Source organism: Trichosurus vulpecula, chromosome 6, assembly GCF_011100635.1.
Source record: "Trichosurus vulpecula isolate mTriVul1 chromosome 6, mTriVul1.pri, whole genome shotgun sequence".
Classification (NCBI taxonomy): domain Eukaryota; kingdom Metazoa; phylum Chordata; class Mammalia; order Diprotodontia; family Phalangeridae; genus Trichosurus; species Trichosurus vulpecula.
The window spans coordinates 147952831-148024919 of NC_050578.1; positions in this window are offsets into that span (position 1 = coordinate 147952831).

The window sequence follows — 72089 nt, forward strand, 5'->3', positions numbered from 1 at the left end:
TTTCTTTCTTCAGCAGCACAGCCAGGTTTGCTTTAATGGAAGGTAAAGTAATTGTTTATCCATATGGCCAAATTTATTTATTTTATTAAAATTAATTTAAAACACTAAAACTTAAATATGTACTAAGAAAAGAAAAACATTATAAACTTAAATATAAAATAAGAAAAGAAAAGAAACATTGCCATCTATATGGGAGAATGTAAGAGAGGATTCAATAGCAATCAAAACTTACTTTTAAAAAAAATCCTTTACCCAGGTGTCAGAAATTCCAAAATTTAGCTACCTCCCCAAAATACATTGAGAAAATCCCATTATGTTAAATCATTAGGCAGTTTCCAGATATAGACAAGTAACTGATGCATCCAAACTCCCCCCTGAAATTATAAGTAATGTTACATCATGGACCACACATTCTTGTCACCCTTTTTTATCAAGATTACTGAGCAAAGAAATTATTGAAGTTCTCCATCTTTGCCTTTATTTACTGGCTTGGCATTTCTTTTGAAAGAATATAATTTATTTTAAGCTCTACAGATGTGAATTAGATAATTTTGTTATATTATTATCTTAGGAAAATGAATAATTATTTTATTTTAAATATGAAATTATATTGTTTTTCATTTGAACAACCACGAAGAGGATGGATTCAATATAGAGTATTATAAGTGTCTTCCTCTCTAAGCTATATCTATATGAGTGTGTATTTATTTTTTTTGTTGTTGTTTTGTGGTTCAGTCATGTCCAACTTTTTATGACCCCACTGACCATAGCATTCAATACTGTCCATGGGGTTTTCTTGATAAAGATATTTGGAGTGGTTTGCCTTTTCCTTCTCCAGTGGATTAAAGCAAACAGAGATTAAATGAGTTGCCCAAGGTCGCACATCTATTAAGTGTCTAAGGGCACATTTGAACTCAGTTCTTCCTGACTCTAGTCCCAGAACTCTATCCATTAAACCACCCAGCTGCATTTTGTGTTCTTATACATGCATTTATAATTACACATATACATTTCCACAAACACATATATATGAATGCGCACATACATATTATATACACTATTTCCTCTCTACCCTATGAGAAACAATGTTTATAAATTCTATAATTCTACTAAATTCAACCAAGAATTATGCAAATTGTATGCATTCTCTGTTCATAAAAATCGCATGAAGTAGGTAGTATAAGCATAATTATCTCCATTTTACAGAAGAAAAAACTGAAACTGATATGTTAAGTGATTTTCCCATGGTCACGGTTTATGGACATTGGAATCAGGATTCAAATCCCTATCTCCCCACTCTAATACATCATGCTGCTTACCATATTAATAGCAGAATCTTGATGAAACTCCACCATTCTAATTACAGACAGTTCTGGTTTTTGTTGCCTCATATTTCACCGGTTCATTCATCTAATAAGACATATAAAATAATTTGTATTTGACCTTTAGCTGCCTCTGTCCCTTCTTCAGTAATAGACACTGATTGTCAGTTTCTACCTGTCCTCAGTTAGCCTCAATAAGCATTTCACCTAACACATAACCACCTCTAATCTCAAAGGAGAATGATTTAAGGCCTCTACGACATTGGAACTAACAATATCTTTCTCTACTTACGCTTTCTGAAGCAGTTTCTAGAAATACATTGCAGTGTGAGAGGCAAGCCCTGCTCACATAAATGCAGATTTTCATTTTATCATGGGCCAAAAAAAAATCTTGCTAATTGAGAATGTGGGAAGAGGAAGAAACAGCAAAGGGACAGAGAAAAAGTGGTTAGAAAGGTAGTCAAAGAAGGGGAATGAAACGGTATCATTAAGGAGGGAGAAAATTTCCTCGAGGAAGAAAGACAAGGTCAATAGTGTCCTTAAGGAAGTGAAAAAGGTGAAAACTGAAAAAAGGCCTTTGAACTTAATTCTCAGTTTTGCAACAATAATTAATATTCCCAAGGACCACAGGAGTTGCAGGAAGAGGTAGCATGCTGTATAAGACTGAGTGCTTGGGGCATCTAAGTGGCACCGTGACGAGAGCACTGGCCCTGGAGTCAGGAGAACCTGAATTCAAATCCAGCCTCAGACACTTGACACACTAGCTGTGTGACTTTGGGCAAGTCACTTAACCCCAATTGCCCTGCCTACCCCTCTCCAAAAAAAAAAAAAAAAAAAAACGACTGACTGCTGGTCTAGGAGTCAGTTAGACCTGCATTCAAATCCTCACTTTGATGCTTACTAAGTCCTGTGATCGTGGGAAAGTTGCTTAACTTCTTGAACTCCCAGGAAATGTTCTTATACTTATCAATTGGGCTGTAAATGGCTTGAGATTTGCTTTAATAGAGCATTTATTCCCACATTATTAAAACCACAATTACTTGACATATTGGTGTATGATGACAAATGAATACATAATATTAATTATAAATTTTATAATATTCTAAGAATTTAAAATTATTAATCCATAAATTGTTTATATGGTAGCTATCTTAACTGAAAAACGTTATTAACCAAAATACTCCATTCTTTAAACATTCTGGATAATAAATAGTTTTAAGCATTTTTAATAGGCATGCCATGTATTACTCACTCCATACTAAACAGACAAAAGCATACTTCTTAAGGTCAGGAATAAGGAAGACTGACATTACAAAAGAATTTAAAAAACCAATATTATCTATAACAAATATCTCCTTTACAAGTGAGCAATTTTATTAATAATTGCTTAATTTCTCTCTCTCCTTTTTTTGCAAAGAAAGGCATGACAGGGAACAAAGAAAATAAAAAGAAAACACAATAAAAAGGTAGATGGAAACCACAGTAATCAACAAACCATCTAAGTTGATTAAGCCTGAACAAATTAAGAACTAAGATTTAGAACACTGAGTTGAGGAGAGGAAGGCGTTGAAGGAAATGACATGTCTGAAGACCCTAATACAGTTGAAGATTCTGTTGAAATGTGTGTAAGGAAAGAAAGATCAACTCTTGGAAGTGAACCCAGTCTCCTTGCTCTTTGAATCTATGGTATGAAATGTAACTCTGGGACTAGAGACAGTAAAACACATGAATTGATGATTTTAAGTTATTTTCATTCATAGATAATGGGAAAGAAATTTGTTGAACTGCAGTTTTATTAACAGATTAGTTACAAAAACCACTTTACCCTATGATTCTGAAGTTTACATTTTCATAATATGAAGACTTTGAAAGAGCTGAAAATTTGACTTGAAGCAAAGCTGTTCAGGACATTCGTTGAATATGTCTGCTGGAGGTTGTTAAAGTTTTTCAAAGACACAGTAGGAAAAGTACAATACTTAACATGCAGATGTTTTCATCTGTAATCTGATAATGATTGGGAACTATCATTTACCAAATATAAGAAACATATTGGACTTACAATTCACTTCTTCCAGGGCTGTGGAAACCTGCTATCATAGCTAGGAAAATCCCTTCTGTTTGTGCCCCCTAACAATCCTAAGCTCTCAAGTTCTCAGTAATATTTCATACACTTTCACTGTGTAGATAGTAAAAGGCAACCATACCTTGTTTCCTATTTAAAGGTATAGTTAAGGCATACAGTTGTGCCATATGACAGATAAGGAAAGTGTAGCTTATCTAGACAAAGTTCACCCCACCCTGACTTTTGGGAGTAACCCTGACTTGTGAACTCAAGAAGAATATAAAAATAAGCATGGAGTCATCCCTCATACTCCACATCTAGCTATTGCCCCAGAAACTTAAAAAAAAAATCTCCTTCCTACGGCTATCACATTGGACCAAGGCAGGTTCAGGTTCTAAAGTCCCTGAATTTCTTATTTCTGCAAAAACAACGATGAGAAAGAGCTTCAGAGTGTGAAGGAGCAAATAGAAAATGCTATATAATCACAGTGGTTCAACTCAGACATTCCTTCAGTTTTAACACGGAAATAGGTGAAAACAAAGGGACAAAATTATTCATTTCACTGAACTCTTTTTCCTCAGTTCATTTCAGGCAATATACTTGGCCAATATAGAGTATGAGCACACTTTCAGGTCTTCACATTTTACTAAGATTTTATTTAAAATTTGAATCAATATTCTACCTCTTTGCTTTAGGCTTCCTTGGTTTAAGTCTGAAAACTCTATTTGTCCTATGAAAAGTTTGGTAAAACGTTTTCTTTCTCAATTTTTAATAATTAGGTAACAGTTTTAAGGTTTGCAAAGAACTTTACAATTATCATCTCATTTTATCCAACAACAATCCTGGCAAGCATCTGTTAATATTATTCTCATTTCACAGGTCAGGAAACTAAGGAAGAGATTAAATGACTTCCTCAGGGTTACAGTGCTAGTGAATGAAGCTGATCTGAACTCACCTCATCTCTCCAAGTCAAGCATTCTATTCACTATACCACCTAGACGTCTTTGCCTTTGAGAATAATTTGTTTAATATCGGCACCAATTGCTCTTTAACCATTTGATAGAAGTTTCCTATAAATCTGTATTTACTAGGGTTGCCCCAACTCATATCTCTTTTGTAGTTCCTTTACAGTTAGATCAATATAATTTTCTGTGATAGGTTATTTTAAATCTCTATTCTATGCTTGCCAATTGGTGCATTTTTTTAAAAAATTTCTCAGTTTTGCTGATCTTCTATGTAGTATATACAACAATTTTTAAATTCTTCTCTTATTGTCGTTATTTTACCTAGCTCAATTTTTTATTTTGACATCTTAATTTTCCTCAATTTTTTCAGGTTAGAAAAAGGTTTGTCAATCATATTATAAGTCTTTTCAAAGAACCAGCATTTAGTTTTATCAATTCTATTGAAAGAAATGATTACTAATAGTCAATGATTTGGGGAGATCCAGAGTTCCTCCCTTGTTCTAAAGTCCTGATTTTAAAAGTCTATTCTCTTGAAGGATAGTATTGATAATGAGATTGGACTAACTTTCTTGTTTAGACTTCATCCAGCTAGGGTAGCCATTGTGCTCTACTCAGGTTTGGGTGGGGATAAATTCTTTGAATAGATTGCCAAAGGCTGGGGGCAACTTAAGAAGTAAATTACATAATCGAATTTCAGGTCCAGCCCCTCGGCATAATATTCATTCTCTTATTAATTGTTAGCCAATCAGAGTCCATTTGCCACCCTGGGGAACACCCCTCTTCCAATGGACATATAAGCTGGAGCCTGACACCATGATTATCTTTGGTCTCAGAGAGATATGGCCAAAAGACCATCCATATATTAATAAATATGCTGGCATTATTAATAAAATAATTAAGTTACCTAGAAATTATGTCTCTCAAGCTTTTTTAATTGCCACACTATTGTCCTTTTATTTAGTATTATTTATTTCTGCTCTAAATTTAAAGAATTCTTCTTGTTTATTTTGAGTTTATTTACTTAAGTTTTTAGTTACAGATATAGTTCATTAACAATCTTCTCTTATATTTTGTTAATCTATATCTTCAAAGATTTAATTCTTCTGAGACATGATTCTAGTATATCTCAGAAATTGTGGTATGCTGTCTGCTCATTGTCTTTCAAAACATCATTTCTATGATTTACTTTTTGACCTATTCATTGCTCAAGATGTCATTTTTAAGACTCCATTTAGGTCTGTATTTTTTATGTCTGTTTCCTATATTAAATCTAATCTCTATTGTGTTATATTCCTTGAGGGATCATTTAGTATTTTGGGGTTTTTTTTACAATTATTTTAAAACATTCTCTGCCCAGAATGAATAAGAGATGTAGAGCATTACAGTATGTAAAAGGAATAATTTTGATTATATTAAATTAAAAAGGTTTTGCACAAACAAAACCAATGCTACTAGGGTTAAAAGAGAAGCATGAAACTAAGAGAGGGGAAATTACAGCAAATTTCTGATAAAGGCTTCACTTCTAAATTATATAGAGAACTGAGTCAAAGTTAAAAGAATACGAGTCCTTCCACAGTCAAAGGATATGAACAGGCAGGTTCCTGAAGAAGAAATCACAGTTATTTAGAGTCATATAAAAATGCTCCAAAACACTATTGATTAGAAAAATGAAAATTAAAACAACCCTGAAGTACCACTCCATACCTATCAGATTGGCTGATGAAAGGAAAAGTGAATGATCAATGCTGGAGGGGATGTGGTAAAATTGGGACACTAATGTACTGTTGGTAGAGTTATAAACTGATTCAAACCTTCTGAAAAGCAATTTGTGACTATGCCTAAAGGGTTACAAAATTGTGCATACCCTTTGACTAGGTCTGTATCTCAAAGAGATCAAAGAAAAAGGAAAAAGAACTATATGTAAAACATGATTATAGCAGAATTTTTGTGTGGTGGCTAAGAATTGGAAAATGAGGGGATGTCCATCAACTGGAGAAAAGATGAACAAGTTGTGTCATATTATTGTGATGGAATGCTATTGTCCTAGAAGAAATGAAAAGGGGGATACATTCAGAAAAACTTGGGAAGACTTATACGAATTAATGTAAAGTGAAGAGAGCAGAACAAGGAGAACATTGTACATATTAACACAATATTGCACAATGATCAACTGTGAATAATTAAGCTATTTTTAGCAATAAAATGATCCAAGAAAATTCCAAAGAACTCATGATGAAAAATGTCATTCACTGTCAGAGAAAGAATTGATGGAGTATGAATGCAGGTCAAAGAATCTTTTTTTAAATTTCCTTTCTTTTTCTTTTTTTCTCTTTCTCTTGCAACACAGCTAACATAGAAATGTGTTTTGAATTATTGTACATGTATAATTTATAGCAAAATGCTTGGAGGGTGAAGAAGGAAAGGAGGAAAGGAAAGAATTTTGAACTCAATTTTTAAAAAAAATGTTAATCATTTTACATATAATTGAGAAAAATAAAATATAAAAAATAAAATTAAAATTCTCTGTGCTCCAGCACATGGTCTGTTCTGAAGGCAACTTCTGGTGCTGAAAAGTATGCATTTTCTCTAATGTTTCCATTCAGGCAGTGCCATATATCTTTTAGCTCAAAACTCTCTAGCAGTTTGTTATATTATACATTCCTCTTTTATCTTTCTGTTAGAGTATCTAGCACAGAGAAAAAAACATTAAAGTCTCTTTACAAGAACTTTGTTCTTGTATTTATCTTTTCATAACTGAGGAAATTTTCCCTATATGAATTTATATGCTCCACTTGTTGCAAATATGTTTATAATTAATATTGGTTCATTGTCTTTCATTCCTTAAAACAAAGTTCCCTCTTTATCTCTCTAGATATAGTGAACAATTCCTGCTTTTATGGATACAATTGAATCATATTAAATTTTGCTCTCATTTTCATGCTGTATGTGTCTATGTTTTTAATATTTCTTGTATAAAACAGATTTTAGAAATCTGTCTTATTAGCTATTCTGTATTTTTTTAATGGGAGTGTTTAATCCATTTGAATTTTAAGCCATGGTGGTTGGGTTAACACTGACTATTCTTTTTATATTGATTTTTATTCCTTTCCTCTTTTAAATCAGTATTTTGTTTCTGAAATTTGTTTTGCTTACACTACTTTGAGGGCAGCTAGGTGATGAAATGGACTCAGCACTGGGCTGGAAATCAGAAAGACTCATCTTCTTGAGTTCAAACCTGGACTCAAATACTTAATAGTTCTGCAATCCAGGCAACTCACTTAAAGCTATTTGTCTCACTTCCTCATCTGTAAAATGAGCTGGAGAAGGAAATGACAAAGCACTCCAGTACCTTTGCCCAGAAAACCCCAAATGGGGGTCATGAAGAGCAGGACAGAACTGAATAACAACAATGCTATTTTGAGGCTAATTTAGTCCCATAGGCTCTCTCCTTAATCTCCACTGCCACCTCTCATTTCTCTGCCCTGTCTCAAGGTCTTTCAGTGTACTTAAGTTGTTAATATCTCTCTCTCCTCCTTGTTTTCTTAATTATCTTTATATGTCTAGCTAAGCAAGTGATTCAAATTCTTCTCTCCTTTTCTAACCATTTTTTAAAATAATTTTCTTTTACTATGTCCTCTTCCTTTTTCTTGATGTTTTATTTTTACATTTACATTTACAATCATTTACAGATTACTTCCAGCTACTGAGAGGTCTCATAACAAAATAAAAGAGTTAAGTAAATGAATAATATAGTGACATTATCAGAAAGCACTTATAAAATTTTACAGCTGTAGTAGCACCCACTTCTATTTTTTCCCTTCTGCTCTGGCACCCCACCCTGGATACCATTAGTTGGGAAAATTAAGAAAGAATGTCTTGTAACAAAAATGCATAGTCAAGTAGGTCAAATTCCCCAGTTGGATGTATATAAAAATATATATGGTTTCATTCAATGCCCTAAATCCATCACTTTGTGTAATAGATCATATGTTTCACCTTGGTCCTCTGAAATCACAAAGGGTCACTGCATTAACTGTAACCTTTCAAAGTTTGATTTTTTTTCCAATTTTTTCATTGTATAAATTGTTCTCTTGCATCTGCTTATTTCATTCTTCATTAGTTTAGAGAAATCCTCAGAATTACTCATTTTATGATATTGATATTATTATTGTTATGTGGATTCTGCTTACTTCACAATGTATTATTTCATACAAGGTTTTCCATGCCTTCTTGAAATCGTCCATTTCCTCATTTCTTATATAACAATAGTACTCTACATTCATAGAGCACAAATTATTTAGTAATTCTTTGTTTGATGGACATCCTGTTAATTGTCAGGTTTTTTTGCCATAATATTTTCTTGTATATGAAAGTCTTTTAACTCTTCTTTTGATCTCTTATGGGACATAGGACTAACTGCGGCACAACTAGGTCAAAGGGCAAATATATAAGAAAAGCAGCTATCCCCCAATTTATAAATGGCCTAAAGATTTAAGGAGGGATGGTTCCAGGCCAGGCTAGTCATCTCTTCATGTCCCACTGGACTGCACTCCGTTGACCTCTTTAGACTTCTCCATCATGCCCTCATGGCTGGGTAAATTTTTCCTGCTCCTCCCCTCATTTTTCAGCTTTCTTTTCTGTGTTGTCCTCCCCATTAGATTGTAAACTCCTTGAGGGAAGAAACTTGTCTTTTTTATTTGTTACCTCAGTACTTAGCACAGTACCTGACATATAGTAAGTAGGTAGTTAATAAATGCTTTTTGACTGATTAATGATATGGAGAGTGGATTCTTAAGGGAGAAAATTCAGGTCATTTAAAGTGGTAAGAAAAATGTTCCAAATCACCACTAATTAGAGAAGGGCAAATTCAAGCAATTCTGAGATTCTACCATCAGAGTGGCAAAAATGATAAAAAAGGAAAATAATAGACATCAGAAGGGCTATGAGAAAATAGGTACATTGATGCACTATTAGTGCACATGGTATAACCATTCTGGAAATTAATCTGGAATTACTACAAAATGTTACTAAACAGTTTGTACTCTTTAGCCCAGCTATGCTACTATAATCCTTTCAAAATTTTTCATATTATTTTTCTTCTCTTCCAGAATATTCTGAATTTTATTTTCTGACTCATAAACCATATGCCCTTATTTGTTCCTTCTGTATTTTCTTCATGTCTCTTTAGAGAGTAAAGTCTCTATGAGGTTTTTGTAGAATACTTTCCTATCCGATCTTTGTACTATTGACTTTATAGATTTAACCACTCTTGGAAATATCTGTGAGGAAAAGAATGTCAGATGAAATGAATGTTGCATGGTAGGAGTTAATCTACATCATAAATCATTCAACCCAATCTCACCCTCTGCCTTTATCATGATCACATTCCATTTCTAAGGCTATATTATGCTACCTCTAGTTCTACATCTTCCTGATAACCAATTTGAGTTGGTGGTTGCCTTTAGGAACTTATATATTACCTTCTTCTGGAATGGGATCACAAATCAGGAAACAAGGTGATTTCAGAGAACACCATGTCTGCTAATGCACAAATTACTCTCAGCAAAAAAAAAAAAAAAAAAAAAAAAAAACATTAAATGGTTCCCTGTTTCTTATAATAGACATACATCCCCTTTCCCATGAAAATATTCTTTAGTCATATCATTTCCATTCTCCTTCAGGGACAAGTACTACCCCTTCCTCAATTATAATTCTCCCAGGCCAATTTTTCACTAGGATTGCTCTTAGCTTGACCTCCTGCAGGACTATTTTCCCCATTCTTGAGAGACTCAAGGAAATATAATTCTTTTGCTGTTTATTTATGGACTTTTATGCCATCTACTCCTCCTCATCCCTCCCTTACCTCTCCTTTCCCCATTCATGTGTAAAAATAGAGATAACTTTCAATGTTAGATCTGATCATAAAAGGTATTTATTCACTTAGAGGAGGTCAGGAGACTTAGTCTATCAATCAATCAGCAAGGATTCAATGGGTGCTTACTAAGTAACAGTCACTGTGCTAGGTGCAGATAGAAAAAAAAACTTTTTTTAAAAAATTAAGCAATCCCTGCTTTCAAGGAACTTTTATTCTATCAAGAGATGGAGCAAATATCTACAGAATTTCATAGAGAATAAATATATACAAGAAAAGAAGGAAATAATCATTTATCAAACACCTACTCAGTGCCAGGGTGCTCTGGGAGGACTAACACTTCTAACGTGAGGGCTCGCTGAGTCCTTTTCAGGGCTGCTAATCCACCTTTGGTGTCCACCTTTTACCACTTCTCACCTGTGGCTCCATCAAGTTGCAGCATGTACAGAGACCACATCCCAGTAAAACCGTCTTGGCAAACAAACTAAATCAGGTTGAGGGTTACTGAAAGACCTCAAACTCAGCTATGAGTCAGGGGAATATCTAGCCCAAGCATGTGAAGACTTCCCCTGGCAGAATGGCCAGCTGAGAACAATTTGTTCCAATGGCCATGAAGGCAGCTGAAGCAGGTGTCGTGGACCACTTAGAACTTTGTCAGACACTGAAGGCACCAACTACATCCCAAGCAATTGCTAGGCATTATGACTTTTGTCTTGCTGTTGAACTTTGATAACTCTAGAAGAGAAAGTGAGGCAGACAACTTTGCACAACTCTGCCTCACTTAAATCCAATGACAGCAAGTCATCACCCCATGATGTCATTGGTGTTCTCTGAAAACAAAGGATGAACAACTGTGTACCAGGTAATGAGCTAAGCACATTATAAATATTACCTTGATACTCATAACAACCTTGAGAGGTAGCTACTATTAGATGAGGAAACTGAGACAAACAGAGATTAAACAATTTGTTCAGGGTCATGCAGCCACTAAGTGTTTGATGCTACATTTGAAATCAGGTCTACCTGACTAGACACAGGGCTTTATCCACTGTGCCACTTGTTGCAGCTAAGCATAAATACAAGATTTGTTGGGAAGGGAGGGCACTGACAGTTGAGTTCTCTTCTCTTTGGAAATACAGTTTTCCAGAAATTTTAAGTACCATTCAAAGCTCTTAAAGCTTAAAACTTGAAATTTTCACACATTTACGTTTGAAGTTCTCACACATTCTCACATTCTCTAAGCTTCTAAAGTTTAAAACAGCACTAACACTTTTGGAACACCCACTATACTATTTCATTCTCTCCTATAATTTCTCAAGAATGTGGAAGAATCTTGTGTTATTCAAATTGACTTTATTTTACACCAAAGGTATTTTTCCTGGCTGCCTTGGAAAATTTCTGCTACTGAAGAATTATTAAGTTTAATGCAGGTTAGGTTTTATCATCTGTGAGTTCTCTTGATTAATGTATTTTTTTTTCCATATCCAGAAGCTCTGAGTGGTTCTTTTTAGTACTTTCTACATTCAGGTACTTGGGGGGAAGGTTTATTATTATTTCCCATGTTCTTCTGGGAAACCTATGATCTTAAATTATATCTGGATATTTTGTCTTCAAGGTTAGTATCTTTGGCTTGTGTCAAGTTCATGTTTTTCTTTGATGTTACTGACATTTACTTCTCTTCTGCCAAGGTTTCTGAAATTTAATTTTGCATTCTGAATATCTCTCTCTCTCTCTCTCTCTCTCTCTCTCTCTCCCTTCCTCCATCCTGCTCTCTTCATCTTCTTTGATGCTCTTCATTACATACTTTTCCTATTCTGTTTGTCAATACAAAATAAATCAGAATAATAAGGGCAACCACTGAAACTGAAGCTTAAATACTTTGGCCACATAACGAAAATCATTGGAAAAGACCCTGATGTTGGGAAAGATTGAAGGCAATAGAAAGGGACAAGAGTAGATGAGATGGATAATTACTGTCAGGGAAGCAAGAAACATGAGCTTGAACAGACTTCAGGAGATAGCGAAGGACAAAAAGATCTGGCCTACTATGGTCCATAGGGGCGCGGAGAGTTGGGCATAACTGAATGAATAAACAACCACAAAAAAGTAATCTTAACTGGTGCTAAAATGCTGAAACATGAAATGAAAGGAATAAAAGAAATTTAGGGTTGGAAGAGACTTCAATGATTTTATGATTTTTTGCCCTCCCATAGAACATGAGTAGTGGTTTTATAGAAACTTTTTTGTGGTAAATGTTGATACTACACATAGAAGCAATCTTGGCAATAACAGTAACACTACACATAGGATCACAGACCCATAGTTGTAAAGCATAGAGGGAAATCTGAAGGTTATCTGATTCAAGCCTGCTTTGAAGCTGAGTTCACTTAACTGAGGTTAAGGGATTTGCCCAAGTCTCATAGGATAAAGATGTGCCCCAGAGGAACAATATAACATTGGAGGACCAGTGAACAGGGCTTCTCACATATTACACCAGAGAGTTAGGTGTAATACAATATTAAAAACACTAAAACTGAGGATTCATTTTTACATTTTAACCTCTGTGAGTTTTCTCTTTTGGTTATAACAGGGACCTATATCTTCTTAGCTGAAAGGGATATTGTAAAGGGTAACTAATTACTCATTTGTAAATAACCTTATATTTGCAGGTTTATGTTAAGTCATCATTTGAAACTATATGTTTAAAGGAAAATACTATCTTGATACAGAAGAAACTTGTTAGTTTAAGTATGGAATCAATCAAAAAGTGCCTATTCTGTGCTGGGTACTGTACTAGGCACTGGAGATATAAATACAAAGAATCAAATAGTCCTGTCAAGGAATGTGCATTCTAACAAAAGATGTAAAATAAGTGTATAACTCTTCTGAATTTGTACATATAATTATTTTATTGCTGATCCAAAGCTTAGAAATAGAGAACTATTTTAATGCCAAAATATATTCACATTATGTGGTAGTCTTACATTTCAGTTAATGTGAAGAAACAGGAAGAATGAGAGGATAGGATCAATTATGGGTATTTACTAATAACAAGGAAGAGCAAGAAGAGGTGACCAGGGATCAGGGATGGGCAGGGCTTAGAGAGTAGAGGTAGAAGTACATGGGAAAACAGCGTGAGCTATTTTACTAGAATAGGATCTAGGGGAAAAAGAATTTGAGGGGTAAGCTTAAAGAACTTGAAAGAGTCCACGATAAGAAATGTATACTAAAGGGAATTTACGGTGAAAATCAGCATTAATAGTCTCTGTGACTGGCTCAGGATGGGGGGTCCTAAGGCAGTGGCAGGTCTTCACAAATGATACCCTTTACATATCTGCAATACCTAACAAAGGGTCTTTGTTATATAGTGATTTGCTTAACCTCATACAGCCAGTGTCAGAGATGGGATTTGAACACATATTCCTGATTCCAAGATATCATTTATTCATCACTATGCACAATGTCTCTGATATCCTCTTCCTGCTTAATTTAATTGCCTCTAACCTTATAATTTCAAAGATATATTTCATTTTATTGCATTTCTAAATACTTGGTGTTATATTCTGTTAAGCAATTCTGACATTTCAGCGCTAAAGCAACTTCAGAGGAAGGGAAAATGGTTGTCATGTTCTATAGGCTTTGAGAGTTAAGGCACTCACATTTTTAACAAGCGTGGTAATCCATTTAGATGAAAGGTGCTATGCAATGTAAGTTGATCATTTACATAAATGGGTTATATCTAAAATTGGTTTGCAAAAGTTTCTTGAGATACTTCCACCCTTTAATTATTTTCCCTGCCCCTTCCCAGCAATAACCATTCATTAGTAACCCTGCAATCTAATTCTTTTGTGAATTAAAGGGTTTTATTGATTTTACTAGGAAAACATAGTAACTCAGAGGCCTACTAAGAAACTTGCACAATGGCAAACCAAGAGAAAGCACAAAGGAATTGGGTAAAAAGGACAAAAAGTTCATGAGAACATTGATTTGGGCAGAAAAATATAATGGTGTACAAATTTAAAGCCAGCCAATTTTATACAAATACTGCTTTATTCCTTGCTACATTCCAATAAATAGAGCCCCTAAACACTTCTATTTCATCATGCACTTTGTAGTCACAAACACAGTACACATACACAAATACATGCACACGTAGGAAATGTCATTTCTCATACTCAGAGGCTCTGTAAGCCAAAAACATGGCCCAAATGTAAGTTATCATAGTTCTCACTTAGGTCTGTTAGCACTAAGCCTCTCTTTGAGTATCTTGCATGGACATAAGGCTCACCTAACTGCCACAAGAGTGGAAGAAGATGTTAAAGGGCAGCACCTTTGATCAGGTGACTATTTCCACCTCAAAGTACAAGAATAGTAAATAGACTAGAAGAAAAATCAGTTGGCAAAAATCTGTTAGTAGCATCTTATATGCAAGGTCTCAATGTTTACTTATTGGACCAATGACACAGAAGGTAATAAATAGGGAAAACAAAATTAACAACCCAGGAATAAAATCTTCTGTTAGGAAAATGAGTGTAGAAAACTTTCATATAGCAGAATCATTCTTAAATATAAGATTTTTTTTTGCCCCAGACCTGCAATTTAATAAGTGTAAATAAAGTTCTGGAATTAATTTCCTCCACCAGCTGCTCTACCACTTGCAGTCTTAGAGAGCTACCCGGGGAGTTGAACTGATGTGCCCATAGTCAAAGAGCTAAAATATATCAGCGACAGCTCTTTCTGACCAAGCAACCAACCAGTTTTGGATTCACTATGCCAAGTTGCTACTCCAAAGATAGGAACTACATTGCTTAGGTATTACCACTTCTGATTTATAATAATTTCTTGGGTAGAATAAGTCAAAACAAAAACCAGAATTTTTAAAGGTTTTGTATAATCTGTTTATCTTTTCTTCTGCATTTGTATTTTATAAAAGTACTTTATTCCTTTCTTCATTACAAATATTCAAGATATACAAATTAAAACATCTCAGTTCTACCTCATACCCATCGGATTGGCAAAGGTGACCAAAAGAAGTGATAAATGCTGGAGAAGCCATGGGAAAATAGCCACATTGATGCACTGTGTTGGTGGTACTATGAATGAATCCAACCATACTGGTAAACAATTTAGAATAATGTACAAAGTGAGTGTTGTGTAATAATGTATTAAATGAATGTTCTTTGACCCAGCTAACACTGCTAGGTACATACCCACCACAAAGATTGAAAAAAGGGGGAAAAATGCTTGTAACAAACAACAATGCTACTTGTTGCTACTGTGGCTGTGTAAGATCCCACTTTCCTTGCCCTTACAGTCCTATGTGAACAAAAAATATTTGTAGCAGTTCTTTTTGTGGTGGCAAAAAAAAGCCGGGAAACTAAGAGGATGTCCTTCAATTGGGAATTGGCTGAATATGTTATGGCATACAAATGTAACTGAATACTACTGTGCTATAAGAAGTGAGGAAAAAGGTTTCAAAGAAACATAGAAAGACTTGTATGAATGGATGCAGAATGAAGTGAGCACTACCAGAAGAGCAATTTATACTATAATAATAATATACATATAAATATTATAAATCAATATTATCAAATTATAAGATTAATGTTATAAAATTATATTTTAAATTTTTCACTTTGATAACCAATTGCAAAAATTTTGAAAAACTTCTGAATAGCTTAAATGATCAATCATGATTCCGGGGGACTGGAGATAAAGAACACTGCCAACCTCATGACAGGGAGAGGATGGCCTAATATGTAGAATAAGAAATGGATTTTGAACCTGTATTTCTTTCCTTCCTTCTCTTTTAGTGGATAGAAGGAAATGAGAGGGGGGACAAAAAATGAATGCTTCGTAATTAAAATATATATTTAAAAAAATAAATAAAAATTTTAATTCAGGGTTTTTTTTTCTTTGTTTCTAAGAATGAAAAATTATCTGGATTAGTTTTCTTCTTTTGCTGTTACAATTAAATGCTGATCAGAAAAAAAGACATGCTTTCCCCAAGAAGCTGGTATGATATTTTTTTTCCATTCCAGAACTGCTTTAAAGAGTTCCTCCAAACACACGGTAACTTCTAATCCAGAAGACTTTCCTAGTGTTAGCTGACATTAGAGGGAAGAATGTGGGGACATGGGGGAAACTGACAGGCGAAGCCATAGTTCAAACAATGTGCAATTGAAATGTGGGTGCTCAGGGGGCATGCTAAAATAGATTCACTCAAGCACAGTATCACTGGGTAAACCTAGGCCTGAATATATTTGCTGAATTGACTGCAAAAAAGAAGCAGTCTTTTCACTCTTATTTATCCTGATATTTCATATTCTAATTAACAGGGCCTTTAGTAGGAAAAAAATCTTTTTTCTTTCTTTACAAATTACATTATAAGAATCGAAAGTTTGTGTGTGTGTGTGTGTGTGTGTGTGTGTGTGTGTGTGCGTGTGTGTGTGTGTGTCTAGCCTTGGATTCTTACACTGTTAAGTCACTAATAAGTAATAGAATATTAAAATTACAGACTCTAAGGTTCTCATTTGAAAGATGAAGTAACTGAATTCCAGAGAAGTGACACAAAGGTCACACAATTGTGAAGCTAAGACTACCATCCAATTTTTCCCACAGTTCAGTGCTCTGTCAAGTTTCTTAGCTTTATTTACATGATTTATTTTGCTAATCCCAATCTAGAATCTAACCAGGTTTCTTTTGGAATTAGGTTTTAGACATATTTCTTTTTATGTCACAACACCACTGATGCATTTATTACTATAGATCTTGATATTTTATTGTCTGCCTCAAATGTTTAAGGCAGATGTATTTTGTAATGCTTTGTCAGTTTTTCAATAAAGAAAATGACGGCAGCTGGGATATGTTACCTGTTCTATTAAAAACAGGCAACCATATTATCAAGTTTTAAACTACTTTTGATGGCTTATATTAGGAAGTCTTGTCAGTATAAAGGGAACTAAAATGTTGATTGATTAGTGCTATCTGCTGAATTGTCTGCTGTATTAGGCCGAGGGTACTGGGTAACTCCATTCAGATGCTAGCAATATCTGTCAGACTGTGATTATATGATTGCTATTCCCCTGCCACCATCACACAAGAAAAAGAAAAGAAAGGAAAAAGAGTTATTTAAGAAGCTTAAAAGGAACAAAACTTTTCTAATAAAGAAAATAAATAAAATTTGTATTGCAATAATTCTAAATTTCAGTCAGGTTGGCATACAGTTTAGGCTTTTAATTTGCTTCATTCTTGCAATCTTAGGGTTGAATTTGCAAGAGACCTTGAAATTTGGGAATGATGCTTTATGGTGTGCAGAAAAAGAGCCTGATGATTAGAGGAAAGAATATAATTCTAGGATTTTTTTTCCCTTTCATACCATTTGAATACTGTGTTTTCTGAGGAAATAAATAATATGGGAAAAATAGAACATTCCACTATTTATGTCAGTCAGAATTCAACTCACATATTCAAAACCCAAATAACACATTTTCTGAAGAGTTGAATTCTGCCCACCCCCCATTTTCCCATTCATTTATATGTAATATCTATGGAAATATGATTTTTTAAAAGGATATGAAGGAGTAGTTCCCATCCCCTCTTCTGAGAATATTGCATTCTACCATTTTTAGGCATTTCCATTGGTTCTTCATTCTCCAATTCCACTATATTAATAGGGGAAAGCCTTATATATTTAATGTCCCCATCAAAAACTCCTTAGACAATAGTTTGGGTTCATCCCACTACTCCAAATTATTTGATGTCCTTTTCTCAATGCTACAGCAAAGGTATGCAGATAACTGCTTCATTTTAATTTAATTTTAATTCCTTGGAAGGGGATAATAGCTATTAGATACAATAATAATGCATCTAAGTCAAAATTAAATAATAGAAGTAAATGGGAAAATTCAATCTTTCAAAAGACTGTAATTTACCCATTCTGAGTTAGGGTAGAATTATTTGAACCCTTGAGGCATCTTTTATTTCATTGAGGGGTGGGGGGCAGGGGGCTGGGAGAGACTCTCAGTGTGGGAACTCCTTTCACTAATGCATATTTTAACCCATTTATCACTTAGTAGACTAAGAAGTTTCCTAATACATGTTAGGGCACTTACTTGGGATCGCACTGTGTCAGAGGTAGGATGTGAACCCAGGTCTTCCTAACACCATAGCTACAACTTTAACTATATTCTGCTACCTCCACAAGACGAAGCATAAAATGTATAATTATGCACAAGTGAGACTTTAATACTTGAATACTCTAAAATCTGTGATTTTTTTTCAATGTGAGTATAACCTTTACTGAAGAAGACCACAATACTCCTCTATTCCCCATACCTCAGTAGATTGTCTTCAAGAGTTTTGTAGCTATATAACAAAAGGCAGAATTCATGATTTTGAAGAACATCATGCACGTGCCTGAATGGTTCAGGATCGCAGGATACAAGGAATTCTCTAAGTAGAAGGCAGAGGAATTAAAGCATTTATTCAAGCTCCAAAGTAACAGACTCACAGACCAATATCCCCAATTCAATATCCTGGCCAAAACCTTCCAGGCCCGATAAGTCCGCCTCACAATAGTAACCAGGAGGTTACAGAGAAACATTATGGCAGTAAACCAAATCATACTAGTACTTCCCCTAATGCTAGGGCCCTCCTGATAAGAAGATTACCCACTGGCCTCAAGTCCTTGTTCAGCACTCTCCAGTCTGCACTCAGGTCAGTCCTGCTGTCAGTAGGCCCTGCTGCTTCAGCTTCTTCTACATCCAGCTTCTGCTGGCTCTGCTTCCGCCACTCCTCCTCAGCTGCTTCCACCATGTCTCAGTCTCCAAGCTGTGTTCTCTCTTTTTATATAGTCGTTAGACATCATCCAAGGGACCAGAACTTAGGCACCTACTATTGGCTCTGGTCTTACCAACTCCCCTTAGGACCCTGAGGGCTTCGCACCCACATAGGCTTAGCACCTAGTAGCTGGGGGTTTGGGGCCTACTTGGGAGTGAAGATACAATCAGACCTCCCTTCATTGACCCCACCTGGAGCCCCACCTGAAGCCTATTCAAATGGGGGGGGTGGGGAGGAGAGAAAAGATCTTTTCATTTACTGATTGCCTTTAAAAGCTATTTTATCATTCCATGGCTCTAACAATAACTTGGACTTGTCTAGGTGCAGAGGCCATCACTGTACTATGATCAAAGCCCTTCTAGATTAATGTGACCTTCCTGTTTATTCTCCACTGGAATAACCTCCAGGGACTCAAGGGAGTAACAACAATGTGTCTAGCAGCTGCTGTAGGGATGTAAGACCCAACAAGACCAGCAACAAGAGCTGCCAGCACAGGTTCTTTTGATCTGCTTTTCTAAGGGAAGCAACTGTAAGTGGTTAACAATGTCACTTTAATCACATATACATATATCATTCAATTAGTTGGGGGTAAAACATGAACCCCCTGAACTTCGAGGGAAATACAAACAGAAATTACAAACGTCAACAGACAGACCTTGTCTGATCAAATCACAATACATAGTTACCAGAGAAGAACTGATGGATCTGGCTTGGCCAGAGTCTCAACACTCCTTCCATGAGTGAGCCCCAAAAGTCAAACACCAAGCTCTCCTCAATTATATCCTGTTCAGAGCCCTGAGGGCTCTGACATCACCCAGGCTGGGTGTGTGAAAGTTCCCCATCCCAAGCATCACATCATATACAAGTCAATGACTTCTGATTGTCTCAGTGCTGAGAAATTGCTGAGAAATACTCCAAAACAAAGACAGCAAAAGGTTTCCCACTGATTCAAACAAAGAAGAGACTTGATAGTCTTAGCACCCCAAAAGGGAAGAATAGAGAAAAGTCTGATTGCCTTAACAAAAGGTCACCACTATGCTTCAGTGAAATTTTAGAGCGGAATTTTTGTAGAATCTTTCAAGAACGGAATGAGGGGAAACATGTAAAATGTTTAATGTGTGCCACTCAAAAAAAATTACTGCTGAGTCATGTAGAAACTGTTGAACTAAAAAGGAGGGAAGAAGGAATAGAGATGACTACTGTGTCTAATATGAAAAATGAAACAGGAATGAACATGAAAATTCCAAATAAATCCTCCAAATATTTTCTACGCTATCACATGTTGATGTACCTTATCATTGTAGGTTTTCCCTTCAAAAATACAGATCATGAGTCATTTCATTTCTATTCATCCTGTAGAATCTTGTCCATGTGCCCTCAATACATTAATCACAGAAATTTCACCTAACACACTTCTTGAAGTTCTTTTGACATTGTAAGGATATGAATGAAGTGAGCAGGCTGTCTATCAGTTATCTTTTGATTCCACCATATGACCCACCAATCTTCTTTTTCAATCGTACATTTATTTCCTTGATAATATCCTTTACACTGCTTCTTATTAATACCATTTGTAATATGATGGCACATGTTCATACCCACCAAAAGCCTTTCCACTGACTGTCCATGAAACAAGAATATTTTCTCCATAATGGCCAAAAAACACCTAAAATTTGTAAATATTAGGCTAGTTATTGAATTTTCCATTTTAATTGATATTTGAAGTTCTATAAATGTACCCAGTATGTGCTTGGAATAAAAATGTTTGCTACTGTTCTGATACTGAGAAAGTCATAAGCCAATTATTCACTTTGGCCAGTTATTCTACTATTTGAAAAGAGAAAACTTGTTTCCAAAAGCTCAAAAAAGAACTATTTCTAGAAAAGCAACCAATTCTCTTCATCAATTGTCCTTAAGTGAGGAAAGTCCCTTTTGACTCAAGCAAAATCCTATCAAACTTTGTTTCCCCCTTGAACATAAAAGAAGCAATTTTTTGAATATAGTCTGGAGAATTTGAAAATAATCAGGTAGAGTGATATAGGATGGCTTATTATGTCCATTAATGATGATTATCATTTAGGTACAAAAGAATAATTATCATTAAAACGATTTTTGCTTCTGCTTCATGGTATTGACATTTCCTATTACTAAGGGCATATTATCACAATTCAAAGAAAAAATTCTACTGTTCATTTACAAAAAGAAGGCCTCTTTGGGGTTTGGTAATATTAATCATAATTGAGCCTTTCTGAGATTAATCACTCTACTAAGGTTCACATTTGGCCAGAACATTTAAAGATTCTTGCATATCCAATCTTATTAAGATATGGCTCTTTTCCCCAAAAATATAACCATTTTTAAGTAGCTAACAGACATTTTATAGTTGTGGAAATAAAACGTATTCACAATAGGCACTTTAAGAATAAATAGAATCTTGAGAACTGTAGAAATCTCTTTGATGGCAGAAAAGCAATAAAGCGTATTAAGCTGAAATACACTGCTGGGAGGAACATAGTAACCAAACTTGAGAGGTTATAAAAATAGCTGAACAAGTTTGTATACTTTACTCTTTTATATGTACACTAGGACAAATGATGCTGAATTGATCTGCCAGAGCTTGAGACCTTGATTCATAATTTAAAAGCTACTGGTAACCCACAGTGTTATAGGATGATGACTGGTGGAGGCATGCTCATTTTAAGAAAGAAGAGCTAGTGTTTTAAACAGATTGCAAATATAAATCCTGCTCAACCATGATTAAATTGCTAATAATCTTGGTATAAGTTCAACAGGGCTGATCATATCATAATCTATTCATGCTTTATTGCCTTGTGTGATTCTTTTCCATCTTCTCCCATAGATCCTCCATAGAGGATTGATCCAATTCACTAAAACTTTCCCTACAGATCTTTTATGTTTCATGAGTATTAGGGGAGCACAAAATTTGTCCATTAACCTTCACTCTTGACACAAGACCAACCTACCTCCTTGTCCCAAAATGCATTTCCTCAAAGATATTTCTGTGGTACTGGCTTTCAGATAGGTCACCAATGGAAATACATTATAACCCTATCTGTTCCATCCAGCTTCTTTATTACCTCAGGAACTTGGATTCCACAGAAATAATGATATTCCAAAATTCACAACCATGCAACACCAGAAAAAAAATTTAAAAATATATATATATATATGTTGGTTCCTTGTTTAAGAGATCACCTTGGATTAACAGAAGAGCATAATTGTGTTAATATAACCCAGCCTGCTTTCCTCTTTTTTATTCAATTTGATATAACTCAACTTACTTCCTATTTTAATGGCCTGCCCAACATATAAGTAATGATACACATTCATTCAACTGTCATCCACCTGCATGTCACAGTTTGGAAAATAGGTATTTTAATCAATATTGTTTTCTTCATGTGAATTGTCATATAGAGTTCTTTCCAATAATTATTGGTTTCACTAAAAAGACACTTGAGTGGGTGCCCTCTTGATGCAATCATTGCAAACTGGACTTCAGTGTCTAACGGAAATCCTTCTTCCATTTGGACTTCATAGAAAACATCTATGATCATAGCAAATACCTGTCTTAAGGATACACATCCCTAGTTTGTATGTTATTTAACATTAATAATCAGAGACTCATTTGACAGAGTTAGATGGAAGAGCCAAAAATTTACAGGTCCCCAGAATTGCCTCTGAAAATAACTGCACAAACAAACCTGAAACTTGGGACAGTGCCCCCTCCACTTGGGAGGCAAAGGCACACTTTAGCATAGAATTAAAAGTCAAGAAATAGGCTAGAAAATGAGCAAGCAATAGAAAAAAAAATTCTGACAATACAAGGTTACCATGGTGACAAGAAAGAGCAAAAACACTCAGAAGAAGATAACAAAGTCAAAATCCTGCATTCAAAGCCTCAAAGAAAAAACATCTGAATTGGTTTCAAGTCATGGAAGAGCTCATAAAAGGGTTTTTAAAATCAAGTAAGAAAGATGGAGGAAAAATTTGGAAGAGAAATGAGAGTGATGCATGAAAATCATGAAAAAAAGTGTCAACAGCTTGGTAAAGGAGGCACAAAAATACTGAAGAAAATAACATCTTAAAAATCAGAATAGGTCAAATGGTAAAAGAGGCTCAAAAATCCAGTGAAGAGCAGAATGCCTTGAAAAACAGAATGGGCCAAATGGAAAAAGATGTACAAAAATTCATTGAAGAGAAGAAGTTCTTAAAAAATAAAATTGGCCAAATGAAAAAGGAGGTACAAAAACTCACTTTAAAATTAGAATTGGTACTTGTTTAGTACCATACCAACTAAACTACCAAAAAATTTATTTTATGGAGCTAGAAAAAATAATAACAAAATTCTTCTGGAAGAACAAAAGGTCCAGAATATCAAGGGACCTAATGAAAAGAAATGCTAGGGAAGATGGCCTAGCCATATCAGATATTAAACTGTATTATAAAACACCAGTTATTAAAACTACTTGGCACTGGCTAAGAAATAGAGTGGTGTATCAGTATAATAGGTTAGGTACACAAGACAGTATCAATAACTATAGCAATCTACTGTTTGATAAACCCAAAGATTCTAGCTTCTGGGATAAGAACTCGCTATTTCAAAAAATTACTGGGAAAATGGAAAATACTATGGCAAAAACAGGGCATAGACCAATATCTCACACCACATACCAATATAAAGTCAAAATACGTTCATGGTTTAGACATAAAGGCTGATATTATAAGCAATCTGGGAGAGCAAGGAATAGTTTACCTGTCATATTTATGGTGAAGGAAAGAGATAATTTAAGAATTATTAGACTACATGAAAGCCATGATAAAAAAAAAGCCCAGGTATCATCTTTTAAGAAATTATCAAGGAAAACTGTCCTATTATTCTAGAGCCAGAGGGTAAAACAGAAATTGAAAGAATCCACTGATAACCTCCTGAAAGAGATCCCAAAATGAAAACCGCCAGGGATATTATAGCCAAATTCCAGAGTTCCCAGGTCAAAGAGAAAATATTGCAAGCAACTGGAAAGAAACAATTCAAGCACAGTAGAGCCACAGTCAAGATAACAGCTTCTACCTTAAAGAATCAGAGGACTGGGAATATTATATTCTGGAGGGCAAAGGAGCTAGGATTACAACAAAGAATCACCTACCCAATGCAAGTGAATTTAATACTTCAGGGGAAAAAATAGACATTCAATAAAATAGAGGACTTTCAAGCATTCTTGATGAAAAGACCAGAGATGAATAGAAAACTTAACTTTCAAGTACAAGACTCAAGAGAAGCATAAAAAGGTAAACATAAAGGACTTAATAAGGTTAAGCTGTTTACATTCCTAGATGGGAAGATGATATTTGTAACTCATAAGACCTTTCAATAAGGTTAAACTGTTTATATTCCTGCATGGGGAAATGATATTTATAATTCCTAAAAACTTTCTCATTATTAGGGAAGTTAGAAGGAGTACTGTAGCAACAATCCGGCTAGCAGCTGCTGTGAGGGTATAAAGCCAACAACAACCAGCTCACAGAACACTGCAAGTCCAGGTCCTTTTCATCTGCTTTACTAAGGAAAGCAGTGTTAAGAGGTTAACAATCTTACTTTAATCCAGCATACAAATATCATTTACTTAGTTCAGGGGAAAAAACCAGCACCCTGAATTACAGACCAAATACAATTCATAGTTATCAACATCTGGACGTTCAGCCGGGGAGCTCATTATAACTGCTGACCCACTGTCACACACCGCTCCTGCTGTGGCTCAGAGCTCTGAGAGAGAACACTAACTTCTGTGCTTATATATCCTCTTCAGGGCTGAGACCTCACACAGCCTGGGCATGGAAAAGTTCCCCACCCCCAATATCACATCAGATACAAATTAATGGCTCACAATTGTCTCAGTGATGAGAAATACAAAAACATCCTACTTTATCTGCCCCATTCAAACAAAGGTGATGATCATTAAAGGTCAACAGCAAAAAGTCCCACCTTAATTACTATTACAAGTACATATATACAGAGAGCAGAGGTGTGAGTTGAAGGTGATGGTATGATTATCTAAGAAAATAAAATTAAGGAATGAGCAAGTAGAATTCACTGGGAGAAGGGGAAAGGAAGAAGTACAATAGGATAAATTATCTAACTCTAAATGAGGCCTAAAAGAGATTTTTACAGAGGAGGGGTAAATGGTGAAAGAGGGGAAAGGAGTACATGAACCCTACTCTCATAAGAATTGGCCCAAAGAGGGAATAAAATACACACTCAGTTTGGTGTAAAAATGATCTTACCATACAGGAAAATAGTAAGAGAAGGGGATAAGAGAAGGGGTGGGGGAGGTGGCTGATAGAAGGGAAGGCAGGTGGGGGAGGTAAAAGTCAAAAGCAAGACACTTTTGAGAATGGACAGGGTAAAAGGAAAGAGAGAGTATGATGAGCAGGGAGGAAATAGGGTGGAAGAAAATACATAGCTAGTCATCAATAATGGGGGAAAAACTACAGTGAGTTTCTCTGACAAAAACTTCATTTCTCAAACATATAGGAAATTGAGTAAAATTTATAGAAACAAGAGCCATTTCTCAATTGATAAATGATCAAAGGATATGAACAGTCAATTTTCAGGCAAAGTATTCAAAGCTATCCATAGTCATATTTTTAAAATAGTCTAAATCATTATTGATGAGAGAAAAGCAAATTAAAACATCTCTGAGCTATTACCTCACACCCGTCAGATTGGCTAATATGACAGAAAAGGAAAATTAAAAATGTTGGAGTGGATGTGGGAAAATTACAACACTAATGCACTGTTGGTGAAGTTGTGTACTGATTCTTCCATTCTGGACAGCAATTTGGAATATGCATAAAGGGTTATAAAACCATGCATGCCTTTAGACCAAGTAATTCCACCACTAGGTCTGTATCCCAAAGAGACAAAAAACAAAAAGGAAAAGGACTTATGTGTACAAAAATGTTTATAGCAGCTCTTTTAATAATGGCAAAGAATTGGAAATTGAGGGCATGTCTATCAGTTGGGGAATGAACAAGTTCTTGTATATGACTGTGTTGGAGTATTATGGTGTTTTAAGCAAAGATGAGCAGGATGCTCTCAGAAAAACATGGAAAGGCTTACATAAATTGATGCAAAGTGAAATGAGTAGAACTAGGAGAACATTGTACACAGTAACAACAATATTGTATGACAATCTACTGTGAATAACTTAGCTATGCTAAGTTATGATCCAAGATAACTCTGTAGCACTTAAGATGAAAGATGCTGTCCATCTGTAGAGAAAGAACTGGTTAATCCTGAATGCAGATGAAAGATACTTTTTCTTTTTTTAACTTTTATTTTTCTTGGACTTTTTTTGCCTGTGTTTTCTTTCACAGAGTGACTTATATGGAAATGTGTTTTGCATGACCATGTATGTATAATCTATGTCAAATTGCTTGCCTTCTCAATTGGAGGGGTGTAATGTTTATAATTGGGAAAAAATAAAATGTATGTATGTAATTGGGAATAAAATATCAAATAATGAAAATAATTACATAAATATACACTTTGAAATTTCACACGTTCATTGCCAAGGTGAGAAAAAGTAAAATAAAAAAAAAACAGGAGGAAATGTTTGGGAAAGCATGGTTCAGGAAGAAGGCATGAGACTTGCCAAAGATTAGTACACTAAAAAGAAGCCATATGTTTTTATATCTTCTAGAATAAAACAGGAAATTGAGTTAAATAACCTTATCTTAGAAAAATAACTGACCAAGCCATAAATGGACTCCCAAAGGAAAAGTAAATAAACAAAAAAAGACCAGATGGATTTATAAATAAATTATACCAAATACTTAAAGAATAATTAATTCCAATATTACATAAACTGTTGGGAAAAATTAGGAAAAGAAGGGATACTATCAAATTACTACTATAACACAAAAATGATCTTGATACCTAGACCAGGAGGAGTTAAAACAGAGAAGTAAAACTGAAGACCAACATCTCAACTAAATATTGAAGCACAATTTTTAAATAAAATATTAGCAAGTAGACTATGAAAACATATCACAAATGTTACTTTATAAACCTATAAAAATGATAACCAAATTCATCTGTAGAAACAAAAGGTCAAGCATATCAAGAGAATTTATGAAAAAAATGAGAAAGAATGGAACCTAGTGGTACTAGATCTCAAACTACACAACATAGATGTAATCATCAAAATAATTTGGTAGTGGGCAAAAAGTAGAGAGGTTGATTAGGTAAGAAATAGTATCTTGTATATACAAAAGCAAATAAGCACAGCAATCTCGAGTTTGATAAACCCAAATATCTCAACTATTGGGACAAGAACTCACTATTTGACAAAAACTATTGAGAAAATTGGAAAACAGTCTATCAAAAACTAGATATAGACCAATATCTCACACTGTATACCAAGATAAACTCCAAATGTATGTGTGATTTATATATTAAGATTAACAACATAAATTATTGCAACATAAAAGAAATTACTTGTCATATCTGTGGAAAGGGAAAGATTTTTATGACAAAACAAGAGAGGGAGGTTCACAGGAAATAAAATGCACAATTTTGATTATATAAAATGGTTAAAGTTTTTACACAAACACAATCAATGCAGCTAAAATTGGAAGAGAAGCAGGAAACTGAGAAAGCATTTTTGGAGCAAATTTCTCTGACAAATGTCTCATTTCTTATACACCTAGTGAAATGAGGCAAATTTATAAAAATAAGAGTCATTCACCAATTAATAAGTTGCCAAAGGATGTGAACAAGACGTGTTCAAAGAGCAAAATCCAAGCTATCAATAGCAATCTTAATAAATGCTTTAGGTCACTCATAATTAGACAAACAAAATCTAAACAATTCTGAGGTACTCTGTCATACTCATCAGAAAGACAAAGTTGACAAAGTAGGGAAATAATAAATCCTGGAGGGACTGTGGGAAAACAGGTACATTAATTCACCATTAGTAGAACTATGAACTCAGCACACCATGATGGAAAGCAATTTGGAAATATGCTCCAAAAGCTATTTCACTGTGTGATCCCATTTTTCCCAATGATTCTTGTACTACATCTACAATCCAAAGAGAATAATGAAAGAAAAAGGACACATATTTACAAAAAAAAAATAGAGAGGCTCTTTTTGTGATGGCAGATAATTGGAAACTTAGGGAATGTCTATGATTTGGGGAACAGCTAAAGAAGTCAGGATATGTGAACTTGATGGAATAATATTTTCTTCTAAGAAATAATGAAGGGGATGTTTTTGCAGAAACTTCTAAAAACTGATGCTAAATGAAGTCAGGAGAACAGTTGGTGGGAAAAAGATTCCTTCAGAAAGAGAGCACAGATTGAGGCTTATTTTTTTTCCAACATTATCAATATGGAAATCTGTTTTGCTTGACTATAAATGTTTGTAATGAATTTTAGTTCTTTTGCTTTCTCAATAAGAAGGGTTTGGGAGAGTGGCAGGGAAGAATTCAGAGCTGAAAATAAAATAAAATTAATGCCAAAAAAATGAAAGAAAAGGGTAGTTAGGTACTAGGCATGACAATCACCAAATAACACTGCAAAAACTGAAAAAAGTATGATTTAACAAAAAGGAAAAGACTTATTATTGATTTGGGAATTATTCTTGAGTGTACTTAACCATTCACTTATCAGGGCTAAGATCCAATTTAGTAAAAAGCAAGAAGAAAGAATCATGAGAAAAAAATAGAGCATACAATTGAGAAAACTCAATCCTGAATTATTAAAACAATTGACAATTACATATAGGCAGCAAATGACAAAAATGACATCAAGACCAATTATAATAATCTTATAAAAAATCTAATCAATATAAATTAATTGCTTATACCCAAGTCCAGGAAGTACCTTAGTCAGCAAATGTTGACTTACAAGCAAAGTAGAGAAAGATGGGCTTCACAGTGTTTTTAATATATCATCTATCTATCTATATATATATACATATATATGTATATATGTATATGTACATATATCTATACATATATACATACACATATATACAAATGCGTGGAACATTGTAGTAGAGTGCTGAATTTAGATTTAGGAATATGTGTATTAAAATATTGCCTCAGACTCTGAAGAGTTCCCTAACTCTGGGCAAGGTATTTAAGCTCTTTCAGCCTCAGTTTCCTCAAAACTGAGATAACAACATCTACTTCTTAGAGTGACTGTGAGGAATTAAAATTTGCAAAACTTAGTGTTATATAAATGTTAGCTATTATGATTATTACAATGGAAGATGATGGATAATTATAATTAGTATCATCTCATAAAGCAAAGAGAAGCAGCAGAGGACAAAACAAAATTAAAGAATGGTTGACAAGATATCCAACTGATCAAAGTCATTCAAAGGACATTGGGTAAAAATGGTAAGAGAATAATACTTAGCTAAAATGGTGCTTAAGGTGCTTATTATCTCCGTTGATCCTCAGAGCCCTGAGTAAGACACTCTTATTATCACTATTTTATGGATAGGAAATTGAGTTTCAAAGAGGTCAAGTGATTTAACCAGTTAAAAGAAAAATGAGTAACAGGTCCAGGGTTCTCTCCCCAGTCACTTCCTTGGCACAACAAAAACAAAACAAAAGTGAAAAATATTCAAAAATCATTATAACAAATTGCTTTCTCCATCAAGGATAGTGGAACCACACTTCGAAACTAATATCACGATCTTAAATTTGCATCTAGAAGAGGCAGAAATGGCACCAAAGAGAACAAAGGTAGGAATAGCACCTAAACTATGCCTGGCACATATAGAGGTATCTGTAATGGAAATGACATAAACATGAGGGTATTGAAGGATTGACATACAAAGTATCTGAAGGAGGAAAGCTGACAAAAGCATGGAAAAAAACTTCAGACTATATTTATATTGAAAAAAAATCTAGAGAATGTCAGTAACTACTGACCTATGCCTACTCACCCATTTATACAAAATCTTTATGACAGTCATCAATGCATGTGTAAGATACTGTTATATTGGGGTGTTGCTCTTTGCATATGGAGAGTTGTTGGTGATAAGGGCATAAAAGTACTTTTGTGTAAAGAAAAATAAACCAACTAGAAAATGAAGTAATATATTGTCTTTGTCATAAATTAATATTGTTATACCTGAAAGGAATATGAAAATAATTTTGGTTTAAAATTAGAACAATGTGTATGACAAATGTTTTTAGATAAGATTTGCACAAAAAAAATAACTCTGGTAAAAACATAGAAATTTAAATTACCTTGCAAAAATGTGGAATGATACCTCATTTGTATGTAAACAGTTTGATGGTCTAAGTGGGCTAATATATATTAAAAACTGGAAAATGTGACTAGAGATACAGTTTCAAGAACACATAATTATAGAATTTAAATAAGTAAATGTATAGATAGAAAACAATTTGGATGAGATTGAAGAACTAGAGTAGTGAGGAGAAATACATTTCCCACAATAGAAATATCTTTAGGATCCTGACGTAATATGAATACAACTCTGTGGTGGTGGTCTGTCTCTGGGAACTGATACCCATTAGTGTCAGAGCACTTTGGGTAAGTGAGCCAAACCCAGAAATAAATGATTTTTTTGGCATGCCTTGGTGAGAACAATGAAGTCTGTAGTATAACACAGTGTAAGTGCAAGGTGCTTATACCACTCTTTCTGACAAGACCCCATCTGTAACACGACATAAAAGTTGCTGTTTTGTGGTGTGTTGTAATAGACTACACTCCATTTTTCTTATTAGATTTGGAGTACCTAAAATGGTTTGAGAGAATGCAATCTGGAAATCAGGGATTTGACAGGAGTTCAGATAATTTTTCAAAACCAGTATACATGGTTGGTGGGACCATGGAGTTCAAGTGGCATTAGAATAAGGATAAATGAAGAAACTTAATCAGAACTTGAGGGCTCAGCTAACTATTTATAGCTATCTGATCACAGCTCTTTTTTTGCCCTTGGGCTTTACAACCTAAAAAGGTTTAATTTCAGGACTTCCTGGAGTGGAGCCAACATGGTGGAGTAGACAAAGAAACTGAACTCTTCCAACATTCCCTTCCAAACAATTTTAAAATAATGCTTCAAATCAAATTCTAGAGTGGCAAACGCAACAAAAGGGTGAGATTTTTTTCTAGTCCAAGACAAATTAGGAGGTCAGAAGAAGAAGTCTATGACACTGGGGAGAGAGCTGACCCAGAGCCCAAAAACTAAAAAACACCAGTGGTGAGCTTTGGAGGTGGCAACAGCAGCTTCAGGAACTCTCAAGCTAGAGAGGGTAAGGGGATTGGAAAACTGGACAAAAGATGAGACAAGGGATCCCTGTACTAGCACTGGGGCACTATTTAAAACTCCATTTTCCCAAACCACTTGTGGGTCACAATTCCAGAACAGACAGGAGGTCTGGCTGTCTTTAGGGAAGAGGGGCCGAGAAGAGTAGTATTACTTTTGGTCCAAAATAGCAGAAGCCCTGAGAAGCAGTATTGCTTCCAGTTTTAAAGGAGAAGTGACCAAACTTCTCCCCAGATCACATCACCTTGGAAGCACTGAAAACTTCCAAAACCCCAAAACTAGCTCTGAAAACAAAAGTACAAAAAAATCCTGAAGCTTAGGACAGTTCTCCCTATTCCAACCCTGGGAAAAGAGACTGATTTTGACATCTATTCAAAGCCAATATACAGGCTGGAAAAATAAGCAAATAACAAAAAAAGAATCCAATTATAAAAAATTACCATGGGGATAGGGAAGATCAAAACACAAATTCAGAGGAAGATAACAATGTCAAAAGAGCTATGAGCAAAGCCTCAAAGAAAAGTGTAAATTTAACACAACACCTACAAGAATTCCTGGGGGAGCTAATTTTTTTTTTTCAAAATCAAATAAGGATGGTAGAGGAAAAAATGGGACAAGAAATGATAGTGATGCAGGAAAATTATGAAAAGATATTTCACAGATTGGTAAAACAGGCAGAAAAAGATACTGAAGAAAAAATGCAGTAAAAATCCAGAACTGGGGCTGGGGGGGGGGCAGGGTGGAGCCAAGATGGTGGCTGGAAAGCAGGAACTTGCATGAGCTCGCTGCCAAGTCCCTCCAAAAACCCATAAAAATGGCTCTGAACAAATTTTAGAACTGATGAACCCACAAAATAGCAGATGGAAGCAGGGCTCCAGCCCAGGACAGCCTGGACGGTCTCTGGGTAAGGTCTATCATGTACCAAGCTGGGAGCAGAGCAAGCAGAGCCCAGCATGGGTGGCAGCAGGACCAACCAGACTGGGAGCCAGGCAGCGCGGCCCTAGTGCCCTGAATCAGTGAGCTGTGGCAGTTACCACACTTCTCAACCCACAAACACCAAAGACAACACAGAAGGTTAGTGGGAAAAGCTGCGGGAGTGGAAGGAGTTCGCAGTTCGGCCAGGGCCCCGGGGGCAGCAGAGGTGGTTTGGTACAGAACTACAGTTGTTGCTTCTGGCCCCAGGTGCACCTGGTGGGAGGAATTAAGTGGCTGATCAGAAGAGGAGTGCAGAGCCTACTGAAGATCTGAGTCAGGTCCAGGCTGGTGGTTCTTGGAGAAGGAGGAGTGCTGGTGTGGCAGAGCTGGCTGTAATAGCTCTGAAAACAACAGTGCCTCCCCTCAAGCTTGGAACAATGTACTCTTTACTCTACAAGCAGTCACCCCAACGAAAAACTCAACAGTCAACTAAGTTGGCTGGGAACATGGCCAGGCAGCGAAAACAGACTGAGACTTTGAGACTCAGACTTTCGAATCTTTCTTTGGTGACAAAGAAGACCAAAACATACAGCAAGAAGAAGTCCACAAAGTGCAAGAGCCTACAATAAAATCCTCCAAGAAATACATGAACTGGTCTCAGGCCATGGAAGAGCTCAAAAAGGATTTGGAAAAGCAAGTTAGAGGAGTAGAGGAAAAATTGGGAAGAGAAATGAAAATGATATGAGAAAACCATGAAAAACAAGTCAATGCCTTACTAAAGGAGACACAAAAAATACTGAAAAATATACTGAAGAAAACAGCACCTTAAAAAATAGACTAACGCAAATGACAAAAGAGCTCCAAAAAGCCATTGAGGAGAAGAATGCCTTGAAAGGCAGAATTAACCAAATGGAAAAGGAGGTCCAAAAGACCACTGAAGAAAATACTACCTTAAAAATTAGATTGGAGCAAGTGGAAGCTAGTGACTTGATGAGAAATCAAGATATTATAAAACAGAACCAAAGGAATGAAAAAGTGGAAGACAATGTGAAATATCTCATTGGAAAAACCACTGACCTGGAAAATAGATCCAGGTGAGATCATTTAAAAATTATTGCACTACCTGAAAGCCATGATCAAAAAAAGAGCCTAGATATCATCTTTCAAGAAATTATCAAGGAGGACTGACCTGATATTCTAGAAGCAGAGGGTAACATAGAAATTGAAAGAATCTACCGATTGCCTCCTGAAAAAGATCCCCAAAAGAAAACTCTTAGGAATATTGTCACCAAATTCCAGAGCTCCCAGATCAAGGAGAAAATACTGCAAGCAGCCAGAAAGAAACAATTTGAGTATTGTGGAAACATAATCAGGATAATACAAGATCTAGCAGCTTCTACATTAAGGAATCAAAGGGCTTGGAACATGATACTCCGGAGGTCAATGGAGCTAGGATTAAAACCAAGAATCACCTACCCAGCAAAACTGAGTATCATGCTCCAAGGCAAAATATGGATTTTCAATAAAATAGAGGACTTTCAAGCTTTCTCAGTGAAAAGACAAAAGATGAATGGAAAATTTGATTTTCAAACACAAGAATCAAGGGAAGCATGAGAAGGTAAACAAGAAAGAGAAATCACAAAGGACTTACTAAAGTTGAACTGTTTTGTTTACATTCCTACATGGAAAGATGATGTGTATGATTCATGAGACCTCAGTATTGGGGTAGCTGAAGGGAATATATATATATATATATATATATATATATATATATATATATATATATTCACAGAGAGAGAGAGAGACAGAGAGACAGAGACAGAGAGAGACAGAGGGCACAGGGTGATATCTAAAAAAACAAAATAAAATTAAGGGATGAGAGAGGAATATATTGAGAGAGGGAGAAAAGGAGAGATAGAATGGGGTAAATTATCTCGCATAAAAGTGGCAAGAAAAAGTAGTTGTGTAGGAAAGGAAGAGGGGGCAGGTGAGGGGGAATGAGTAAATCTTGCTCTCCTCAGATTTGAAAGAAGAGGGAAGAAGATAAAAAAGGGGGGTTGACGGAGGGGAGGGCAGATGGGGGTGGAGGTAATCAAAAACAAACACTTTCGAAAGGGGACAGGGTCAACGGAGAAAAATCAACAAAGAGGGATGGGTTGGGAAGGAGCAAAATATAGTTAGTCTTTCACAACATGAGTATTGTGGAAGGGTTATACATAATGATACACATGTGGCCTATGTTGAATTGCTTGACTTCTTAGGGAGGGTGGGTGGGAAGGGAAGAGGGGAGAGAATTTGGAACTCAAAGTTTTAAAAACAGATGTTCAAAAACAAAAAAAAAAAGTTTTGCATGCAACTAGACAATAAGATACACAGGCAAAGGGGCGTAGAAATTTATCTTACCCTACAAGAAAGGAAGGGAAAAGGGGATTGGAGGGGAGTGGAGTGACAGAGGGGAGGGCTGACTGGCAAACAGGGCAACCAGAATATATGCCATCTTGGAGTGGGGGGAAGGGTAGAAATGGGGAGAAAATTTGTAATTCAAACTCTTGTGAAAATCAATGCTGAAAACTAAATATGTTAAATAAACAAATTTAAATTAAAATAAATAAATAAATAAATAAAAGTGAAAGTGAATTAAGGAAGGCAATGCCAGAAGCCAAACAGACTTTTGAGGAGGGACAAATTAAAAAGAGAGAGAGAGAGAGAAGGATAAAACAGAAGAAAATCAGATGAAGTCAGGAATACATAATAATCATAACTGTGAATGTGAATCAGATAAATTCATGCATAAAATGGAAATGGATAGCAGAAATGGATTAGAAGACAGCATCCAATTATATATTGTGAACAAGAAACGTGCTTAAAACAGAAAGACTCACACATCCAAGTCTAGAACTGATTGATTTGTTTACAACATGAATGAATGAAGTCAAGGTCCTCAGTTTAGTGTTATATAGGCCAATTTGTTCATCAAAGAAAGTAAAACAAAGCAAGATAAAATTAATTCCTCTTATATGAAAGAATATAGGAAAGATACTTTTAAGATCAGTTAGTTCAATATGAGGAAACAAAGGGAAATGAGTTAGGTCAAATAACTTAGCCCAAGTTGTCTAGACAGTTGGTGATACAAACAGGATTAAAACCCAATTCTCCTGATTCCTAGGAAACCATTCTTTCTACTTCAACATGGAAAAAAAATCAGTCTCTGGTCTTGGTTTCATGTTCAGAGCCTTGGTCTCTCCCTGATCATAAGGATCCTAGGATCATAGATGTAGAGCTAGAAGGAACCTTAGGTGTCATCTAGTATAAATCCCTCATCTTATAGATGAAGAGACTAAGGCACAAGGAGATTTAAGGTCAGGGAAGTGGTTAAGTGTCAAAGGTTGGGTTTGAACCTATAGTCATTAGATCTGTCTAGGCTCTCAAGCCTTATTTTTCAGGGTCTTGCCCATTTTACCCATTGGTCATTGCCGAAGTATTAGTTAAGACAACCATCAACTCACTCTATTGACCCTGTATATACTGATAATAGGATCATAGATTCAGATATGTAGAGCAAGAAGGGACTTCAAAGTCCATCCAGCCCAACCCCCTCATTTTACAGAGGAAGAAACTGAGTCCTACAGAGGTTATATTACATGCCCAAGGTTACCTGCACATAATAACTCTTAGAACTGGGATTTGAATCAGATACTCTAACTCCAGATTCAGGACTCTTCCCATTGCACCTCACTGCTTCCCATGAGAGGTAAGAAGCATGGGAAAAAGAATTACATTGGGAAGTATGAAGGTAACTAGTACAGTTTGACCTTTATTTGGTGATTTAGAAAATCAAGATCAATTCCTCTCTTCAAATATTTTAGCTTAAGAGCAAAGAATGAAAAGAAAATTAAAATCTCTGATGTAAATGTAAAAAAAATAGTACCATAAAGTGTGAAATAAAATTGGATATTTAGGCTTTGATGTAAAGCCTTCAAGAGATCATGTGGACATGAAGGTATCACACTGCAAAGAGCTTTTTAAGGGAATTAATGAGATGATGTACACTTGGGGCACTTCTTATGCCCCAAGAATGACAAAGGCTAATTCTAGTATAGAATTACTTGGAAAAACCCCAAATTCCATTTTTTAAATGAACATTAACATCAAGAATTCATAGCAAGCACGGGCAATTTGCAAAATAAAATTAACTCAAAAGAGTAAATTCATCACGATTGGTAGTCTAAAAAGCCTGAATTTCATGGTTCCTTTAAATGTCTAATCCACATTTTTCAATAAGAGATAAAACTTATAACAAAATTTGATAGCAAAGTTGTTACAAATTTGATTCCACTAACCATCAACTTTAATAACATCACCAAACACCACAAAATGAAACTAAGGATAATGAAGCCATGGAGTTTATTCAGGGAATGGATAGGCAGATGTTATCTACAATAAAATACTATAATTGTTAATTATGTATTTAGCTCATTCTTAAATATGTATTTGCATAATCCATTGCCTTATTCTATCATGACTCTGATCAGTTTAAAAATAGAATTTTCCAGCTACTCTATTTAAAAATAATTGAAATTTGTGCAAAGTCTTTTTTAAAACTAAAAAGCATCTGTAAGTTCCTGCCACAAGTTCAATGTCATCATGATTATGAAGTTTCTTTTAGTGGCAGTGAGTCAATGGAAACCTATAGCACCATACAATATGTAATTCAGGATACCCTTTAAAATTTAGACTAAACAACCCCAGAGTATTGTCTACAATGCACGTACAAATGATTTTCTTTTCTTCTCCTGGAAATGAATGGTTTCTCACCACAGCTTCTTTGATACTTCCATATTTTGGTGAATCTCTTATCTGATCAATGCTTTCCAAAGGTACAGATGGCACCCACTGACACCTCATACAATGTGACTCTTAGGTTCATGTCTTTTACAAATTCTCCAAAGGGGATATCCTGACACTGTGTGGGGACTAAATATACAGCCTATAATGTTAGAGTTGGTTGTGACCTCAGTAGTCATTTGGATTGATCCACACAGGAACAAGAACACAAGCAACAAATGGTCATCTATCCTTTACTCACACACTTCCAACAAGCAAGTTCTCATAAACCTCGGAGAGAACCCATTCTATGATGACCTTTAACTGTCAAGAATTTTTTCCTTGTATCAAGGATATATTTCATTGTATCACTGAACCATAAGACTACTACCCATTTGAAGGGATAACTCATAAACACAAATGAATTGGTAAAATTGAGAGCATTATTCCAGGATGGTAAGGAAACAACATTTAGCTAAAGCCCTCTAGAAAATGCCTGATGCCCTGTCATTTTGCAAATTGCTTTGGCTTTTTTCTTGGGGAAATGCTGACCTTTGTTTGGAACATCTGTTACTCCAGGGTACATTGTGAAAAAATATGTTTTTTCTCAAGTTGATTTAATTTTTTTTTTACTTTTACTTACTAAATAATCTAACTGTAAACTAATCATTTGCTGGTGGCAGAAACAGATGAGCAACTATAAGAGGTGATTTCTGTGGGGCTAAAGTCTCCATTTTATCCCACCACCAAAGTTACCACCTCAATCTGATCACTGAAATTCTCAACAGGAAGAAAGCCTTTCATTCCACAGAAAGAAAAGATTCCATAGCTCTAGATAAGTGAATTCATGAAAAACCTGTGATTTTGATCCACATCGATATGTGATACTACAACTTATAATTTTAGAGAGTTGTCTGAGGCTCAAAAAGGTGGTGACTGCTACATGGTCACACTGCTAATAAGAGGCAAGATATGACCCTAGGTCTTCTTGACTCCAAGTCCAACTTGCTGTCCACAATACACCATAACTTCTCAAACGTATACATAACCCTGTTTTATCCCCTTAAGGCTCATAAGCAAAATGCAGTCTTACACTGACATTCCTTCCTAGGAACCAGGTTCTACCATCAATTGCTTTCCTGTACTAAGTGGCTCCACCAAGGAGATAATGCTATAAACTGATCTGACACCTGTAGAAGTACATAAAGAAAATCACTATTTCACAATAAAACCTTGTTATCCTTGGGAAAGACATTATAGTTCTTGCTTCACATCATAAGCAACATAAACCTTCCACATTGCCTGGTTTCCATTGTAGTCACATTCCTAAATAAAAAGGGGGGGCGGTCAGGGAGGTGTACACCAAAGGCAATATCACCTGACCAGTGTGCTGTACTTTATACCAGGTTTTCATCCCTTTTATCTTTTATCTTAAGGTTTTGAGCATTTCACGTTGTGACTATTTGCAGATCTCTCTAACATTTCTATCTGTGTTGTTTTATTTGGTCCAGCAGGGTTGGCACGTTTTCAATTTTATATTTAACAATTGCTTCATTAGTCCTTAAAGCTGTGAGCCACAATTGTCCATACCAGAAATGAAATAATGGCATATTTCCAAGTTATGACCCTGACTCAAGAAAAGTGTTGTTCCTTTTATTTGTTTATTTTTAAGTCCTTATCATTCACGTTTAATGCAATCCTAAAAGTCCATTGCTAAAATTACTTCCTGAAAATGGTTCTCTTTAAAAGAAAAGCTTGCTAATAGTTCTGGAATATTGCTTTGAAATAGATGTTGCTTTCTGCCTTTTAAAATTGATCTTGCAATCTTCTATATACAGAAGAACCCTAGGGTTGAGATATAGAAATAATATTGCATTTTAAGCTTTCTGTGGTATATAGTCCTAGAGATCCCCATGTATCATTACATGCACAAGGAATAAGATTGAAAGTGTGGTATTAACTGAATCTGTGGAACACCAAGTTGCTTTTTAGTGGGATTTTACTACTTTTCTTTAGAAGTGTGTAATGAGCATACAAAAAAGTGACACTACTAATTACAGTAACTCTCCAGGGTAAGATTACATATCCTGCAAATAAATGGTGCCTTTGACTTCTTAAGGTCATCAGGAGTCTTTTTGGTAGATAGTCTTTGAGAAAATCAAGAAAGGTTGCTTCCATTAGAGCTTTTCCCAGTTATTTAGCAAATCAAAGCTTTCTTGTCATCAGCTTCTTTCAGTAATTTTTTTAATGTTAATAACTATCAGTTCTCTATTCATTTGCCATCTGCAGGACTTTTTTTTTAATCTCCCACTGGTAGGTTCCATCTCTGTCAGTCAATTATTCTTTAAAACAGCCTTTCAAAATGAATGACTTTCTCTTTCAACACTGTGCAACTCAGAAGGTCACAGGCCCTTGTCAATATGACAATAAAAGAAAAGAAGGAAAAGGCAATGGCAAAAAGCACATTTATAAAACTCCAAGGCAATATCAACTGAACCTGCCAAGAGGAAAAAAGCAACCAGATTTCACCACTTTTTTCTCGAGATTAAGCACTTCATACCTAGTTGCTTCTCTTATTCTATGTAACAGGAAGATTGTTTGGCAGGGTTTTTATCAGATCTAGCCAGTAATGAATTGACAGTCAGTATGAAGCAGCTAAAAGGGAAGGCCATACATATGTGCTAGCCCATGGCAACAGTGAGAGGAATTTATGCCAGTCCATGTAGACAGGCTCAGGAAACTGCTTACAGTTTTCCTAAATGAAATCCAGGCTATCTTGACAAATCCCTGCTGTGAAAGCCACATCCCTCACAGTCTACAATTACTGTTAATAGTGTCTCTCTGCCTCATCCGTTCTGTCAGAAAGACAGCAATTCATTGAACATGGGCTTATTGAGAGCTATACTTCTGCAAGACAAGTGGTGCCTTTATACACTTTACATTTGGTTTTTCGGAAAGCCATGGTATTTAATACTTTGCTTTCTTGTCTATGACATTTAACAGTTCTGAAGGGTGCTCTACCAGCTGTGAGTGAGAGGGGCTTGAGAATAAAGAGAGAGAAGCAAGGTTAGATAATATTCCAGTCCTTTGTTCTTTAAGAAATTTAATTTTTAGTCCTACCTCTGTGCTATTCCTACTGTTATAAATGTCTTTCCCTTGCATCTCTCTGGGAAACAATCCACTCCTCATTAAAGACTAGGCCTTAGTCTTACTGCTTTCATGAAATCTATAGTTATCTCTCTCTTCACTGAAGAGACAAGGAATGCCACACAATTTAGTAGTGAATTATTTTCTCACTTGATTCAATGAAATAAGAGACTATGATGTTCTAAGCCCCAGGCACAAAAATGTGTCATTCCCTGTCCTCAAGCAGCTTATATTCTATTGGGGGATGAGGGAAGCTGTAATGTGAGCACAGATGAATAAACACATTTGTAAAGAGAGAGAGAGAGAGAGAGAGAGAGAGAGAGAGAGAGAGAGAGAGAGAGAGAGATAATTAATGGAAGGATATATGGAAAAGGAGAGTGGCTGTGTTGAACCCAGAAAAATCAGTATTTTTGACTCACTTAATAGATTGAAAGCTCTTTGAGAATGAAAATCCACACATGTAGATAGGGTAAAGTAGTCTCTAGAATATTTGAACTTCAACTTTCTGGTTAACTACTCTGTAGTCAGTTTTTGGTTGTGCTTTTGTGGTAAACTGATTCCATAGTGACAAAACAAAAACAAAAAAAAAGCATCTGTTCTGATTATCCCCCATGTATATGAACAATGTTGATAAATTTGATCAAAATTAGTCTCAGAGTTTTCAGAATAGTTTCACATCCCACAGATGATCTCTAAGGTCCCTTCCAGCCATCATCCTATGATCATTTCACCCCGAGTTTAATGGGAAACACAGGGATACCAGAGTCAAGCAGAGATGGCAGCTGCTAAGGATGCACCAATTCAAAAAAACAAAACAAACAAAAATAGAGTGAGTGAATACAACTAAACTGAACACTGATAGTTCAGCAGCCTTGCCTCTGCACAGAGGTAGCAGAAGTGATCTTGGCAAGTATGCATTGATTGGCTAATATCACTCAAGGGTGGCTAAGCTACCTTTGCATCCTCTGCAATGACATGACCCAGTAGTTATATCACCCAGTAGTCTCCCTAAGGGTGCCCACTATCGCTCCTACCAATTAATTTGTTTGAGAGTATTAAAACTATGTACATTTTATGATCCCAGGGAAAATGGAACACTGCAGAGGAACACGAACAGGCGAAATTAGTTGTCAAGAAGGGTAGCTCTCTCCATAAAAAAAAAAAACATTTTTTTCCTGATTGATGAGAATAACTTCCTCCTACAGTTTCATACATGGAAAGCCCCATCAACAAAGAGTTTAAATATACACTTTAATACTTAAACAGGAAAAATGATGAAAGATTTATAGCACAATAAAATATCAATTTGAAACAATTATAAGAACTATTTAACTTGATATTTTATGCTCCATATCTTCATTACAAACACTCCTTATGGTAGTCTAACTCTGACTAAGCCACTGTGGTTGGAAGTACAATAGGTAAATAAAGGCTATTACTTGCATTTTGTTTTGTACTTGTTTTTAAGTAAGTTTACTGAGAATAATTAAAAGTTTTCATAAATTCATTTACTAATTCATAATGTATTAACATATATAAATATGCATATATACATATATGTATATACACATAGACACACAAACATACTAGTTCAGGTCAAAACTATAAGGGGAGGAAAGAATCCAAATATACAGTGCTAAAATAGACTTGATAATGCCCTAACTATAATTTTTCAGCAAACTCATCAGCCTGGTCTTAACACATAGTAACAGGCCACCCAACAGCATGCATCTAATAATACCACTACACATGGTTGAAACAAACTCACTAAAGAATTAAAATGGAGGATTACCCAAAGGGATGGAGAGATACGTGGAGAGCATGAGTGGGCAGCAACACACTGCAAGGAAAGAATTGCTCAGAGGAAATAGTATAAAGGATATCATAGAAAAAAAAAAGTATGACTGGAAGAAAATATGGATCAGTCATGCAAAGAATGAAAGGATAGCAGATGGACAGCATTTGTGATCCTCTAACATCCATGCAATGCCAAGAGAGCTAGCGAAAGGCTCCTCAGAACATTGGGTGTATTCCCAGAAGAGGATTTATGGTAGGGCATGGGCGACAGTACACAAGATAGATAAGCATGGATTGACTATGATCATCATTACTGGAAAGAGAATTCACATAAATAGGATCACAGAACTCTCAAAGTATTAAAGTAATTCTATCAAGCAGATGAGCTGTGGCCACAAAACAATCTTTAAAAATTGTTTACCTCCTAAAAAAGTTTAGGCATTTCTTTCCTGAAATACATGTTGTAATAGTAAATTCAGGAAATGAACAACTTCCACAAGTGGCCCCATTCATCTATGAAACTCCTGAATTTCTACATTCTACCAACTCCAACCTTACTACCTCTTTCTGGGATCAGAAGCTATTTGGCACTATTGAATGTGGTCTAGAGGCAGCTTGGTACAGTAGATCCAGGGCAGGGCCTGGAATAAGGGAAGACCTAAATTCAAGCCTGACCTCAGAAATGTATTAGCTGCATGACCTTAGGCAAGTCACTTAACCTCTGTCTACTTCAGTTTCCTCAACTGTAAAAAATAATAATAGCTCCTACCTCCCAAAGTTGATATTAGGATCAAAGGGAATATTTCTAAAGTGCTCAGCCCATGCCTGGAACACAGTAAGCACTTAATACTCATTTCCTTTCTAGAAGGTACACAGAGTCCCTGAGTTACTTTGGCCAAAGTATGGGAAAAAACACTTTTGCTCTTAGGGCTGTTAAAAATGGCATGAAATTTGTGAAACAAGGGACTCTAAAAAGCTAAAAGAAAACACACACACACACCTATGTATGGATACACACATACATATAAAAACCAAATTCATAAAAACCCAGAAATAAACAAGTTTATAAATAATTTGCTGATTCAGAACTAAAATCTAGCCACAGATACAGATTAAATATTCCTTCTCGTTCCTTTTCCTCATACCAGCCTCCTCAGAGAGATGCTCAACATTTACTCAAACTTTTCTCCCAAGATAATTTTGGATTGGCATGGCTTTCAGATCTAGTGGGATCTAGTCTCTCCATTAACCTGGTTATTATTGCATCTACAGGAACAGATTTCTCACCCAGCAATATGGGAGGGAAGAGGAGAGAGAGAGAGAGAGAGAGAGAGAGAGAGAGAGAGAGAGAGAATCAGGCTTCATTTATTCTAGTTCCTAGGCATCATGAAGGCAGGAATACCCTCTAAACCATAGTTTAGAATGCCCCCATCAATGTGTTATATTTTTACCAGTGAGCCGTAGAACACATTTAGTTTAAAACAAAGGCATCTACATAAAATGATAATATTCCATTCCTCTCACAAACCTTGATCTCACTCTCCCACATATACAAATGGACTCAATGAGAAAAATGAACTTTCTTTTATGTGTGTGGTATCTACCCATGAGGAACATATAAACTCATAGAGTGACTTTCATGAAAAGATGAACATAATGGGAACATGTATGACCAGGGCATCTTCTTGGCAGCCAAGAAAGGGAGGGAGGAAAGGGAGGGAGGGAACCACTCATGCTACCATGCCACAAATCTACAGATGTCTTCTACTGATGCTCTCTGATGAGCCTGCTATACTCCTGGCACTACTCTCCTGTGTTCCTCTTCTTTCCCAGGCACTTTTCTCTGCTTCAGACGGTAATAAATTCTGGCTGTTTTCTGGGTCACCTTATACCCTGTATAATATCCACTCTCGATGTGATATGATGGTCACAGCACTTTCACCTAACTCTGAGTCATCTTTGCCATCCAGTGGGAGGGTTGTGGAGTGAAGAAGCTTCTCCTCCACTGAGGGGGTTATCAGTTGCAGCTAATTTAGTCTCTTCTGATGTCCATTCCTTACCTCTAAACCTGAACTCAGGTGCTATCTTCAGGGACACTTTAACCTCAGTCCTCCACAAAATACCTAAACCTTGGAGTTACAGAGCAAGGGGGAGATGGGTTTTTGATTGGTAATTTGATAAGTGATTTGATAGGCCATAGAAGCCTACCCACAGCATTCTTCAGCTAATCTTCTCTGTCAAATGCTTTCTCATTCAGGCTTCTCAGCTGATAGTTCTGAAGCTTTTTACTCTCTTTTCAGCCAAAGGCTATGAAAGTCTCTTCTCCTCGGCCAGGCTACACCAAAAAGCACAGAGAGAGTCCTAGGATAGAATCATTTCTGCCCTTTGAACTCTTCTCTTAGCTGATTCTCTGAACTTTTTTTAACTCCATTATCCTCTATTTTCTCTGGAGTCTCTTAGTTCGACTGTCACCTAAGTGGTCAGAAAAAAAAAAAACATTTTAGCTTCTTAGGTTCCGTCGCACCTCCTGGCTGTATAAAGTCAATCAAATAACAAGCTTTTTTTAAGTATCTACTAAGCCATATTCATTATTCTAGACACTGGGGTTACAAACACAAAGAATAAAGCAATCCATACTTTCAAAGACTGTTTCCTCCAATGGAAAAGGGACTGAGAAAGAGTGGGCTTTAATCTTAACCCCAAGGGAGCTCTGTTCTGTAAATCCAGACTTTCAACCTCTTTTTGGCTCAAAATTGGTGAGTCTCGAGATTCCTCCTTCCTCTCTGATCAGCTGTCCCAGCTCCCATATAGCTAAGCAAGCAGATATGAGTGATGTACCTATGAATGGTTGTTCAGTCTTTCTTGGCTTATCATGATTTCTCCCCAGTTCCTCAAATTTTCTTTGATGAACTACTACTCAGATACCACTAGGCAAAATTTTCTAAAATCTTCCCTACATAATTCTAAAACATCAAAACCACCTTGTATATGTATTAGGAATAACAGGCATACTGTACTTCCCACCAGAAAAAAACCAGAGACTCAAAGAATCTTAGGATAGAAAGAGACCTCAGGGTTCATCTAGGCCTGTTTTCCTGAAACACGAAATCACAGAAAAAGGGTCTATAGCATCTTTGATGAGTTTTCTTCTAATCTCTACCCTAAAAATCTCTAAGTGATGACAAATTAACTACCTTCTAAGACAGATCATTCCACCTGAAATACCTCTGCTAAAAAGTTTTTCCTTCATATTGAGCTTAAATTTGTGCTTCCCCTGGCTCCCCAGTACCAAGAAAATGAGTCTAATCTCCATATGGAGATATGCAGAATTTTAAAGTCATAGGAACTTTCTCCTGGAGATCATATGTTATAAAAATAATAATTTTACAAATGAAGAAACTGAAGTCCAGGGAGGTTTTAGTGGCTTGGTAGTGTCATTTACTTAATCACAAATTCTCTATCTGAAATATAGAGCTCCACTTTGGTTGTTAACCTTAAGCAGAATATCCATTGTAGGTACCAAAGCATTACCCTAGAATCGATGCATTGCTGAGTATAGCTAGATTTGGAGCAAAAGATTCAATAATATTTACTGAACGTCTACTAAGTGTCTAGGAAATTTCCACCCTAAAAAACTTACAATACAACGAGCTGTGTAAAGTGAATATGGTGATTGATGATAAGTCAAGATCTGAATTTAAATCCTGCCTTAGACATGTACTAGCTGCATGATTCTGGGCAAGTCTTTTTACTTCTTTTGTTTTGTTTTATCATCTATAAAATGGGGATAAAAATAACCCCTACACCTCACCTGGTTTGTGTGAGGACCGAATGAAAATGAAAGTATTTTGCAACTATAATTATAGTTATATATAAAACTATAGTTCTACAGAAATGCTACTAATATTATAATTTTTAGAGAGTTAACATTGTCAAAGAAATTTTTAAAATTCACTTGACAAGTTTTGTTTTTCTCTAAGAAAATATTCTGTCTAAAATTTCATTTAAAAATAATATAATAGGAATTGTAAAAAGAAGGACTATGTAAAATTGAACTAATGAAGATTGTCCTCTGTACTCCCCCACAGTCCTTTTGGTAGACACATACAACCCTCTCCAAATTATGAGTGCCCTCTTGTGGGAAGAGAAATCCACTACTGTGCTGCTACTAAAGCTATGAATTTATTGTGCTGTTCTGCTATACAACTTGGAATTATGAGACAAAACTGACTTTGGACATATACCCCCAAGGAATTCAAAGATATAAAGGGTGTGTGAGTGTGTGTGTGTGTGTGTGTGTGTGTGTGTGTGTGTGTATTTCAGTTGTGTCCTAGTCTTTGTGACCCCATTTGAGGTTTTCTTGGCGAAGATATTGGGTTTGCCATTTCCTTCTCCACATCATTTTACAGGTGAGGGAACTGAGGCAAACAGGGTTAAGTGACTTGCCCAGGGTCACACAGCTAGTAAGTGTCTGAGGCCAAATTTGAATTCAGGAAGAGGAGTCTTCCTGACTACAGGGCTGGTACTCTGTACAATGCACTACCTAGTTGCAATTAGTTAGCTAGCTAGCTTGATAGATAGATGTATATATTTATTTGTATGTGTATATGTATATATGTGGGTATGTTTATATATATATATATATATATATATACATATATCACAAAAAAGTGCTACTGTGACTATATAATAATCATAGTAGCACTTTTTGTATAAGAAAACAATTAGAAAAGATCAGTAGCTGTTGATTGAAGAAGGGGTAAAAAAAATGTCATAAGAATATAATGGGGGACAACTAGGTGACACAGCAGACAAATTACTTGCCCTAGAGTCAGGAGGACTTGAGTTCAAATCTGGTAATTAGGGTGGGATTTAACACTTACTAGATATGTGACCCTGGGCAAGTTACTTAACTCTGATTGCCTTGCCAGGAAATAAAATAATATAATGGAATATTACTGTTGAGTGAGGAATAACAGATATGGGAAATTCTGAGGAGCAAGGGAAGATGTGTATGAACCGATGCAGAGAAGAATAAGCAGAATGAATAAGAGAATATACACAACAGTAACAATATAGATGAAAAGAACACTAAAAGAAAGCTAAACTCTTGAGTAATTGAAATAATCAAACTTGGTTTCAGAGAATAATGAAGCCCTTTATTCCTCTTTAAAAAGAGAACTCTCAAGGCAGAATGAGGCCTATGTTGTTGGTTGTTGTCATCTTTGTCAGTTGCAGTCATTGTCACCTGTTTTTGCTTAAGGATTTTTCTTTTTTTAGAAAGGGAGCTTCACTTTAGGGGAGAAGATGTTATGAACAACTGCAATGTTAAAAATAAATAAATAAACTTCTAAAACATATATTTAAATGATAGTTTCTTTCATTGTGCTTAGAGGCCTCTTTTAGACATTTGAATATGTCTTCTGGAGCAATTCCCCAGAATTCCTAATCTCTGAATGTGTTAACAGTTCATCTGATTAGTCTCTGCCAAGTAGTTAATAAATATTTGACTTGAGTTGGCTTTTTTTAAATTGGAAAAAGTACAGTGAAAATGTTGCATATATTTATGCCAGTTAACTCTTTTCATTTTCCTTTGACCTCTTATTTATAAGCCTTGTTTTCTGACTTTCTCACAAAGTTTCTTTTTGTTTCAATATAGTTCTGAGAAGGTAGACTTTTCTTTTTTTTTAGGTTAATTTATTTAGTTTTAGTTTTCAACATTAATTTCCACAAGATTTTGAGTTACAAGTTTTCTCCCCATCTCTCCCCTCCCCACCCACCCCAAAATGGCATGTATTCTGATTTCCCCTTTCCCTGGTCTGCCCTCCCTTCTATTACCGCCGCCCTTATCCCCTCCCCCTGTACTTTCTTGTAGGGCAAGATAGATTTCTATGTCCCATTGCCTGTATATCTTATATCCAGGTTGCATTTAAAAACGGTTTTTAACATTTGTTTTTAGAACTTTGAGTTCTAAATTCTCTCCCTTCTCCCCTCCCCACTCCCCCTCCTTGAGAAGGCAAGCAATTCCATATAGGTTTGTAACAACAATGTTGCTAGCAGCTACTGTGATTGTGTAAGACCAATAACACCAGCACACAGAAGGGCTGCCAACACAAGTTCTTTGATCTGCTTTTCTAAGGAAAGCAACTTTAAAGGGTTAACAATCTCACTTCAATCAAACATGCATGTATTATTCACTTAGTTCAGGGGGAAAAGCTAGCACCCTGAACTTCAGAGCAAATACAAACAGAAATTACAAACAGAATATATCAACAGATCAAATAGCACAAACCGGTAGGCAGACTTCTAGCTTTCTGTCCAGTGTCTCAGTACATAGCTACAAGGGAAGCACCAACATCTGGGTTTTCAAGCTGGGGGGCTCCAGCAGCTACCCAGAATCTGGTCTGATCAAATCACACAACACTCTTCCAGTGAGTGAGAGCCCCAAGCAAAACACTAACCTCTGAGTTTATATACCCTGTTCAGGGTCAAAGGGCATCACAACCATGCGACTCAAACCTATGTGAACTAGGCTTTCCCTTCAAAGAAACAAAGGCCAGACTCATCAAAGGCACTTGATAATCTTTTCCAAAGGAGAAAACAGTAAAAAAAAGTCCCACCCTAACTACCAATACAAGGTTATACATGTATCGTTTTGCAAAACCCTTCCATAATTGTCATGTTGTGAAAGACTATAGTTAATATTTCCTTTCAACCTATCCCATCCCCCATTTATTCATTTTTTTCCTTTAACCCTATCCCTCTTTAAAAGTGTTTGCTTCTGACTATCCCCTCCCTTGATCTGTCCTCCCTTCTATCATTCCTCCCTCTTATCCTCTTACTCCCTACTTTCCTGTAGGGTGAGATACCAAGTTTAGTGTGTATGTTATTCCCTCCTTAAGTCAAATCTGATGACAGTTAGGTTCACTCATTCCCTTACACCTCCCCCCACTTCCCTTCCATTATAACAGTTTTTTCTTGCCTCTTTTATGTAAGATAATTTACTCCATTCAATCTCTCCATTTCTCCTTCTTCTTCTCCCAATATCTTCCTCTCACCCCTTCATTTTATTTTTTAGACATCATTACTTCATATTAAACTCACCCTGTAACCTCTGTCATCTATCTATCTATCTATCTACATTCCCTTCAACTACCCTAATGCTCAGAAAGGTTTCATGAGTTACAAATATCATCTTTCCATGTAGGAATGTAAAGAAAGCAGTTCAACTTTAGTAAGTCCCTTACGATTTCTCTTTCCTGTTTCCTTTTCATGCTTCTCTTGATTCTTGTATTTGAAAGTCAAGTTTTCTATTCAGCTCTAGCTATTTTCATCAAGAATGCTTGAAAGACCCTCTATTTCATTGAAAATCCATTTTTCCCCGATGTAGTATACTCAGTTTTGCTGGGTAGGTGATTCTCGGTTTAATCCTAGCTTCTTTGACCTCCAGAATATCATATTCCAAGCCCTTCAATCCTTTAATGTAGAAGCTGTTAGATCTTGTATTATCCTGATTGTGTTTCCACAATACTTGAATTGTTTCTTTCTAGCTGCTTGCAATATTTTCTCCTTGACCTGGGAACTCTGGAATTTGGCTACAATATTCCTAGGAATTCTCCTTTTGGCATCTTTTTCTGGTTTTTCTTTTTTGGTTTTTTTTAAGGAGGGAAGGCAGGGCAATTCGGGTTAAGTTATTTGCCCAAGGTCACACAGCTAGTAAGTTTTTCAAGTGTCTGAGGCCAGATTTGAACTCAGGTTCTCCTGACTCCAGAGCTGGTGCTGTATTCACTGTACCACCCAGCTGCCCCTTGGGTTTTTTTGTGTTTTCATTTTGCTTTTGAGTCTCCTTTTCCAATTGGTTGATTTTGCCTCTCAGGGTGTCATTTTCTCTCTCTAGATTCTGAATCTCCATAGCCATTTTGCCAATCTTATTCTTTAGGGACTTCATTTCATCAGTGGATTTTTTTTCCATTTTTTCCATATTTTCTTTTAGCTCCCTAATTTGGTTTTTAAACTCCTCCTTTAGCTCTTCCAGCAGTGCTTTTTGGGCTGCAGACCAGTTCATATTGCCTTTTGAGGTATCTGATGTATCTACAGTATCATTACTTTCCTATTCCATATTGGTATTTTGATCCTGCCTGTCTCCATAAAAAGAATCTATTGTCCTCGGTTTTTTTGTGTTCTTCTTCATGTTGGTTTGCCTTTTGCTGGCTTTACAACGAATTTCTACCTTTGGGCCACAGGGCTTTCTGTCCCAGCTTTCTTATTGTGGGGGTTGTGAGTCTAGAATTATAGCCTTCAGTTTCCTGAGGTGTGGGGGAGGGGTCTGGCTCCCTGGCTTCTGACTCCCTATGGGCGCTCTCCAGCACTTGCTTTTCAGCAATGGTCTCAGCTGTTTGTTGTTTAAGCTGATGTCTGGAACTTCCCCTGGGGGAGCAAGGTTACGTCTGGGCTCCTGGTGTTGACCCCTGCCGACTCTGCCCCTCTGGGACTGATGAACTTCTACTATTTGACCACTGAAGCCCCACTACTTTCTGCTCAGTTCCAGCGTTATTTTTTTTCCCCAAGGAATTCTCTGGGTGGGGAGGGGAGGGATTAGAGCCCTTTACCTGGACATTACGCCTCCCAGAAGTTCAAGAAGCCACGTTTCATATGTTTGGGCTGCCAGCCTCCTGAGTCGGTGTTTCACGGACAGCGGCGTTGCACTGCCTCTCGTCGCTTCCACGCACTGCCGTCCTGTGTTGGGAGGCCTGGGGATCTCCGCCAGTTTAGGGCGCCCAGCTTTCTCCCAGCCTGTCTCCCACGTGGATTTGCCAGCCAGCCGCTTCCGCCTTGGTCTGGAGGAGCTCCGAACCGAGCCCTCTCCAAGCCTACAGATTCGTGCCTCCGGCCTTTCAGACTCTCCCGGCTCGGAAATTTGCCCCACGCAGACTCCTCGTGGTTTCTGACTCTCTCAAATCTGCTCAAATTCACTTTTTTATAGGAATCTGACAGACCTTGTGAGAGAGCTCCGGTAAGACACTGCCTTCATGTGGCCATCTTGGCTCCGCCCCCCACCTTGGGTTTTTTTAAGAGACAATCAATGGATTCTTTCAATTTCAATTTTATCCTCTGATTCTAGAATATCAGGGTACTTTTCCTTGATAATTTCTTGAAAGATGATATCCAGGCTCTTTTTTTAATCATGGCTTTCAGGTTAATTTTTAAATTATCTCTCCTGGATCTATTCTCCAGGTCAGTGATTTTTCCAATGAGATATTTCACATTGTCTTCTATTTTTTCATTCTTTTGGTTCTGTTTTATAATTTCTTGATTTCTCGTAAAGTCATTAGATGCCATTTGCTCCATTCTAATTTTTGAGGAATTATTTTCTTCAGTGAGCTTTTGGACCTCCTTTTCCATTTGGCCAATTCTGTTTTTAAGGCATTCTTCTCCTCTTTTGTTTTAGACCTCTTTGGCCATTTGGGTTAGTCTATTTTAAAGGTGTTATTTTGTTCTGCATTTTTTGTGGTCTCCTTAACAAGCTGTTAACTCATTTTTCATGATTTTCTTGCATCCCTCTCATTTCTTTTCCCAATTTTTCCTCTACTTCTCTTACTTGCTTTTCCAAATCCTTTTTGAGTTTTTCCATGGCCTGTGACAAATTCATATTTTTCTTACAGGCTTTTGATGTAGCATCTTTGACTTTGTTGTCTTCTTCTGGCTGTATGTTTTGATCTTCTTTGTCATCAAAGTAAGATTCTGTAGTCTGAGTTTCTTACACTGTCTGCTCATTTTCTAAGCCACTTACTTGACTTTTGAGCTCTTGTCAAGGTATGACTCTGTTTCCAGAGTGGAGAGTGCTCTATCCCAAGCTTCAGGCATTTTGCACAGCTGTTTTTGAGCTACTCATAGGCACTTGTAAATTTTCAGTTCTTCTGAGGTGGTATGATCCAAGAGAGGTGTTTACTTCTCTACTAGCCAGTGCTCTGGTCTGAGAGTGACCTCAAGTACTCTTTTCTGCCTTGGAACTGCCATACCAGCACTCCTCCTCACCCCAAGACTACCAACCGGGACTGTGACCCAAATCCAAGTAGGGCAAAGCAAGAGAATCCTCCTTAGTGCCAGCAAAGAGATCCCTCCACTCCAGCTCCGATCAGCAGCTTACTTCCCCCACTGTCTGTGTGGCTGGAGCTCGGGAAGCAGCAGGTGGTGGTGGCTATAGTGGCAGCATCTGCTGCTGCCACCACAGATGCTGCCACTATAGCCACCACTGCCACCCCAGGGCTGGAGCTGGACCACAGCCTTCTCTCACCCAGGTCCGACGTGGTTTTCCCACTGACTTGCTAAGTTGTTTTGGTGTTTGTGGGTTAAGAAGTCTGGAAACCACCACAACTCAGTGATTCAGTGCCCTGAGGCCTACTCTGCCCAGTCTGCTCTGGCCTAGTCTGTGCCAGGGCGGCCCATGCTGGGCTGTGCTTCTGCAGGATGGTATGACAGACCCTTCCTGAGCGACCATCCAGGCCATCTCGGGCTGGAGACTTGTTTCATTCTGTCATTTCTTGGGTTCTGTCACTCTAGAATTTGTTTAGAGTCATTTTTATAGGTGTTTTTCTCTGCCATCTTGTCTCTGCCCCAAGGTAAGTTCTATTATACTACAAAGCTTCCTGTTGAGTACTTCAACCTTAGTCACTCTTAGATATCTGTCAAACACTACCTTCCTTAGCAACAACTTTGAAAACTCAGTAAGCTTGTCATTTTCTACTTATCTCAGTAATTGCTTCCTTACTATAAAAACAACAAAAAAAACCCCTTATTTTCAAAAGGTCTAAAACTTTTTTTTGCTTTCAAAATATTCATGATGGCATAAACTCATGTCTGGTTTGTTGTAATGTATGCTAACTTCCTGATTTAATGTACTATATATAAGTTATCATGATTTATTTTAAAGACACTATAAATTTCCAACTATATAGAAAGTAGGCAATGAAATTTTTCCATCAATTAGCTTAAAGGAAAAGTACATCTTTACAATAGTATAATGTTGCAATAAAGACAAAAATTGTTTCCAAAATCTACATGATGCCAAAATTATGCCACAAACTAGATGAGTACAAGATTTCCCTATCACAAGTACAGCATATACTGGATTTAACTAGCTTGAGGGTGAATAATAATCACTAGCATTTAGATAGCACCTTAAGGTTCACAAAGTACTATAAAATATTATTTCATCTTCACAACAACCTTGACAGGTAGATGCTGTTATTATCCCCAATTTCCTTACGAGGAAATTGAGGTGGAGGTTAAATTACTTGTCCAGACAACACTGCTACTAAGTATGAGACTGATATTCTTGATGCCAGGTCCCTTGCTCTGTCCTCCAAAAACAATGAATAGTTATTAATGATATAGTTGGTGATACCTGGGCAAAGGTTTTGTTTCCATTTGTGTATATTTTCCACTGTGAATTTTCCATTTGTGTATCCCATTGCTATATTATAGTATATTATCATTTATGTTTTAAAAGACTGTTAGAAAACTAGAAAAAAAAGAAGAAAGGGAAATGGAAGCAGAAAAATTTCAAAGCAAAGCCTATATCATGGCAGGAGCATAAAGTCGGTTTATATATACCACATTAAATATTACTTCTTAATTTACATTATGAAATCCAAAATGCATCCTTTGTACTTGACGACTATATATAATCTTGCATGTTTTAAGATAAAGAAACCTGGACTTAGATTAAGAAATGAGTTTGTATTCTTGGGTACAAAAATTACCTCAATGAATATAAGATAACTGAATTGTAAAAAAAATTCTATAAAGAAAAAAAAAGTCTGGGTATTATAAGCCCAAATAAGAGTGACAAAACAGTCAATAAAGCTAATGAAATCATAAGATGAATTAATAAGTGTTGGGTTGAGAATGAGGGAAATGACTGTTCCATTGTATTCTGCTCAGGTCAGACCAAAACTGGAGGATATGTCAACAAACCTAAGTCCTTAATGAGTATATACCAAAGCACCAGGAATATAAAGTCTAAACCACTGTCCTTTCCCTCAAAGAGTTCACATTCTACTGGTAAAGACAACATGCAAATTTGTAAATCACACCTGGAAGATAATCTAAGAGTTCCCTGTTATTACTGGGAAATAACTCCTGAAGATGGTGGCAGTTGAGTTGAGTCTTATGGGTACCACATTTTAGTAAGAGCATTAAAAAACTGAGGATTTTGGAGGAGGGCTACCAGGATGGTGCAGAATCATGAAACCATGTTACAGCAAGTTCTGTTAAAGGAAACAGGAATGTTCCACCTGGAGGAAGGATGATTTAGGTGGAACAGTCTAGTAGAAGACATTTCAGTCCTGTTCAACTTTGCCCCAAAGGACAAAAGTTAGAGCCAATGAAATTTCAAAATGATGGACAGAAAAAACTTTCTAACAATTAGAGCTATCCTGAAGTATAATGGACCACTTCAGGAGAAGGTAGATTCCCTCTCACTAAAAGTCTTGGAGAAAAGACTGGAGAGTCACTTATTGGGGATCTTGTAGAGGGGTTTCCTATGTGAGATACAGATCAGATTAGTTGGCCTCTCAGGTCTTTTCCAATGCTGAAATCCTAGAAATTTTAGTTCTAACTCTGCTACTTAACTGTACTTTGGGCAAAACATTTTGCCTCTCTGACCTCATAAAACAACAAAAATAAATATTAGGAGAACAGGCTATCAGAGTTCAGTAAACTACAGTCATTTGGCATCTATGAATGGTTTTTACACTTTTAAATAATGTTTTATTTTATTTAAAATATATTATATTGCAGGCTAAACAAAAACAGGATGTATTTGGCCCCTGGGTCATAGTCCGCTGACCTCTGGACTGGAAGGTACATTCTCCGAAGTACCCTCAAACTCTAATATCCTCTGATTTCAAATGCCATTTCAAAGTACCAGAGGGCTACATAACAAAAATTTTCTTGTATCGTTAACTTGTAATCAACTTTTTTTCTGTGTTATATTTTAGAATTAGGTGGGAAGGAATAAGGTCAGCTATCTCCAGAGATTATTCTTCACAAAAAATAGAAATCTGAGTTCTCTGAGAGGCATATCTGGAAACTACATGCAGAAACAAAATGAATGACCTTCATTTCCTTAAGTATCTAAGTCTTTACTGAGTGAAGTTAACATTCAAAAGAGCACTCAGACATGACTCATCACTAAAGCTGCCTGAAAGCAGGATTCAGATCAAAAGAATCACATTCACACAATGGCCTGAAAAATGTGTCTACCAGCAGCAAGTTGCTTGAGACCTGGGGTAAGAATAGGAGTAATGAAAACTTTGTCAAATGCCAGCAGCAAGATAAAGGGAGAAAAGGGCAAAGTTGGAGCTGCTGGGAGAAGCGGGGAGAGAACAAGATTTATAATTTCATTGGGAAAGGGAATTCTCAACAAGGCAATCCCTCCTCTACCACTTCAGGCTAGCACCTGCTCCACAACATACAGTTTTAGATACTGGCCCTAGGGCTCTCACAAATGAAGTGACTCTGACTTGCCTTGGGCCACAAAGACAGCGTGTGGGAGTTGGGACCAGGTTTTTAGCCACTATATCACATTTACCTGTCTTAATGTCAGTATTTTTATGTACTTTCCTAACATGGTCCAGGCACATGGAAATTTACATTTGGAGGTGTCTATAGAGAGGAATACATATATGTCATCAGTCTTTAAATTACATGCTACTCTCCCTGCTCCAAAGCATAGCTCTGACACTGGCCATTTCCAATTGCCCTGATCTATATCTGGCCATTGGATCTAGATGGCTCTGGAGAAGAAAGTAAGGCTGGTGAGTCTGCACAGGCTTCCCTTACTTAAATCCAATTCACCTACAAGTCATGACATCACCTCCCTGGTGTCATGGTCCTCTTCTATAACAAAGGACAAACAAGCTCAGGGAACCACCACCTACCTGAAACCCTTCCTGATCCTCCCAATTATTATTAGTCTCTGCCTGTTAAAATTGCAATGGAATTACTTTATATCTACCTTGAATTTATACATCTGTCTACATATCATATCCCCTCAATCGAATGTAAGCTTGAGGGCAGATAGTTTTAATTCTGTCTAAGCCTCTACTGCTTAGCCCAGTACCTTAATCATGAGAGACACTCAATATTTTGATTTGAATTGGTTGAAAATCAACCTAAGAAATTGGTATTTCCTGCTTTTTGACCTTTTATTAGTTAATGGAATCAGAATGGTGTAATGGATAGAGTTCTGGAAAGAAAACTAGGTTTGGTTCCTACTTCTGATGTTTTGTAGTTATGAGACTTTTGGACATGTCATGTAATTTATCTGAACTTCACAGTTTCCTGTCCTGTAAAATGAGTATTTATTTACTACCTTTCTTCTCATGGATATCATAAGGGTAAAATTAAGTAACATATATGAAAACATGTAGCCATAAAATGATATAACATATCTTAGTTATTAGTACAGAAAAGTGGCTCTTAATTTACACTACTTTAAAATTGAAACGGGGATTCTTTTTTCCTCCTTTGAGTTTAAATTAAATACTGGCCTTTCTAATACATCAGCTTTTTTCCTGGTTCTAAAAAGACCTCCTACTGAAGTTCCAAAATGCTCCCACAATCCAAGTAGCTCCCTTAAAATAGTCTAAGTATAAATGTTTTATTTTTAAATCTTCTGACAGATTCTAAGAAATTTCCATGGCTTCTATGAGAGCAATGCTGTCCTCTAACAACTACAATGCCTATAATTCATTAAGGGCTGTTCTAGACTGACTTTTCATCTTAGCATGTTTTTTTTTGTTTCTGTTTTCTTTTCTGAAATCTTCAAGTTGGGGAAGTTGCTCTATGCACAGGAGATCTGGAACATGAAGTTTTTGCCAAATTCCACTGCATCGGACTTCACAATGATTCTTAAAAAGAAAAAAAAAATTGAAGCATCCAGTAATGGTAACCTCTCATGAAGAATTAAATGTTTCTTGTGGAGATTAAGTTTATGTGGAAAAATCACAAAATGTTAGTGTTGGAAAGTACCGTATTTCACTGCATAATTGTTGCCACTGCATAGTCATCGCACCCTGTGATTTTTGTTAGGTTTGTTTCTTCCAGTCCAGAAATTGGTTTATAACCTTTCATCACATAATCGTTGCATGGTATAATTTTGTTAGTCACTGGGCTAAAAAGGCAAACAGAGCAGCAACATATTCACCAGTGGAATATGGATATGCATTTATCTCTAGGGCATTGAGAGCTGACTTGTATAGTTTGCTGAGAGCACTGCAGTGCTAATGGTATTGTCCCTCAACCCAATGAAGAGCCATGGGTGCAAGGGGAGTGGGCTGGCTGGCAGGCAAGACTGGTCACATGTTATGGTAAGACTTGCATCTTCCCTTGCTAAACTGTACAATTCATTTGCAGCGATACAATTTACTAATAAATTATTTTTAAGTAATACCAGCACAATTTTTAAAAGCTTCACATAATGAACACACCCCACTTTTTTGCAACAATATTTGACATAAAATCTGTAACAATTATGCAATTATGCAGTGAGATGCAGTAAGTGATCATAGAGTCCAGTACTCATTTACAGATAAACTCATGTGAAACTCAAAAGTAATATGACTTCTCCAAGGTTACACGATAAGACTCAAGCATAGCTCTCCCAATCTATCTTTCTACTATCACTGGGAAAGACAGGAATGTACTAAGAGGGAAGCTATTTTCCTTGTATACTAATGGCATAATCTACCTATTTACGGAAAGGAGTCAATATTTACAAGACAATGTCACTGATCGAGTGAAAGAGCCCATGTATATAGAAGAAATAGCAACAGCCTAAGTCAGGGGACCTGGGTTCTAACACTTAATACCTGAGTAACTCTAGACAAGTCATTTGACCTTTATGGGCCCAATTTCTCCATCTGCAAAATGGGATTCACTCCAGTCCCAGCTCTACCATGAATTCTACTCTCCACCTCAGTTTCTTCATATGTAAAATGGGAAGATTAGACCAGATCATCTTTTAAGTTCCTAATTCAATCTACGAGTCCTATACGTATCTCAGAGAACTAGGAGGAAAGCATTTTACGACATGTAAAATACTATTAAAATTTGTGTTATTATAAAATATGAGAACATAATACAAAATTTCTAAATGTTTCATCTTAAGGCTTCTCAGCCATGAATTATTTTGTTCCAGGCACTCATACTCAACCCTACCAGAGCCATTGGACTAGACGACCTTCTAAGTCACCTTCTAGCTCTAAACCTGTGATTCTAAACCTCTAAGCATCATTTCATTAATCCAAGGAACTGCCAGTAAGGAAACTCTCCCTACCAGGCAGGTCAGCATCTCCTCTATAATGTATGGTTTTAGAGAGGTCTCTGAGACAAGAAGTGGTTGGCCAATAGTCATATAGTCAGTACCTATTAGAAACAGGACTTGAGTCCAGGTCTTCCTGACTCTTAGGAAGGCTCTCTATGTACTATGGCATGCTACCTCTCAGAGTATTTTAGATGATAATAAAAATAATAACTCACATTTATATCATATTTTAAAGCTTCTAAAATACTTGAATATGTTATCTCATTTAATCTCTTCTTTAACCCTATGAAGCAAATGCTATTAACTATTCCCATTTCACAGATAAGGAAACTGAAGTTGAGAGTTTGGTGACTTGTCCAGAATGACAAAGCCAAGTATCTGAGTCAATTCAAATTCAGTCTTCCTGACTCCAACCCCAACACACTATCCACTGCATCATGCAGCTGCCTAGTTGCTTAGATACTTTGAACACCTGCCAGATTAACCACATGAATGTAACTGTAATTATTAGATATACTAGAATGTTCTTTGAATATAACTGTTTATTTCAAATTACTACCTTGGAGGAAAATAACCTGTGAAATATATATATATATATATATATATATACATATATATATATATATATATATGTATATATATATATATATATTTTAAAATTCAACTGCTTGAATGCTACCCATGCTTCAGTTTTTTTCATATAAGTATCATCCATTTTTCTTTGATGCTCCACTTTTCTATTCCTTTTTCTCATTATGAAATGTATTCATTTCACAGATCTTTTCGTTTAACAGGTATTCACTTCAGTGGTCTCTTCTGGAATAGGTTTTTCTACTAGCAAGGTCATTCTTAGTATTGAGTAGTGTCTTTAAAGCTAAAAAGAAAATTGGTAGATAATAAACATTCTCCATGCACCCTTAATGCTAGGAGAGCAATCTGTAAAATAAGACAGACTGTGGTTTAAAGCAGAGCATTAAATTGCTTTGCCAGTTTGCAGCGTTGCACCTGGGATGACAAAATGTGTGAGATTTCAAAGCCTCTGGAGGAGGGTGGAGTGGGGGGATAAGGTAGGTGGGCAGGTGTCTGTCTGTCTTTGACAGGCTACATTCCTTAGCACCTGCTGCTAACATAACAAGTGTAAAAACAGAATTATCGGTAATGCCCTACCTCTTTTGCCATGACTAGGAGCACTAGTTTGAGTGACAGACTACTTATAAATTGTATTAAGGGATCTTGACATGTGAAAAATCCAGATTTGATTTTATTTAAAGGATACATTAGTAGCTCCTCCAGTGAAGTTCTACTCAGATGCCTCACTCATTCATCCCAGCATGGAAGTAATCCTGAGTACTCAGTGTACTCTTTTCAAGATCCACCCTTCCTCAGCTGGGAAGACTTCAAGTATCACGCAACCAGCTGTAGATATACCCATCACTCATAGAACAGACTAGCTATTTGCAGACCGGCTCTTCCAGAGTTGGTCACTAGGTAATTAATTCTCATTGCCAAAACTCATAAAGATTATCTAGTGAGACATAGACAAACATGATCTGCATGCATAGAGAGTGAGCCCCCTGACCGAAAACCCTTTAGAGCAGGGACAGAGTGCTAGACTTGGAGTCAGGAAAACCTAAGTTCAAATTCCAGTTCAGATATTTACTAGTTTTGTGACCCTGAGCTCAGCTTCTTTTCTAATAGTAACACCCCTACATTAATATGTGATGACTCACTTTGAAAAAAGGACCTTTATAATTGCAAGGTTATAATATATGGTGATTTGCAAATTTAAATGGACAGGGAAGTTTGTAAGAGCACACTTACTGTTACATATCACCTCAGAGATGCTTCAGTTCAAATTTGTTCTCAATTGGATAGGCAGGAAATAACTTACAACCCTGCCACATCAAAAACCCTGCCCCTTTTACTATAGCAACCACTATTTAGTACTATGTCTCCCTAGCACTCTCACCTACATACCAGGGCAAGCAATGACTTTTTTCAACCCTAGAGATGCTCCATTCAAGTGTCCTAAGATACTGGGAATCTCTGAGGCTTAATTCACACAGAATTCATAAATTTCAATAGTGGGCATACAACTTCCCTAGATGAAAAAAGTCCATTTTATTGTGATTTTTAATATTTACCAAATGTTGATAGAGACTTATCTGCTGGTCTATGTTTGGAAATGACCCATTTTTAGCACTATCATACAAGTTCTGTCTTCTAGGAATGTTACGTATTATACATTGAGTTCCTTTTTCTTGCTTAATCCCATTTCAGTCAGCTTTCAGGATGCATTGTTGGGAGGATAAAGCTCTAATTCCCTGACAATTTATAACACTGATGCTTGGGTGGACATTTTTTCTTTAAATTGTTTAAAAAACACTACATTCTGTGTATTTTAAAAAGCAAGCTAGAGCTAGCCAACAGCCCTGTTATCAGCTAGAAACTTAATGAGTCCCATCTGCCCTAATGGATTCACTGTGTTGCACAGATTCTTTTCACTTTCCCCTTCACTGTTAATTCACCCCAGCATTCTTCATATTCAGTTCTATCAGCACCTTTCAGTCCTTGACATTGGAAGTTTGGCTGCATATCCCCTTCCCTCTCACTCTCTATGCTTCTCTCTCTCTCCTTCTCCCACACTCCTTCTCCTACACTTTCTCTCCATTTCCCTCTCCCCCCACTTTCCCTTCCTCTCCCTTTCCATTCTCTTCTTCTCCTTTTCCCTCTTGCTTCCTTTTCCTGTTCCTCCTCCTATTTCACTGATAGTGACAGGTGAAAATGAAAACAAGTAATAAATACTAACATTTTGAGGTCATCTCTTCATGTTACTTTGTTCTAATGTGGACTAACACTTTATATAAGAGATTACACAATTTCTATGTCACATACATTCCTTATTTATTTCAGTTTCATTTTCAATGTGGTTTATAATTTCTCCACAATCAAACTTACTTTCTATTATTAAATTCTGGCTTCTTTCAAGCCATATACATGTTACTCTGGGAGTAATAATAATTTTTAACATTTATATAGAGCAGAGGTTCTCTAAGTATGGTCCAGGGAACCCTGGAGGTCCTTGAGATCTTTTCAGAAGATTTCCAAGGTGAAAACTATTTTTATTATAATGCTAGGATATTTTAATTTCTAATGCAGTAAATATTAATAGACTTAAACCAGATGAACAAAAGCTGAGGGAAGGGGAGGAAGTCCTTATTCATTTTAACAGTCTAACAGGGTCCTTAGACCAAAGAAGTTGAGAACCACAGATATGGAGCTTTCTTCACAACAATCATAAGACACGGGTGGTACTAATGTTATTCTTGCTTTATACATGAAGAAATTGAGGCTTAGACAGGATATGTGGGTGACTCAAGCTTACACATCAATTAAGCATCATCAGAGACAAGACTCTAATAAACTATCAGACCAGTATTCTTGCCAATATACCATGTAAGGAGCAACATAGACCAAATTCATAAAATGGCTCTGAACTTCTAGTTTGAAATGTGATTTCTAAGCCTAGTGTTTTGATTAGACATTTAGAAACAAAAGTAGCCTTAGGGGCAGCTAGGTGGTGCAGTGAGTAAAGCACCAGCTCTGGAGTCAGGAGGACCACAGTTCAAATCCAGCCTCAGACACCTGACACACTTACCAGCTGTACAACTCTGGACAAGTCATTTAATCCCAATTGCCCTGCCTTCCCCCCTCAAAAAAGTAGCCTTAAAGGTTATCCAGTCATGTAATGGGAAATTGAGGTCCTAAAATGTGTAATACCGTATCCAAGTTTACATAGCTAAGTAATAACAAGGCCAAGGCTAGAACTTAGGTCATGTAACTAAGGTCTCAGTCTAGTAGTCTTTCCACTACATCAATTAGGAATACTAAACACATGAAATACAAATCTACTTTATCATTATTATTCATTTTAATTTTTTTTTATTTCCAAGGCTTTATTGAACAGGGTAGTTTTAGCAATGAATGATGATTCCAAATGTTTTCAAGACCTTGGAATGAAAAACTGTATTTGGGAATGGACGGACACGTATACACACACGCGCACACACACACACACACACACACACACGTGCGTGTGTGTGTGTGTACACATAAAGGAGAATTATGACTTTTATTTGTTTTTTAAATTTTCATTTAGTGTTTTATTTTCCCCCAGGTACACGTAAAGTACAATTTTAACATTCATTTTTAAAACTGTGAGTTCCAGATTCTCTTCTTTCCCCATTCACTGTCATTGAAAATGCAAGCAATTCGATATGGCTTATACATGTTATAGTCATGCAAAACACTTACCACCCTATCCCCCAATCTGCCCTTCCTTCTATGACTCCCCCTTAACTTATCCCCTTCTCCCCTACTTTCCTGTAGGGTAAGATAGATTTCTATACCCACTTGACTGTGTGTTTTTTTCCTCTTTGAGTCAATTCTGATGAGAGTAAGTTTCACTCATTCCCTCTCACCTGCTCCCTCTTCCTCTCCACTATAAAAGCTTCTGTTGCCTCTTTTATGTGAGATAATTTAGTCCATTTTACCTCTCCATTTCTATTTCTCCCAGTATATTTCTCTCTTTGATTAATTTTATTTTTTACATATCATCCCTTCATATTCAACTCACACCTGTGCCTTCTATCTATATATACTCCTAATAAGTACCTTAATAATGAGAAAGGTCTTATGTTACAAATATCATCTCTCCATGTAGGAATGTAAATAGTTTAACTTGAATAAGTCCCTTATGATTTCTCTTTCCTTTTAATCTCTTCCTGTTTCCCTTGAGTCTTATATTTCAAAGTCAAATTTTCTATTTAGCTCTGGTCTTTTCATCACGAATGCATGAAATTTCTCTATCTCATTAAATGTCCAGTTTTCCCCCTCATGGATTATACTCAGGTTTGCTGGGTAGGTGGAATTGTGACTTTTAGTATGTATGTATGTATTTGGACTAAACCTATGACTATCACTATTTCTTTAGTATAGGTAACTCTCACAGAGAAAATTCCCATTGTCAAGGCAGGTTGGCATCTTTTCTGTATCTCTCAGATACAGGATTTGCATCCTAGACAGGATTTGTAAGAGCTACTAGTGAGTTCACTGGTATAAGGATTTTTTACCGTTGTAGATTCTTACCTTCTTAAGTCTTAGAGTTTCTGGGAGCTCTATGAAGGTAAATCTTGGTCACTACTACACAGTCTGTATATATCAGAGGCAGCACTTGAAACCAGGTGTTTCAGACACTGAAGCCAACTCAGCCTCTATATTATGTTCACTCTGAATGACATATGAAAAAAATTATAGCACATGAATATAATGAAATATTATTATGCTGTTAGGAATGACAAATTTGAACTTTGATGAGCATAGGAAAACAAATAAGGTGATATAGAAAGGATAGGGCCAAGCTCAAAGAACACACAATGATATAAACTGACAACTTGAGAGATAACAAAACTGATCAATTATGATTAATTTTGGTGCAATACTGATTAAGAAATACAATCTTCTGGTACGTTAACAATTGATTAACTATTTTAAGGAATACATTTCATGAGGTTGTTTTTTTTTTTGAGGGGGGGATCATCAAAATAATAGTCATTTTCTTGAAGAAAAGACTTTGACCCAAAGTAATTAAAATAAACAAATGCTTTAAAAGAAAATAATATAGTAGTATAATGAATGTTACTTGCTTCCCAGGAGCTTAAAATGATATAAATTAAAAAATTTTCATGTATAATTGAACTCCAACCTAAACCATGAACTATAGACTATAATTATTAAAAGACGTTGAAGGAATGGTACAACCCTGAGGATTAGAACATCCAATGAAGGGTCATGATGGAAGCAGTTTTTGGGAGGGAATTTGTACAATAGATAAAGTTTGGATATGTAAAGGAAATAAGGCATTTCAAGATAAAGAGGGAAAAATGTCTATGTAATATTTTCTTAGGTCACTGGGGAGAAAGGACTCAAAGCAGAGCATCTGTGCTGGAGTTAGATGGAAAACAGGTTTAGTTAAATCCAGATTATAGAGAAACTGATGTAAGAGATATGGAATTATAGAAATAAAAAGCCCTAGAATCTTCACATAGTCATTCATTTGAATACATTTATACCACATTTGGGAAATAGTCTGACACTATAGGACAGCTATTCTTTTGACTTCTACATTGCCATTTCAAAAGGGATGTTAATACATATGCTCTGTCCATTATAGAAAACCTGAAATTCATCATTGTGCATTTTGGAGCTATGCAATTTTAATATTTTAAATAATTAAACCCTTTGTGAGGAAACAAGACAGTATCAGTAAGGGAGAATAAAGCAATTCATACCCAGGCAAATGTAGTCACTACAGTATTGCACTGCACAGAATATAGAGTGAGCTCAAAGTATTGTGAAGGTTTTCCAAACATTGGATAGAAGCTATGAATTAGTTGTGTAAACCTTTGTTTATACATATACATATATATATGTGTGTGTGTGTGTGTGTGTGTGTATGTGTGTGTGAGTGTGTGTGTGTATGTATACATATATTTGTGTATTTTATATGTATATATATATATATATATATATATATTAAATGGTGAAAGCAGTTGAAATTATTGTCTAGGCAAAAATCTTCCTTCTAGCACATATCTGGCTTGCTTTTTTCATGGAATTGTTGCTAATGAAAGAGGTGCACAGAACATAGGAGCTCCATGTAAATGATAGTGTTACAGAGGAGAAGTATGTTGTTATTTAAGCTTTGGGAGAAATGCAGTTCATGGTTGTAAACACTTCAAATTATCACCTGGCATGTTTGTTAAAAAGGAAAAGATAGCAGAGCACACCGCTTGGAGAAAACCTAAGTGGCATTATGATTCTAACACCTACTCTCTGAAAAAGAAATCTTTGAAAACTTCCATCTGAAATGCTGCCGCTTTGTTATTAGAATGATCTAAGCTTATTTTATGTCTATGTGATAGTAGCCAAAACCAAATTCAAGATGTCTAGAGCTGCTGGAAAAAAATAAAAGGATTCCCTTGTTTCTGATTTTGGAATCTAGGGCTGATCTTTTGTTTTTTTGTTATTGTTGCCATGGCCCTTGAACAGAAATATGGTCTCTTGAAAGTAACTAGACATGAATTTATTGTTACTATTCCAAAATCTGACTAAGTAATGAAGAACTCAATAAAATCATGCTGAGCACTGTTAGAAAGTGATGTTTCTTCTAATTTTTCTTTCTTCCTTTAATTATAGTTGAATGCTCTTTGGTGATTAGGGATCCCATTTAAGAGGAACTTCAGTGTTTTGGGGCTTCATACAATCAACACAATGTCATCTGCTAATGGGACTATCATCTTTTTCTTTCTGAATGCCATATTGGTATTATTGAAATGTTAATTTTTTGTAGCTACCTTAATGCTGACTCATTTAACTTGTATTCTACAAAAATCTTCTGGTCTTTATCATATGAACTGATACCTCTCCTTTCATATATTTGTTTTGTTGATGTTTTTGTTCCTTAGTTTAGGACATTAAATGTATTCCCCATTAAATTACATTTATTTTATTTCACTTGAGGGTAGAGACTATTCTGTTTTTGTCTTTGTATTCCTAGCACCTTGCACTGTATCTAGCACCTACGAGGTAGTCAATAAAAGTTTGTTGATTTAGTTACTAAAATATATCTTTGACTTTTTTTATACTACCTATCATTAATTCCTCGTCAGTTATGTGTTGTGGGCTACTCATGCTCAAGCTTTTCAGAAAACTTCAGTGGAAGAATATTGGCAGTAGGGTGCAAATGGCAATAGATGTTGCAAGTAACAATTTTATGTCCTTTTTCACGATATTCTGCAAGATGGTGCTCACAAATAGGAATCATTGTAAGTCATTCTGGAAAAAAATATCTTTGAACATGGAAAAAAATGCAAAAATAAGATTTCAGATGTTATTTATAATAAGTGTAAAGTTTACTTATTCCTTAAGCACATATTTATACTTGTAATTTTCCTAAAACCTGTTAAAGTTTCCTGTGAAAATGGAGGATTCTAAAGTTTTAGGTCCATGACACATGATAAAAATAGATTCTCATGAGTTTGAGACTTATAGGCCTTTTTCTAGTTAAATATGATTCTGGGTTGTGCAAACAATGAAGAACATCAAGGAAATAGAATGTAATGTAAGGAATATTTAGGCATGAGTGCCCAAACAGATAATACTATGAAAATATGAATTAGGCTTCAATTTTTTCCACTTTAGAGATTCACCATTTAAAGTATGCATTCACAGAAGTGGAAATCACTTTTGAAAATGATTTCAGAATTGGTTTAGTCCAGTGGAAAATATTGAGATTATTATCTAGTGGAAATACTTGAAGGGTCTATGCTTTAAAAAAAATACCTGGGTAAGAATGATTATCAACTCTGTCCTTCTCATTCTTAGGACTATCAATTGTACTCTGCCAATTCTTACCTGAAATCTAAGTGAGGCCACAATGGCAATAAATATAAGATCTTACATTTAACATTTTAAAAAATCAGTTTCACAAGTAAAATATGGGAGAGGCATTGTTAGTATTTCACCAAGAGAGTCTATGTATTTTAACAGAATCCATCTTCAATATGACCCATGAATGTAAGTTGGAAGTCAAAATAATGATGATGATGATGATGATGATGATAATGATGAAGATGACAATGACCTCATATAATTTGGAGCTACACTGAGAGGCATAAGTTCTAGGAATAAGGAAGTTATAGTGCTTTTGTACTCTGCCCTGGTCAAACTAAACACAAAGTATTGTGTTCAGTTATGGGCAACACAGTTTGTGAAGAACATTAGCTCTTAAGCACCCAGAAGAGAACAATTATGACAGTGAAGCGTCATGAGTTTTACATGACTTCACATGTATAACTGATGCCATACTGCTTGTCTTCTCAATGGGTGGGGGCAATAAGAGAGGGAGGAAGAGTATTTGGAAGTCAATTTTTTAAATTAAGACTAAAAAATTTTACATGTAATTGGGAAATAGTTAAATAGATATTTTTTAAATGAGACCTATCTAAAGCATGACTATGCCAGCTAGAATACTGATCACTAAGATCAGATAATTCTTGAATCTTATGATTTAATTTCTACTACATTAACTGTTTTGAGAATCTGTATGAGCTACTTCCCTCCTTTTGGCAAAGAGCACAGTTTCAGAGGGAAGGTCAAAATACCATTAGATATGGTCAATGCATCAGTGATTTTGTTTAATTTAAAAAGAGTTATTTGTGCTTGCTTCCCTTATATGTCAACAAGCTAACAACAAATAAAATGGATCAATGTCTACAAAAATAAAAAAGACTGAGATTTACAAGAAATTGAGCATCTAAACAATCTGACCTTAGAAAGAAAAATTAAGCAAGCCACAGTAAAGCAAAAAAAGCAAAGCCAATAAAAACAAACCCTTATAGTGGAACTCAAAGTGAATCTAATCTATTCTAATACTTAAAGAATAAATAACTCCTATGTTTGAAAAATTCTTCATAAAAATAGGGGAAGTAGGTTTCTTTTTATCAAACTCTTACTAGGAGACAAATATAATTCTCATATCAAATCATGGAGTAATGAAGCACAGGGAAAGAACTATAGGATGATAACTCAAAAATATTCAATAATATATCAGCAAAAAATAGGGACATTTTAAAATACATAATTCAATTCAGAAAACACATATTAAGCATCTACTATGAGTGCAAGATTCTGGGGGTTTGCTATGACCAAGTAGGCTTATACCTGGAATCCAAAAATAGTTCAATATTAGCTAAACTACAAATATAATAGAATATATTAATAACAAATATAATACAAGTACTTAAGTGTCATTAGTTACATATAAATATATATGTGTATATATATATGTGTGTGCATGTATGTGCGTGCATGTATGTGCATACATATAAAGATTGACAGCTTATTGTCAATAGTACCTTATAATGTAGTTTTCCTGTTGCTCTCCATTTTCCCTGCTGCTATGTGATTGCCACCCCAATGTTTTTGAATCAATTGAGCCACTTAAAGAGTTTCTCTCTGTGTGGCCCATTCTGCAGCTCTTCACAGCTCCAGTTAGATTAGGGTGGCCCCTGACATCAGTCTCTGTATGCAGCTCCCAGGTTCTCCTGGATTACTCTGCCTGTTCTTTGAAACTCCCAGAAGATGATGTTGCCTGACCTTTTGCCAGAGGCTTTATCTCTCTGTAGAGAGAGGAATGCTTCAGAGTTTCTTCTGTCATAGTAAGACACATAGAATCTTCTATATGCCTAAAATGCAGAGTCAGACTAGAGTATCTCTCCTCTGAAGTTTCTTTTCTTCACAATACTTTCTGCCAATTTCTTGCAGAACCTTAGACTGTTTCCAGTAGTCATGGACATGTCCCACCCCATTAATTTCTCCATTATTGATAGGGACTGAATTAGAGGCAGTATGGAGTAGTATATAGTTAGGAAGCCCCGAGTCCAAATCCCCCCACAGACACTTAATAGCTGTATGACCCCACACAAATCCCTTAGCCCCCCACAGGGCCTCAGTTGGTTCATCTATAAAATGACAAGGGACTTGTAAAAATGGCTCTAAGGTCCCATCCATCTCAAAGTCTGTGAACCTATGATCCTCTACCTATTGTCTGGTGTCCCAGCCTCCAGGCTCCTGTTGAGTGTGTTTCCTGCCCATGTTAGTATTTCCTGTAGGTCTAGAAACTTGATTTTAAAAAATCCAGACATGGCTTCAATTTTCTCTAGTCTCAGGAGTTCCTCCAGGCTATGGACATCGAGGCAGATTATTGTAATTACTCCGATCTATTTATCGCCATTTTTAGAGTAAAATGGCAGATTCGACAACTTTCCATCAAGTCCACAATGTGCTTTCCAAATTAAAATTTTTTATACTGTGATTAGATTAATGTCTGTGCTAGGTACAAAATTCTGGTATCTATGTTTCACCTGCCAAAGCCACACTTCAGAGGCATCCTTTCACCTTTTAGGATTGCCATCTAGTGTTGAAACAGACTACATCAATGTTCAGGTATATCAATGCAACAATGAGTGTTCATTTGGCTAGCTTTAAATCAATTCAGCATTGCCACATTATTTCTAGGAATACTTTGCAAAATTGGATACTGCCTATATTTTTCATTTTATATTCAGTCTGAAATAGTCTAATGGGCCCTTTATGGGTCTCTCAATTAGATGATGACAGTGATCAAAATAAGCAAAAAATTGCCAAAAGTGTACCATGTTGGTGCACCAAATGTGAAAGTATCCTACACAAGGGTTGTATTTGAGGGGCTTGTAGGTAGGACCAAAATCTACTAATATTTAGTGCAAATTAGTACTGGATTATAAATTAGGATGGAACCAAGGAATCCCTAGAGCCCACATAAAAACCCTCAGACTTGAAGCCTAAAGCCAGGAATAGTTGATTCTATGAGATTCTTAAAATTATGTGCAACACAGAAGTAGATAAGGATTAATTTTAAATCAGACCAGATTCACAAAAAGAAATATTTAATTCTAGGATTCCATTTGAACAATTAATTGACCTTATGTTGGTAGATTCAGTAATATTATTATGAGTGTCCTATTCAACTTTGTCCCATGAGTTTATAGTAGTTTGAAATTGGAATTGTTTTGTACATGGCAAATGGGGTGAGTAAATTGCCAAGGGCCACACAGCTATGAAGTGTCTGCCATCACATTTGAACTTGAGTCTTCTGGGCTCCAGGCCTAGTGCTCTATCCCCTCACGCCCCAATTCCAATGAAAACTAACTATTTGTTTTACTGGACTGAGAACTCAATAATTTGGTGGATTTCTTTTTTCTCAACTTATTTTAATCATTTTGTGACTTAATACTGTTCATGTCCTTTGGTTATCTTTAAGTTCCAGTTTTATAGGTCAGTTTTGTATGCCAAACTATGTGGCACAGTGGATAGAGCTTCAGATCACAGTCAGGAAGACTCTTCCTGAGTTTAAATATGGTTTCAGACACATGCCGGCTTTGTGACCCTGGGCAAATCACTTGACCCCATTTGTCTCAGTTTCCTCATCTGTAAAGTGAGTAGAAGATTGGAAACCACTCCAGTATCTTTGCTTAAGAAAACCCCAAATGGGGTCACAAATTGCCAGACACAACTGAAAAATGACTGAACAAAGGTGTGGCGTGAGAAACCCATAGTCTAAATAAATTATGTTTGAAAAATGAATTTTAGGTGAGTTTACAACATCACACTGAGCATGTCAGAAAAAAAGGTCTATAGAAAATAAAACATTTACTGATTCAAATATGAAGTGAGGAAGTTAAATATGAATGCTTTAGAAAAAGCAGTAGCAAATTGTGGGACCCTTATGATGCACCGAAGTATTGAGAAAAGTTCATTGAATTTGGAGTCAGAATACTTGGTTTAAAATTGGCTCAGACACCTAAAACATATGTGTGGTTAGAGCAGAAATGAGCTAGGCATTTGCAAGGGAGCTTGATGACCGCACACTAGGTTTTATCGTATAGTGAAGTGTCACATAGTGAACTTGGTGGGGACAGCGTATCAGAGAAGCCAGAAATCCCCTGAAGTGTACTTCCTCCTCTCCACAACATCGGTTAGGCTAGTTTTTTTTTCCCTACAAGGCAACAAAGCTGTCCACAGCTCCACTATAATTTAACATATGTATTCCTAAAAATATCACCCTTATGCCAAATCACTCAATAAAATCCACAGAACTGATGGGGAAAAAATGGAGTTAGGAGCACCACACTCAAAAATGTTCTCAGTAACACACACACACACACACACACACACACACACACAAAAGATAGAAACCTAATAAAAATTGAAGCAGTTTTATACGTGTTTTATATAATGACATGTTAAAAAATACAGGAACCCAATTAAAAAAAAAGTTTTATACATATTAATTGGTTAATAAATAAATAAATACTACCATAAATAGTGATTAGCCTACAACCTGGCTGCACAAGCAAGTTGGGAAAGCTGACTACTCTGGAGGCTGTGATTGAAGAAGGTAAGAATAAGTAGAGGTGGGGTTGGTATAGACTAGGTCTCCTACTTCCTATTATCAATAGAGTTAGAACAAATGTATATTTTTGAAACATGAATTATATCAAAACTGACTGTACTTTATTGGCCAAGGGGTGGAACAAAGTTCAAGCTGTACCACCCTGAACCCAGTATCTTGGTGGCTTCTGATTTTGTTGTCATGACATCCTGGTCACCCGAGGGAATCAAAAAACCCATCCACCTAGGGACATGGCCCTTTAGACTGGACAGATATTTCAAGACCTCTTGAGTCATTATATCCTGACCTGCCAACAATGAGTACCCTTTGGGTACAATCTTGTCCCTAAAAATACAGAACTAAAACTTTGATTGACTTTAGCATTTATAGTAATGCTCTTACAAAGGAGGCACTGTCCTGCTGCATGTTGTTCTAAAGAGCGTGAGGAGAAAAAAAAAAGATAAATTTTCAAATGAGAATAAACCTTCACAAAACATTATTGATCTGGGAGATACCTGTAGCCCATGCTAAGAATACCAGAGAAGAAACTCAAAAAGATTTCCATAGACCATAGTGTCAAACTCAAATAGAAAGAGAGTCCATTAACAATTATATTAGGATTCTCTGTT